A 72,089-nucleotide genomic window follows, 5' to 3' on the forward strand; every position below is an offset into this window, starting at 1 on the left:
CCTGACCCCTCAGGCCCTGGACCTGAAATCCAGTCAGCCACCAGAATGAATTTTATTAGGTTGGGTTGCCTTTCTATTGATATGGCACCAGATGTTTCTGTCACTTACATGTTACAATAAAATAACTTATCAACTCTAGCATAATTACCAGCAAACTTAAAAGAGAGGGAGAGAAAGTATGAGGATCTGATAGAGAAGATCAAATCATATTCTACAAGTTACACAGGAGAAGTCTTGGTCTCAGAGAGATTAAATGTCACAGCTATTAACTGACAGGCCAGGATTAGACTATCCAACCCAGCATTCTTTCCATAGGAACACACTGCCCTGAGGGGTTGATGGAACATTCCCAGTGACAGGCCCTCACTGTCTCATGAGGACTGTCTGACTTTGATAATTCTTCCTTATTATAAGCCAAACTCTGCCCCTGTGTCAATGAAAGCTTTGGCCCACTAAGTAACTTTGAACTTCTGTATAAATCTCTATAGGCAGAACCATTTTGCCTAATATAATAGAACATATGCTAATGGGAAACTACTTGGGATGTTGCCTGCTAAAGCTTGCACCTGCTTTGCTGATCATGTAGGGAGGGGTATTAGACATGCTATATGTCTGAACCTGGGACTGGCCCCCAGGACTAATGATTTCCAATCCAGGACACATTAACTTCAGCAGAAGCTCACTAAGCACTTACCATGTACCATGTGCTATGTTAGAATGAAGGAATCAGGCTTCGAATAAGACAGGCATCGTCAATGTGATCATATAACTTAATGTCTAAAATGACTCACTTTAGAGAATGAAAAGAGTGATAATAATCACTTCATGTCACAGGCCTGTCCAGATAAATTGAGGTACATGGTCCACCAGACAGTGCCCCTGTCCTTGAAGAGTGTTCTTTCTAGTTGAGGAAGGCAGGCAACAAATAAAGAAAAAGTAAAGCTATAACAAGATACTTAGGATATAACAGGGTGATGTGATGAGGAGTGGCTGGTGGAGAAAAGGTTACTTTGGAAGGAGTGATACTTTAATGGGAAGGGTTCTCCTCCTGAGGAAGTGATCTTTGAGTGGAGCACCAGGATGAAGAAAGACGCATTCAGAGATGTCAAGGAGAGTCTGGAGGAGAGAAAACAAGGCCCTCAGGTGGGAGGAGCTACAATGCTGATGATACAGAGTAACTACTTAAGAAGCTAGAGATGGGGCAGCAGCCAACAGCCAGAGATGTACAGAGGTATAGACCACAGGAGAGAATTAACATCACAATATTCAACTTAAATTATGCTGTTTTTAAAAATTTAACAACAAAGTGCTCCAATACGGTACTTAAATATCAAAATCTTAGAGACCTTCTAAGGTGTTATCCTGGGCAAAGCTAACTAGCTTCTGTGTAGAACTTAGAATGAAGATTCTCTCCCCATCTCTGTGCATATGGTTAAACTCCATGGAATTATATCATTGTTTAAGACTGTTCCTAAAAAATTATTTGTAATGCTTTCTCTCAAAACTTAGGTCTATACATATCTGCTTGCCTAAAATGGCACAAATGAGCACACATGTTACACTCAATTAAATGGCAGACTTAGATCTATGTGCTTAGAGCATACTTTTAACACAGTGTGGTGTAGGTCATCCAGTAAAATGTGCATGTACTACATGAAACACCGCAGCAACATGTTTTCACACTAGCATTTTGACTTTATTTTTATTTCTAGGTTTTGGATCCTCTAACTGTCATATTTCTAATGAGAAATATGAACAGTAGCTAGATATTGTTAGTGATTCAATGTAGAACAGAAAAGATGCGATGCACTTTGAAGCTTCTTAGTCAATGTAACCAAAGAATGTACAGTGTTTGCAAGGCAAGTCCTTTCCTTACTGTAACTTTTACATGTATGTTCCGATGTGAGTAGAGGCTTCTTAGTACTAAAAAAGCAAAACAAGAAATAAAATCTAAAAGTAAATTGTGCACAAATGCTAGTATGGAATGATTATCATCTCAGCCTTGCAAACTCATATATTTCTTTCCTGAAAACAACCTCAGGATTTTTTTTATTTATTGTTAGTAACCTAAATATAACAAATGAGAACTTCAGAAGTAATGGCATGTCCATTGCTCTTATGAGTTTAAAAACTGGGTTTCCATAAAAGTTTTTCTGTGAGAAAAGTGTTCATTGCTAATAATATTTAAAAACAAAAGAGCCTCACTTCCTTTTATTCCTTCTACTTTCTTGGATCTTTTGGGGAAACTTAATCTTGGTTTAAGTCAGTTGACTCACTGACCAATGGGGTTAATAATAGCTTACTGCCTGAAAGACAAGGAATTGAACCAAATAAATGTTGACACTCCGACTTGAAAATCAACAATTCTAAGTTCACGCAGTGCTGAGAAGGGGACCTTCGAGGACCCAGTGTGTGGTGGTTGACTTTCAATGATCAGAACTTTGTCATCGTGTGAGGCCTACATAAATAAAACACACTCCAGCCAGAAATCCTTCCAGAAAAATGAGGCTGTCAACATCAAGACACAAGTAAGTGCTGTGATTCTGAGCTTCATTGAAAGAGTCACATTCAATCCACTGCTTCCTTGAAAACTGACTGCAATACCATGGCTCCAAGTTCTACAGGAGAAAAACCACAAAGTATGAACGAACAAGATGAACAGTCTGGGCCGATGACAGAAAAAATAGAAGGCCATTTAGGTGGAGGGCAAGTCTGACAAAATGTCTTCTGTACACCGCCTGGAAACACGGGTAAGAACTAGGTGCTAGAATCCAGACCTTTGATTGGTGGCCTCCAGAGAGGAGAGACAGTGGCTGGTCTCCTCCAGGCCAACAGATGGAGCAGGGGCAGGATTGGGATTCAGGAGTCAGAAAGGAACAGGGCAATTTTGTGATATGGCTTCTGGGGCAGGAAAGCAATGTGCCAGGGAGGGGAGGAGACTTACGACTTACTTTCATATTCACCCTGCCTTTAGAACAGAAAAGGGACCATATATTTGCCTGGAAAGCATTAGAAATTCATTCATGGAACTGGGTTTTTTTTTTTTATATTCCAACATTAATCATGAAGTTTCAAGCAAGCCATTCAAACTCTCTGTGCCTCAATGTGCTCATTTGTAACCAAGGGACTTAAAATGTCAACAATGTGATATCTGATATACATATATTTGTTTACAAGTGAATACTTGGTACTCAAATTTGATACTTGTATGATTTTTGAGAACTCCTAACACTTTGAATACCAGTCATGTAATTTACTTCATAAAATGCAATATCAAAGGTATACTTTTTTTTAACAGTATAAATGAAACACTGAAATTGATGACTGGTAGAAACTTGGCAAGTTTTACAATATATTTGAGGCTGAGAAGAAAAAAAAACAAAGCTTGGGAGGGGTCTGAATTATGATATGCCCAAGGGATGGTTCTCAGACTTAAAGATTTTATAGATGGGCAAAAAGTGTTGTTTGTTTGTTTCTTTAACTCAGAGACTGTTCTAAGCTTTTCATGGTTTTATTTTAAATAAGTAAAATTATTTAAAGTAAAACACTCACAAATACTATCTAGCATCACTTAATAAAGCAATAATCTTTTAAATTTTTTAGAAAAGTTGGAGGAACCTAATCTTGGAATAAAAGACAGCCTTTCCCAAAGAAATACAGCTGGTAAACTAACACAAATACATGAAAATACAGAAAAATCTCAATATGCATCAAAAGATGAGAGTGTTAAAGAATATGCAATAGTTTTTTGGTTGGTAAGTCATTGATACTGGGCATCTGTATTCAACACTCTTACATAAAGTTGAATTTAAATATGTAACTTGGTCTGGAACACTATTTTAAAAATCTATTTTCATGTAATGAGAACAATAACCTGAACCTGTTCATTCAATTAAATTAGAAATTTATCTGAGACCTTAGTTCAGCATCAGACTCATAGCATGGGTCTTATTCATGACAACACTAATTTACAGACCAGCATTTGAGAACAACTGTGATCTCAGTGATTTAATCTTCCTGGCTCACAACCCCCATGATTCAAACCCAAAGCTCTACAAAATTATATATTAAATCCTTATGAGATATTATTACTAATTCAATGTTTCACAATGAGGCAATGAAGCCAAAGAGATTACATAAGTCATTCAAAGTCACATTGTTTCTAAGTGGTGTCTGATTCAAAACCAGTGGTTTCTGGGATCTTAACTAACATAATCAATACTTCCTAATGATAGATAACATTTTGATCATTTATTACGTACAAGGCATCGTGCGAACTATCAGTATCACCATAACCCAGAGATGAGCTCCATCCATCATTACTCCCACCTTACAAGAGAAGAAACAGAGGCCCAGTGGCTATATCACTTGCCGAGGGCCCAACAACAATTACCTGGCATAACAAGAATTTAAACCAAGCAGTCTAAGCCCAGCCTTGCCCCCTTGACCTCTGAGATGTGTGTCTGATCTCAGATGTGTAATTTCAATGATAATGAACTTCACTTCTAGGGAGATAGTAGTAGGTTATTGTTCCAACTAAAATGGCTACAAAAAATTAAAATGATAAATCAGCACCCCCTGCCAAATTCACAATTTTAAGTACATTGGCAAGTAAGGGGAACCAAGAAGACAGGGTGAGCTAAAACTGTAGAGCAAAGAGACCTTTCTAGGTTAACTGAAAGTGTCTACCGTGTACTTACCTGAGGGTGTTTGCCAGTTCTGAACACAGATTAAGAATTGGACCATGGCTTCCAATGAGGGAAAAAGGAACCAGAGGAGGTCTGACAACCACAGGGGCTGGTGGAACATACTGGCACCTAGAGGATACCTGGGAACCCGAGCTGAGGGCTGGGGAGGCAAAGGAGGCTGAGGCTGGTCTAAAAAGGCAGCATGAGACCTGCTGTAGCCTTGATATATTAGTACGCAAAGTCCCCATAGAAAAAGGAGCCTACAGAAAGCATCTAATGGCTTTCCACTCAAGATGCTTGCTATATTTTGATGCTGTCTGGGGTGGAACACTAAAAGAGATAAACTTCTGAGAGACAGAGATCATCTCTCCAAAAGATAGTGCAGATAACATTAAATCATTTTTTAAAATATGTGATTAATCTAGGAGAAGGTAGGAAAAAAAGAAATCAAGGGTAAAGAGATGAGACAAGCAGAAACAAATATCAGAATGTCAACGCAAGCCCAATATTACTAGTAATCACATTAAATGTGAGTGGATGGCTCATTCTAATTTAATGACAAAATCTGTCTGCCTAGACTTAAAAGAAAAGATGCACTGGTATGTTGTTTATGAAGTGTACTAAAAATTAAAAGGAAATTACAAGTTGGAAGTGAAAAGACAGGAAGAACTATACGACCAGAACACCAAAAGAAAGCCTATGTGGCCATATTTGTTTCAGACAGAGACAAAGTTGACTTTAAGGCGAGAAGTATCATTAGGGATGTAAAGGAATAATAAAGAGATTTTGTTATGATAAAAATTCTGTTCAACAAGAAGACATCACACTCCTAAATTTGTAGACACTTCACAAAAGAGCTTCAAAATATACAAAGACTGTGGCAGGGTACAGGCCCCAGAGTGGAAATGAGGCGATTACACTGTGATAACGTGTACAGAAATAGAGCTGTGTGGCTCCGCAGGCCCTGCTCCTCCTACGGTGGCACTACTGTGCCTGCTTCACACCGTCAGCCTCCCGGGAGCTGCGCTTATTGGCAACGTCAGTGGCAGCCGTGTTCATGTGAGCCATTGCCTGGTTCATTTTTATGACGCTGTGAAATGCAAAACCGGAGAGCCGGAAATTGCTCCAAGCAAAAGAACATGTACACTTAAGCCTTCAGGTTTTATCTCTTCTCTTTGGATCCATAGTACTCAGCTTAGAACTCTTTGTAGTTGAGCTGATAAGCGGTAATAGCCCGTGTTTACTCTGCAGACGGATAAGTCCCATGAGCGTCTAACTTCTGGCACAGTCTGATTAGCATGTGCACAAACATTACACCTTCTATCTTTGGGCAAGGAGCTGATTAACAACCCTGAATTTAAAAAAAAAAAAAAGTCTGAAAGGACCGTAACTGTTGATGGATTTATGCAGAACGTTCTTGTTCTCTCTGAACTTTGCCCCTTTAAAAGGTTCTTAATCACACCTATAGATTTGCTATCTCCCCTCCATTGGAGGGTAATTTGAGGCATAAGCAGTGCCAAGGCCAATCCTTAGCAAAATTATGAGGAAGGTGCTTTTTTATTGGCCACAGAGTGGAAAGAAGCAGTTTACTTCCTGGGAGATATCCCCTTCAATCACACCCCTCCCAGAAGGCTGCAGGTCTCCTAGCATCTGCTTTTTTGAAGAAATGAGTACTGAGAAAGCAAAGGGTGGAGCAGAAGAAAGCAACTGGAAGGGAAATTTGGGAGCTGCAAGTCAAAGGGTAGGAGCAGGGGCTCATAAGGAAGAAACAGTTTTGATCATGTGGAGGGAAACCTCACGTTCTGAGACTGGAGAAAAGGAAGAAAGAATGAACATGGATGAAAATAGCCGTGTGGATCTTCATGCGAGAGCATGGTAGGTTTCCATTGCTTATGGCCTCAGTGGTCCGGTTTTCTGCTGAGGAGAGGTTGACAAGATGTTTGGAGAGAGTGACAAAGGTCTGAAGTGTCATCAAGTGAAAGAAGAAAGAGCTGAACAAAGGACTGGTGGAGACTGTGGAGGCTCATCAGGGGCCACGTTAGCGATGCTCATTTCCCAGGTTTAGGAGCTAAGAAGACAAATAGCAACTCAGTTCCAAAGTTGTACTTTGCTGGGAGGGAAGGCAGGAGAGTGGACATCTTCTGCTTCCCTTTTTTTCATCCCTGCTCTCCCTAGGTAGCCAATGCTTTCACTTAGCTGAGTATCTTTACAAGATAAGAAGAGATACCGCCTCGGTCACATGGAGGTGCTGGGGTACAGTGTTGTATGATGAAGCTGTCTATAGTGCTAGGGTTTAAATACAGACTCCATCATCTATCACATATTGTTAGCTGCTTGACTCTGGGGTAAGTTACATAATCACTTTGAACACCTACTTCATCACTTGCAAAAAGAATTTTAAGCATTAAGTGAGCTTATATTCATACAACCCCTGGTTCATAGTAGGCATGAGAAAATGCTTGTCCCTCTTTTCCTTATCAACACCCCATGAGGGAATATCCCTTGTAAAACTGAACCCAGAGAGATCAGATTACTTTATTATAGTTGAATTCCCATTGTGGTAGAGCACTTCATTTGAGAAATAAATATACAAGGTCTGTCTGGAAAAAGTACATCCATTGATGCCATAATGAGAATGGTTTGCACGACATCAATGTAACCTGGCAGCCAAGGAGAGTGGACTGGAATGTGCATGTGTGAACAATGACGACTTCACTGTACTAGTCAGTGGGGTGGAAGACACCATTGACTGAGCATGTGTACTGTGTGGCCATCGCATTCAAAATGACTGAGTGAGTGAAACAACGAATCTGCATCACATTTTGCATTAAGCTGGAACACCCCTCTGCAGAAACTATTCAGATGATCTAGAAGGCTTTGGGGGACAATGCAGTGAGTGCAGTGCCAATAAAAGTGTGGCACAAATGCTTCACAGATGGTCAGGAATCTGTGGGAAGTGACCCATGTTCTGGAAGGCCTGCAACAAGCAGAACACCGGAGAATGTGGAACGTGTATGGACTGCAATCAACAAAGACCGGCAACTGAAAGTGTGAGAACTGGAGGCTGACCTGGGGACTCCAAAGACTACTGTGTCTGGGACTTTGAGGCAGAATCCTGGCCTGAAACATGTGGCAAAATTCATTCTGCAGCTTCTGCTATGAGAGCAGAAGGAACCGCATGCTGCATGACTTGACTGAATTTGCTACCAATGGATCAGATTTCCTTAAGAAGATCATAACGGGAGATGAATTGTGGGTGCCTACTTTGAAGGGACTGAGGCGTCATGTCCTATGTACAAAATTTATTCTATCTTCTTCAGTAAATGTCCCTATATTTTAAGATTACATGGATGGATACTTTCTGGACAGACCTCACTTGTTTATCCTCAGTCAAGTTGAGTAAGCCGTCGAAAACTAGGACGATTATTTAAAAAGTAATCCTTGTCCTAGCCTCCCATCTTCTTAGGGATTTAATGTGGCATGAGTGAGTGTCCACATGAGTTAGTGTCGGCACATAATACCGCTATATCCACTTTCCATCTTCCAAAAAGGCACAGGTTGAATTAAGCCTACTGATGCCCACCCCAGTCACCAATCCAAACCTCTGATTTAAAGAGGGGGAGTTTACAATTATTAGAGATTATCTAACTCACATTTCTAACACACCCGAGCTTCAAACACTGAAGGGCAGGCAACTCGATCTAAAGTAAGGCTTTTCAAGACTAAGTCCTTCTGACTAGTTACATAAAATATATTTTTAAAAAATCTCTCTACTCACATTCAGTCTCCACTGTCAGCCATTGCTAGCAGGAGGAAGAACATGAGTCATATTTTCCTGAACAGAAACCAAACTGCTTATTTCCTATTTGTGCTGTAGGAAGTGTCCAAAGTTCCTCCTCTCCTACTATTAATACCAAGGCAGACCCTCCTGTGAATCAGCTGTGTGGTCCATCCCCACGTGAGTCATATTGGTCTCTGCAAACACTCAGTGCTGTGTTGACTAAGGAAACTAAGGAAGTCCACATGGTATCTTCCTATCCCGGCCACTGAAGTCATGGGAGTTGTGGGCTCTTCAGTTCTCCTTTGATTTTTAGTGTCTAGCTGGAGTGCCTGGTACTTAAGTTTCTTGAGTTGAACCCCTAACCTGCTTCAGGAGGGAGGGAGGGATGGAAAAGTTTGGGTGAAGGAGCTTATAGAGGGAAGTTCTCTTAAAAATGAGGAGGTAAGCAGAATAAAGTGAGATCATTGCACATATATGAGATAGGACATAGGAAAGGGCTCTTAAATTCCATATAGCTATACAAACACAGACAGAAGTTGTAAAGCTGGGATTATGTGTAGGACGGAAGCGGAGCTGTGTGGCCCCCTTTATACTACAGACCTTCTCAGGGTTTAGGTTATATATAGCAGGTGCTGTGCTGAGCACTAAGCATTGGGAATTTATCAATGAATCAGACATATACAGTCTCCGTTTTTTGGAGGATATCTTTAGTTCATCTTTCTGTAGTTCTCTGATCCTGGACTTGACATGACATTTGTACCGAGTTGGGGGTCAGGGGGGAGAGAAGTGTCCTTCCCAGAGCTGAAGCGTTGGCATAATGAAGATGTCGATGGCCTTTAATTTTGTCCCATTTGTGACTCCTTCTCCTTGCTCTCTCTGAGAACTGTGCCTGGTAATTTTGTTGTCCTTTATGCAAAAAACGATTTGGAACATGCCTTCCTGCCTGTTGCAGCAGAAGTAGGGCAATAAATCGGGACACCCGGGAAAGGTGGGCAGTGCCAGAAAAGGAGAGATGGCAAACAAAGCAGGGTTGCCAAGAAGGAAATCATAGTGGTGAATAGAGGCAGAAAAGTCTAGTGTATGGTGACTAGAAGAGCCTCCCCAAATTGTCTTATCAAGTCACCCCATTTACAAGACAGGTAAACCAAGATTCATCCAGGAAGTAACTCACCCGGAGCTACGCATCACAGGAACCAAGCCTTTTTACCTGACACAAATATATTTATTCTGATAGGTTTTGACTTAAGCAGAGCTCTAACCCTCCTGTAAGGCATGGTGGTTAAGTGTCAGACTGTCTGAGTCCAAACCCCAGTTCTGCCACTTATTACCAGTGTCACCTTAAGGAAATCATTGCACCTATTAGTGTCTTAGTTTCTTCATCTCTAAACAGAGACAAATGTGGTAACTCTCTGTGGTTTTAAAGGAGATTAAATTAGGTAAAACATATAAGAACTTTACAGCAGTGCCTTAGAATACAGTCTGTGCTCTGTAGGAATTTATGATACAAATATGTACGTGTGTATAATTTAGTCTCATAGTCCTGCACATTACTTAAGCAAACGAGCTTAGTAAACAGGATGTATTTCCTCCTCATTTATTCACTTAACTCTTCTCTTTTATTTCTTCAAAATGCTCAATATGGCAAAGTGGTATATTTATTAAATATCCCTTAGGAAGCAGGCTGGGCTTATACATGCAAATCCACTCAACCAACAAATGTTTGTCCAGGTTGGAGAAGCACCATCACCAGACACCTTTGCATCACCACCTGTCAGGACACCACCGACAACTCAAACGAGTGTCTCACCAAAAAGGTTTTCCATCAGAGATGTTCTCACGCAAGTCAGGCGATGCCCATAAATTTCGGGTGAAAGCTGGGGTTCTCACCTATCCAGAATATGATACAAGCTCTCACCTTTCTGACTTTCTTACCTCTTCTGGGACACATTGAGTTTCACCCAGAGGTGCAAGCTTCATTGAAAAAAAGGGAGAGAATCACCAGGAACCTCTAAGCCCAGAAAAAAAATATCTCTTCTCAACTTCAGCTATTCAAACCTAGGACAATGGATCCCTTTTCCTTCCCGTGCTGGAGGTGCAAAATGACCCCCCCCCCACTGCTGCTTAGAAGCAAAGAGGAAGGAAAGAGAGAGACCCTCTCAGTCCCTAGACACGCGTCCTGCTCTCCCCCTCCCCCCCAGAGCATCCTGACAGCTTCTTCCTCCTGTACTCCTGGGGTGACTCCTGGCTGGGAGGTTCAGTAACCATGAGGTGAAGGGAATGCTCCTGACTGAGGAAAGGTCAAATGGCAACAGTAAGAGCTGACACTTACTGAACACTGACTTGGTGCCAGGCACCGTTATCAGCCATTCAAATGCATAAACACATGTCATTTTGACAACGACCCTTCATGTGGGCTGTTATAAATATTACCATTTTGCAGAGGAGCAAACTGAGACCCAGAAGGCCTCATTGGGAAAGAGCAGAGCTAGAATTCAAACCCAGACCAAGGGACTCTGGAGTACACCGCTCCTCAAAGTGTGGTCCGGGGCCTGGGGCCAGTCCATGACCTATTACCAGTGTGTGACGAGATAAGTACAGAAAATGAGGGTACACACTAGGAAGTTTTAGAGTGATTTGCTGCTCACCTTATATCCAACAGCAGGAGCAGTTCTGGTGCTGGCAAACCCACATGGAAAACTCTGTGTGCTGTAGGGTGCCTGCTAGTTATGCACACTAGGACCACACATAGATCCACGAGCAACTGAAAATTAAAAAAACCAGTCCTTCACCAGACATGGTTAGATAAACCCTGCTCTAAAGCATCATGCTACAAAGCCTCAAAAAAAAAAAAAAAAAAAAAAGAAATCAGTGCTTGCTATGAATACAGTAAACCCGTGAGATATAAAGGAACACCAAATCACAAGCCAGAAGATAATAAACAATGAGCCTGAGGAATAAGTAAGGGCTATTGTATGTTCAAAGTTAGGAAGTGCCGTGGAAAATCTTAAAGCTTGGAGCAGGGTAAGGTATATGGAGTTTGGGGAGGGGCCTGTAGTATTAAACAGAGGTCATTAAGATACTATGTGACCATTTTCCCTGGGTAGATAAGCTTCTTTGTAAATGTCTAGGTCTGCCTTGAGTTCTCCCTGCTACTCCCTCTCATATGTCTTGGTTCTCCTATTTTTTTCTCTGAATCTATTGACACAGAATCATGAAAGTAATCAAAATGTAACAAGGCAATTCATCATTTGCCAACCAGGAAAGTCCAATCCACCAGGATATGTGCTCCAAAACTAAATTACGGGTTTGGAATAGGTGATCTCTAAGATCTCTTCCAACTTTGCCCTGGCCAGGTAGCTCAGTTGGTTAGAGTGTCGTCTGGATATGCCAAGGTTGTGGGTTCAATCCCCGGTCAGGGCGCATACAAGAGCCAAACAATGAATGCATAAATAGGTGGGACACCAACTCAGTGTTTCTCCCCACCCCAGCCCCCACCCTTTCTCTCTAAAATCAATCAATTAAAAAAAAAAAAAGACCTCTTTCAACTTCGGAATCTTGTGGATTTCGCTGAAAAAAACGTTGTATACTGTTCTCCGAGGAATAAACCTTATCAAAGAGGCTCATTTAATATGATTGATTAATTAATTAATTCATTTATTTAATAAACACCTATTGATCACCTACTATGAGTCAGACATTGATGTCAAAATGATGCATGAGACATAGACTCTGCCTTTGAGAGTTTCAGAGTCCAGCAAGAAAGCCAGGCATATAAACCAAAAGGAGGTCAACACAGGTCTTAAGTGCTACACACATGTCTGAATGGAGTGCTGTGAGAAACCAGGTGAGGGAATATGTAATTTCTCTGGGTGACAGGTAAGGGGGCATACAGCAAGATGGAGAGGTGGTGACATACGCTCCAGGTTTTGAAGAAGAAAGAGGAGTTGGCCTTTTCAAGTAGGGAAAAGGGGCACCAACTCAGGTAGGAAAGTAGCTGCGGAGACATTCAAGGTGGGGGACCTATTTAGAAAATAGAAAAAGAGCTTAGTCTGACTGTTAAATTGTATGTATGTGTGTGGATCATGACTGTGTTTTTTTGTTTGTTTTGTGGTGGTTGCGAATATCAGTGTGTGATTTCACACACACACACACACACACACACACACACAGTCACCATTTTCTTTCTTTGGTCCTCCATTTCTTCATCTACAATGAGAGGTCAAGTCCCAGGGTCCATACACTATATATTCCATGAGTGATTCACCATTTAGGTCCCAGCATCTAGCACATAAGCACATATAGGCCCTCAAATTTGGTTGAATTAATAAACAAATCAATAAATACATGAGTCGTTACCATTAATTATCACTAATATTCCTTCAGCTCTGTTTGCCACTTCTAGAACCTTTAGATTTTTCCACAGTTCTGGATGAACCATTGGTCTGCATGCCCCTGACCACGGATATTTGTGGGTTAAGCATACATATGACTATAGTTACATGTATTTCAATAAGCAGGCATAAGGGATGTCATAGTATTCAAGAGTCATGGCAGGGGTAGGGCTAGGAGAGAGGACTGATCAGAGAAAGGCTTGACTATCAAATTATTTTTAGTGGTTGGGGGCCAGCTGTCTGTTTCTCATCACTGTCTCCCACTCTCCTTTGATGAATTAGAACCGACTGTGTTTTTCTGACACATCACTTCTGCTACAACAACACGTTTGGAGTTCATCTCTCAGGCACACTCGCGATAGGAAGAGGTTTCGGAGTAAACCACAACAATTCTCTTCTTGGCATAAGCTTCTTACGATGTTTCCAAAAGTACTCCCTGTTCACAAAAGCTTTCTAGAAGCTCCTCCACACCCCCAGGAATGACTTCATCCACTTGCATAAACAATTTTGAAGTTATTTTTTTATTAGTATAGACATTTTCTAACATAAAAGAATACTTCACTGAACTCCCTTTTATCCCTCGGCTTCAACAATAATCATAATTCTGCCAGTATCACCTCTCCCCCATCGCTGCCCTCCCTCATATTGTTTGTTTATTTCTTGGCCTGCTGGATTGGTTTAAAGCAAATCCCAGATGTTACATCATTTCATGTGTAAAGGCTTTGGTATGAATTTCTGAATGATAAGGTCATGTTTTGTTTGTATGGTTTCCCTAACACCATGACAGTAATGCACCTAGTAAAACTCAGAGCAATTGCTTCATCGTATGTACAGTCCATATTCAGATTTCTCTAATTATCTAGGAGATGTCTTTATACGGTTGGTTTCTGTGCATCGGGACGAAACAAGACCCACACACCGCTAGTGTTTTGTTTGTTTCAGTCGGGCGATTTTAGGCAGTTCACTTGCAATACTAATTTTTTTTCCCTAACTCAAGGCGAAAAGGCTGAAATACTCAGGAAAGAACGAATAAAAGTTGCCATAGCACTGCCTGCTGCTGCAGCACCATTTTGTAATAAAGATTTTTCACTCAGTTTGTGCCAGTGGCAATCCATAATATGCAAATGTGGAAGGGAGTCGATATGTCTTCACATGCAGGTCCTCACATTCTGCCTTCTAGGAACACAAAGCAAGGGTGGTACATGCAGGGAGCACTCGGATGGGAGTCACGGTGGCCCTCCCCTCTACTCAGGAACCATTTACATTTTCCCGCATAATGGTTGCAATGACAAAAAACAATGCCCTATTATCTTGTTATGTAGTGCTTTAGAGTTTACAGAGCACTTCTACATGTGTTCGGGCTGCGATAGCAGAGCCCACTTTTTATGGAAAATATGTCATCTCCTACGATTTTCCAAATGAGCGTGTGAAAGAAGGTAGGTCTGACCCCTTTTGTGCAGAGGTGGAGATGGGCTCAGAAATATCAGGCGACTGAGATCCCATAGTCAGTCTGTGCAGTTAAACATCTGGTCCCAGTTCAAACATGAAGAGGACTGAGCCACTCTGGATAATGGATGGTGATGCCACTTATTGAATTAGAGGCAATGAATGAAGAACAGATACGAGACGAAATAAAAAATAGTAAGTTAATTTAAAATATGCGATCAAATGACAGTGTCAAATAAGCAGTTGAACAAACTGGTAAACCTGGGATATTATTGTTAATTACAGTTAACAGTCAAGTGTCATTGACGCATGAGGACCTGTTAAAGTTGGCATATGTTAACCCTCCCTGCTTCACTGCTGGTGACGTAACTCTAGCCTATACAGTTTGAAAAGGATGGCCCTAGACCTGAAACTCAAATTAATGTGAATTTGAAAGTGACCTTTTCTGTTTCCCAATTGTGTGGCCTTGGACAAGACTCGCGGAGTGTGGTCAACTCAGCCTTGAAAAAATGAATGCCATCGGCCTGCGAGCCAAGGGTTGCCGGTTCGATTCCCAGTCAGGGCAAGTGACTCGTTTGCACGTCAGGTCCCCAGTTGGGGGTGCGTGTGAGAGGCAACCACACAGTGATGTTTCCCTCCCTCTCTTTCTCCTTTCCCCTCTCTCTAAAAACAAACAAACAAACAAATACATAAATAAATTATTTTTTAAAAAAACGAACGCCATGCTGAGAGCAGACTATGGGGAGTGGGAGGCGGGAAAGAAGTCATCGATGCCAGACCCAGAAAAAGGCAACTTTTATGTTATTTTTAGAAGCTAGGGGGAAAAAAAGTAAGACATACAAACTTTGGAAAGGCAAACTATAGGTCAAATCATAGGAAGAATTACATTTCAGCCACTTATTCAAATAAGACCGCGCAACATAAAAGTCAGGTGGGGGGGCTGCTGGGGTCAAATTGCTAGGATTCAAACCTGGAATCCACCACTTGCTAGTTATTTAATGTTGAACGAGTCACTTACATTCTCTCAACAGAATTTTATCAACTGTGATAATTATAATAGTTCCTATCCAACCACCTCACCCACTTATCAGGTCAAGAATTGAACAGGGTCATTTATGTAAAGTACTCTGCATTTGTATCTAGCGGGGCCTAGCCAAGAAATAGGCGTCGCTTAGACCTTTCAGTAAAGAGAATTTTGCACTTGGAATTAGCCACTCAGGTGATGAAAAATCTCAGTGAAATATGGGCCAGCGGGGCAGTGCAGAGAGGCTCAGCAGCAGGAGCCAGCTCCGCCGCTCCGAGTGAAGGGACGCTGTGAAATTGACCCGAGCCCAGAAGCGGGGCTGCAGGGGGCAGCCAGAGTCATGGGGACTGCACAGTAGCAAACGGGAGCTTTCAGGAGAAAGCTGGCAGGTAGAAGGGAGAGCTGCAGGGGAGGATCAGCTACCGCCAGAGCCACCAAAGGCTGGGCAAGTCCACTAACCTGTCCTAACAGGGTTTCCCTTGGCTACACATACTTCTCTCCGGTACCTAGAAGGGTGGGTCTGGGTGAGCAATAGATCTGGGAGCAGAGAGTGGACCCTCACGGTATGGCACCTGGCACCTAGTGAGGGCTCCAAGGTAGCTTTTACTAAGTACCTGTCACGCGGCAGACCATGCGCTAAGCAGAAAGGATACTGACGTGCACAAAATGGAGGTGGAGATCCCAACGCAGGAGAAAACACAGAGTTACGGAAAACAACCAACGTGGTGACGTGCGTGAATGGGTAACGCCGGAGGCTACGGGAAAGAAAAAAATGGACGCGCTAATAGTCTGAGCAAAGTTGGGGGGGCTTATGGAAATAACTATATTTAATCCAAGATCTACAGCATGAGCAGGAGTTACTAGGTGAAGTGGAATGAAAAAAAAAAAAAATCCAGGTAGAAGGAAGAACACACACAAAAGCATACTTGAGATTTTGATGGCATTCTTGACAACTGAGGCGTTCTGTGCAGGAGGGACAGTGATGCATTTAATGTGCAGTCCAGGTCAGGACATTCTTTTCTGCCAAAACCCTCCAGTGGCTTCTATCGCTGAAGGGCTTACTTAACAAAGCATCTGTATTTCAACCTCCCAGGTTCTACAGTAGTTGTCCTCAAATTCAGTGGGGTAGTCAGGGAGCCTTTATCAAAGCAATGCCGGAATCCACCCAAGACTTAACCGAATCAGGTGAAAACCCTGGGCTCCGCCTTCAACCTCATTCATTCCCACTCTGACCCTCTTTATGCCATAGTCGTCTTACAGTTTTTCTCAGACGCGCCGAGCATAGGTCTCCCCCTTCATTTTGTTTTCCCTGCCTTTCACTTTGGGTACTTTCTCTACTTGTTTGCACACGTGACTCCTGAGCTCATTGAGTGTCTGCTCACCTGTTAGCCCCTCAAAGGGCTCTCTCCCCCTTAGCCATCTTGTTTATCTTGCTTATGTAATATACGTTTATTTTAATCTCCTTCCACTAGACTGTAAGTTCCATGAGAGCAGAAAATGTCCTTGTCTTGTTCATCACTGTGTTTTTAGCACCTTAGCATATTTTAAGTATTTAATACATTGTTGTTAACTGCAAGAAATAACCACATATAATCTGTACCTGGAGTCCCAAGGGCCTAGTCTGCAAAGACACAGGGAAAGGAAGAGAGCTCATCGTCGGCAGCCGTCCGTCTCGAGAGATGATGGTGTAGCTTCTTAAGAGTCTATCTGCACCGCCGAGAATGGTTGTGCAGTCCGACTCGGGAGTGACACGGTATCTGTCTCCTCCCGTGTTGAATCGACATCTTGCGATGACGCTGGAGTGTCCTCTCCAGTGAAGCTGAAGCTACAGAGCCTGGGCAGGGTGATATGGAGGGTCTGCTGTTGCCCATGCAGCAGACCCCCCCTCTCTTCGCAGCTGAAGGGTCCAAGGGAAAGACGGAGTCAATACAGCTTGGCTTCAGGTGCGCCGCAGGAGTTCAGGAGTTGCTGGTGTTGACTACAACGTCAAACCGCCTTAGGGACTCCGGCTCCGGATTTTCTGTTGGGGTTTACTCCCTTAGCCTTTCCCCTGAAGAGGTATGCCGCAAGGCAGCGGAGGTTTTTTGGAGTCAGAGTTTTCCTTCTCTGATGTGCCCTGACTGGAAGATCGAACCAGCGACACTTAGCTCGCAGGCCGACGCTCAATCCACTGAGCCAAACCAGCCAGGGGGGAGAAGAGAGCTAAGTACCTAAAAACCTAGGTATAAATGATGCAATACCTCAGCACAGACAGAGGCCAGGCACTGGGAATGAAGATATAAGGCAGGATGGACTAGCAGCAGCAAGAAGAACTCAGTGCTATCCTCTTAGAAAGACTTGCCTAGGGCTCTTTTAAGTCCCTGAAATAAAGATAACTCTCGTGCATGAGGCTGAGACTGAGCAAAGTCTTAAAAGAGGGTCCACTAGAGCAAGGGAGGCTTGCAGACATGTGATACATTCGGACCATTGCTAGACAGAGTGTGTAATGCCAAATCCGTCCTTGACTCCTCTTCAAATGCAGGGCTCTGTGACTCACTCTTGCACCATGTTCTTTCTTTGGTAAATAAGATATAAACATTTTTTTCTGGGGGATCCCAGTAGAATAATAAAAATAACAGGAAGCACTTAGCTCTGTTAATTGTGCATCTTAATGTGGCATCAGGACATTTGTCACTCCGATACATTTCCTTCTGATGCCCACCCCAGATGTTTCAGGAAGTCCAGTTAATCTTATGGGAAATTAAGCAGCAGGAAGATTCTTTAGTCGTCCCAGTCTAGACTCTGATATTGATCATGAAACAGACAAATTGGAGGAACAAGGTAGAGTGGCCTCCTTGTGTCTTAGATATAAGTGCAAATGCTCAGTGGAGAGTGACCTTTAAGTAATGCAAATGTACTTTATAAAGCATCACATCTGTGACTCTTTTCAAAGTGTGTGCTAATGGTCAGCGAGATGGTCCTCTCTCAGCTTCCTCTGACTCACTTAGGAAGACTCCTGAGAGCCCGCTAAAGGGTTTCATATGCTTCTCATTGATGTTTGCTTTTCAAATATTTGTCAAGTTCAGGCATTTCTACTGGTCCTATTAAAGTTTAAAGAATTCAAGCAGTGAAAATTACCCACAATAAACAGGCAAAAATAGACTCCCAAAGATTATGTATTCCCACCCCAACATGTTATAGCCTCCGGAAATAAATCTGAGTCCCAGAAAAATTAAGAGGCATCAATATGGTAGATTGGTAAAGTACCTGGGTTTTATATCTTAGCCATGCCATGTCCTTGTTATGCATAGTTAACCCTTTTACTTAAATTCTATACATGAGAAATAATATATCAAATCTACCTCGTAGGGGCTATGCAAACATATGGCCTATACAGGGACTCAGCAAATAACATTTATTTTATGAGAAATAGTGATGAAACACCTGGTTCTAAATAAAACGAATATGTTCTATACCAAGACCGTAGGACAATAATTTATAAAATGTGTGAATCTTTATTTACTTACCATTTTACCTATCACATAACTGTTAAAAGCAAGTCCTTTTACTTGACTGATGTTTTAGGGCATAGAATAGGTCACAGATACAAAGTAGCAGAGTTGTAAGGACCTAAGGACCCTAGTGATTCTCAGCCTAATTACCCACAGAATGTTAATATTACTGCTCTAGCAAAGCTGGCCAACGGTTATCCTGTAACTCTTGCAAACGATGGTGGGAGCCCACCAGACACTTGGACAAGTCATTACATACTGAGGAACCCAGTAAAGACTTTTATTGCCTGTGAACAAATGAAAAGTATCTCTTCATTATGTCCACACACAAGTTGGAGGCTCACTTTCAGGAATCGCCCAGAACACAGATTCCCTGCAAGTATTTGACAGCAGATTTATATCTCTCTTTAGCCCTCTTGACTCCTGGAAAAGATCCTTCATCTCATGTAGCCAATCTTCATGACTTTCAGGACAACTCAACCCTAATCACTGAGCACCCACCATACTGAATGGTCACAACTACACTGGCTTCAATTCATTGATGTCTTTTAAGCAGAATTGCCAACAGTATCCTCAGAAGCGGTCTAGCTAATGTGGAAGACGGCGATCTATGTATTTCCATTAATGAAATTTGCGTTATTATTCTAAATGACAGACGTCAGTTTTCTAACTTACCTCATTGGTGACGTTCAGTATTTTAATGTGTTAAAGTCGTTTTGAATTATATAATCTTTATATTCCATATGCATCCCTTCTGTGGTACCTCCTGAGTAACAGACAAAACTATGCAAGAGTCCTGAGTCACCAGGACTCTTCTCCAGACACTTCTCCTCTGTGACACAGGGCCGTTATTAATAGTCCTTAACTTACTCCACAATTTATCTTCCAAGAAACATCATCCTGAGCAGCATTTGTCAAAACTTCATCTATGCGGGTATCAAAGAGGCTTTATCAGAAATTTTTTTCCAAAACATTATTCAAGTGAAGAGGTATGTGGATTGCATGTCTGGTTGAATCCTTGTGTACCAGCCCTATGTTCTCAAATTTTATTATTCACAAATCTTGGGGGCTTGGGAAAGTATTTTATAGATTTCAACAGAGAGATCTCAAGCAAATCCTAACCCAGGGTGGATTAGATCAAAAGTTCTTAAGTCATAGGAAGCCATGCCTGAACTTCAAAAATTGTAATTCCTCTAGAATCATAGACGATGTGTTATGGTTAGGTGAATGTGTGTGCTTTCTTGGAATAAAGGCCCCTATTCAAAAGAGTCCTATACTCAAACACTACCACTAAACAAAATCAAGTTTAATTAAAGATGGGGCAAATTTAAACCTGTCCTAGCCCTTCATTATATTTTCTATTTGTGCTACACAGCAAGGCCCCTGCAATCCCACTTTCACTCTCCATTCCTTTCTGGTGGCCTAAGACAGACAAGAGTACTGTGCTTACACCTACATGGATGACTATGTTGTGGGACAGTGACACATTGACACAGGCACCTCCAAAAATTACACTGAGCATGAATAATATTTCTGAGGTCCATCTCAACTCCTTCCCGAGAATTAGTTTTCTGATCTTGTGTTTATGAGAAGAAAAAAAAATTTTTTTAATTGAGAAAGAATCATGAGGACAGAAATAAAAAAATAACATGAAGAATTTGTCTTTTTAGGAAATGGAGAAAAAGCATAAGTAAACTAGTTCTGGGTAAAGGGTGCCATTAGCAAGAATGGTCCCCAAGTTTGTCCTTAGGACTAGTACAGAAAGCATGTGGGTACCCAGGGAAGAAATGTTTTCTGGAAGATGAGTGGGATAGCTTCAAAGTGGGAATGATAACCACTCCCGTACCAGAATCATTATATTTCTATGTGGGACAAGAGACCATGTGTTCTCTCTTCTTATAGGTTAGTTAGAAATTCCCAAGACCCCTTGTGCTAGCTCGTGCCTACATGTCCTCTTAAGTGCTGTTCCCAGTGCGTGGATACCCTTTCTGTTTGCCATCACCTTCTATAATGCTCCACTGTCACCTTATTTAGCAAGACTTTTCTGACCACTTAGTCTGATTCAAATACCCCTTTTGGTACTCCCATGGTCACTGGAATCCAAGAAAGCAATTAGTATAAAATGGTCAAGATTATTTCTCCATGTTCTGATGTATTCCAAGAAAAAGCTACATGAGCTATTTTTTAAAAAAGAAGAAGAAAAACTCAGTGGCTTTTTATATGGGTTATGTCTTGTTTTGCTTCATGGGTCTATGGTGATCTGTGACTCTCCTAGGTAGCTTTCATCTGAGCAATGGTTCAGTGATCCCAACTCTTGGAACTTGGGATGCTACCATTTTCAATATGTGATCTCCACCACCAACCCCAGAGGGGAGACAGAACGCCTGAAAGCCTTGCTGAGAACACACTGAGCAAAGCCTGCAGCACCCCACTACAGGCTTATATGTGAGCTAGGAAAGGAAAACACAACTTGTCATTTTAAACCACTGAACTTTCAGGATTGTTTATTACCACAGCAAACCCTAGCCCATCCTGACTACACATTTGTCCGGAGAATAGCAAGTTCAGGTTAGTCAATAATCAATGACTAGATTTAGTAAGCACCATGTGCTGAGCTGATTTGCAGATGTTCAAAGCCATTCAAATTGGCTTGTAAAAGAAGAGATAGCATTCACACACAGCTGGACCCAAGAGCTATAATGAGGTCACTGAAATCATATTTTTTGTTGTTTTCCTTCATGGCTCTTCTTTCTTCTATAGTGACCTTATTCTCAAGCAGACTCTTCTAAAGTGGTGGTAAGATGATCTCAGGTTTGTATTTTTACCAGATCAGCAACTTCCGTGAAAAAAGAAATGATCTTTCCTTGTAGTTTTATGAAAATAGGCAGGCATTCCTCCCACTTGCCTGTTGGAATCACGTGCTTATTTCAAAAGCAGGTGTAGCCAGGGGATAAAGTTCTCTCATGAGCCAAGTCTGGGTCAAGTCCCTATTCCAAGAACCAGGACTGGTTTCATCCCCACTCACACTGCATGGACAGGGAGGGAAAACGTGACTCCCAAAGGAAAACTGGAAGGTCATAACCAAGAGGGTGAATGCATGCTGGGAGAAAATTCAAAACTGGTCACCAAAATGCATAAGGACACTGGCTTAGGTTTTGTCTAAGGTCTCTTCCAACTTAAACAGTCTATGGTCTCTGCTTCCTTTTTCTTCAAAACATGTTCTAATTGGGCACTTATTTTCACAAGCATGGTAATTAGTGGCTCTTGGTGATGAACTGTTCTTGATAATAGTTACAGTTTAATTTTCATGCATAATAAAGTGGAAAGCACTCCATTCTCCTTTTTTTCCTACTGTTGGGCCTTTCTTTACACCCAAAGGTATTATATCCTCACTGCAGGCGAAGCAACCAAGGGTTTGGAAACCTTATTGTGAGCGCTGGCTTCACTAACTCAAAGCTGTAAAGTGACCACAAATCACACAGGGGCCATAAACCTGGTCCCTTCTTTCTGTTCAGGGCATTGTGAGAACAGATGTATGTAAACTCTTTAAACCTTTCAGAGGAAAGGTGCTATATAAATCTAAGTGATTATTCACACCATTATCGAACACAAATTGAACCTCCATCCCTTGGAGACTGTTTCATTGCTAATTTCACTGACAGCAGTTGATAAAGTTGACATTTGGTTTTAATAGCACTGGCTAATAAGCTGTCAGAAGGTTTCATAATCTTATCAAGTAACATATTACATTACAAGTATTAAAATTAATCTTGGAATTAACATAATCTACATTGGGCACTCCTCTGAATTAATCTGATAGGATATGCCAGGTTTCATTCTTTGCTTCTTTGCGTTAGGAAGACATATCTTTTTTGGACATGAGTATGATTGTTTATAGAATCTTCTAAGTGTGCGTGTGCATGTTCTACCTATATACCTCTGATGATGAATATTCAGTCTGCATCAGAGTAACTGGCATTTCGGCTCGATGCCTTGAACTTTTGAAAATATACACAAACCTGCAGCACCTGGCTCTGCTTAGATCCCTTTATAGCTTTCAATTTTGAGACCGTTCCAAGCCTTATCATGAAAAGAGTGTAGCATTTAAAGAAAACTGAAGATGAAATTACTATAATTGCTTCCATTTGTTGGGAGTCTACTCTGGATTAGTGCTTTTCATAATTATTAATTCTTTATTTGCTACAACCCCTTAAGATAATTTTATCAATTTAAACCCTCATACTTATAAAAAAGAGAAAACCCAACTCAGACTAACTAAAAAAAAATTAACTCAAATGCAAGTCCAAGATAGAATCCAGGGGCCTCAGACATGGCTCAACCAAGGACTCAAGTGATATTCCCAGAATCTTTTATCAACCCATTTCTTTCAGATAGATCCTATTCTCAGGGTCCCTATGATGAAGCTCGTTAGCTCAAACTCACAAATATAGCACTGGATCCAAGAGAGAATCTATTTCTTCCCTCAACCGAGAAAAAGCATTGAATTTCCTTGTTTCTCATTGGCCTGACTTAGATCATGTGACCAGCTCTAAGCCAATATCAAAGTGTGAGGAATGAAATGCACTGGTTTATACTGGTTGTCTTAACCTTAACCTAGGTTGCCTGTTGCCCCCTGAAGGGGGAGGACAGGGACAGCTTCATCCAATGCACAAGAGCCAAGGGTAGTATCAGGTAGGGCCATCAAAACAAAATTGTGAGATTGTCGTCATAGGAGTGAAAAATGGAGAAAGAATAGGCGCAGGGCAGGTATATCAATAGATACCCATTACAGGTTGACATTATCCTCATATTACCGAGGAGACAATAGGCTCAGAGCAGTGAAGTGACTTGGGTGATAGCATACATCTAATGAATGGCAGGACCCGAATTTGAAACCAAAACCCTAAGACTCAAAGCCGATGCTCACTGTCTTCTAGGACACAGCAAAATGGGAGCCTACATGGGAAGTAATCTGTCTAGTTAAGCCTGAAGAAGGCAGGTCCCGGATGTCCACTTTCTTTGGGACAGAGAGAGGTCGAAGGCAGTGTCATCTGTGACCTGCACTGAATGCCATCGGTGAAGCTGGTTCAAAGGGCGAATCAAAGCGTTTGCCTTGGTGGGAAGGACAGTGGGCCGGGAGGAAACTGGCATCAGGGTTCTATTCGAGCTTCTGCTGCCCTTCCTAACTGTAGTGAGAAGTTAGGAGAAGCTAGCCACCTCTTTGAAATGTGAAATAGAGGATAACAGCACCTGACTCTCACATTGGAATCTGTTAAAAGAAACTGATCTACTCGAAAATGTCTTGTAAAATATCATGTGCTTACAAGTATATGCTGTTGTTGTGAAAATTAAAAAAAAAAAAAAAGTTATGTTCCCCTTTACAGCTCACAATGCTGAGCTGGGCATAAAAGGATGTCTCTGTGTTTGTGAGCTTTATTTAATGATGAATTCTCTTTATACCTTAAAATCCTCTCTGTCCTAAAACATCAGAGTGTTAACACGTTATAGATGTGATTCCTCACCATCCTCTGAGGCCTTGTCTTCTACTCGTCTTCAGAATGTTATAATGCCCTGGGGTTTCAGCCAAAATTCTGCCTCCTCTCTCTTTCTTTTTCCTAGGTGACCTCACTCAGCCCTATGGCTTGCACGTAGTTTATATAGCAGTAAGCCCAAAAGTGGGTCCCTAGCCCTGACCTTCCAGATATCTGCATGTGAGATACTCCAGGTCCCTCAGAATAGGTGAAGAAACAACTCAGACACTCACCATCTGAGGAAGGAAGGGAGGGTTTTTTTTCTGAGGAAAATCACCCCCATTTCTTTATTAGCCATCTGGGGTTTTTTTATCTACTTTCTACATGGGAAATGCATAGAAAAACATGCAGCCCTTCCCAAATGGTTGGGAGTAATAACAAAGGGAAATGCAGACCAATACACGGTTGAAATGTCCAGGTATTTTACACAAGTTCAAAAACATTTCCTTTTACTTAATCATTCTGTTCTTCACATCCTACTGACAAGAATTTGAGGTTATTCAGAGAAAAACAGAGCAGGTTCCCTTTTCCTTAAAAGCCACTTTGTATTTCTATTCTACCTTTAACTTCCTCCGGAGGGTGGGATTCATAGCAAGCGTGAAAGACAAAAACCAGCTGGTTAAGACCCAGGGCCGGGCTCCACACAGCGGTCAATGTCTTTTGAATCATGCCTGCCCATCTCCCACATCTGCATCCTGCAGCCAGTGTGTCCCCTTCATTTAGTCTTTTAACAGGCATTTCAATATAAATGTAGCAGAAACAGAATTCTAGATTTCATTCTAAGTCATTTCTACCAATCTGTGCCTTCCCTCATAGTTTCCATTTCAAGGACTTTATTCTTAATTACTGTTTCTTGCCTCTCCCACATCTGATAAATCAGTAAGTCCCCTTGACGCCATCTTCTTCAAAATCATAATCTAAGTCTAGCCTCCTTTTTCTGCTTCCACTGCATTACTTTAGTCCGGCCTACCACATGTCCCCCTCTTTCCAACAATAGTCTTCTAACAGATCTTTCTTGGGTCTAACAGTCTTCTTTGGTCTATCACCTTGATAGCTGCTAGAGCAAAGCTTTTCAACTTTGCATCATATCACTCCACTCCCCCGCTCCAAGCTTTCCGTGGTTTCCAGTCATCCATGGATAGGTTCCAAAATTCTATATGACCCAGCCTCTGCATAGTTTTCCAATTCATATCACTTGACTGTTCTCTTAGCCTACCATACTCCAGGTTCTGTGGTCCACTTTTATTCCCTAGAATCCCAGCTTTAGAGACACACCACTAGATGTTCCTTCTGTAGGAAATCTTCATGCGCCTTGACCTTTCAGAGCTGGCTCCTTCAGACGATGCAGATTTCAGCTTAGATATGTAAACCCCTCAAAAGAGCCCATCCTGACTGCCCACACTGATGCAATTACCCATAACTCTTTATCACATCACCTATTTTAATTCTCTGCAGAACACTTAACATTATCCATTATTTTTCTTGTTTATTGAATTGTTTATTTGCTCCCACAAAGATATAAGTCCTATGTAATCAGGGACTTTAGATTATTTACAGCTGTATTTTCCAGGTCTAAAAAAATGCCAAGCACTGGTGAATGAATAAATAAACGAAAAAGAAAAAAAAAAGAATAAATAAGTGAATTAAATAATGAACTAAGAATTACAGCTTTTATTTTGAAAGGCGGGCCATCTGTGCTATAACCTTGACACTTGCAGTGTATATGAAATTAATAACTCTGTGAGGGCAGGGACAAACCCTGAACTTCTATTTTCCTGGAACCTAATAAAGTGAATTGAATCACACTTTGTATCAACCCCACCACAGAGATAGCTCAGGATTTCCTGTGGTTATGTTTCTGTTTGGAGTAAGAGAGCTGCATGGTGTTAGAGAAAGAGCTTGGGTCCAAAGGCAGCCAGGCTTGGTCTGGGGTTCCCACACTACTATTTGCTGGTCATGTATCCATGTTTTAAGTCACTCAACCTCTGTGATCTGCTGTTTTATCAACTGCAAAGTGGCAATAATAATAACTCATCTTACCGATAACACGAAACAGGACACCTGACACATGGAAGGCAGCCGGTAAACATTTCTTCACTTTCTCCTGTAACCTAATGTGTCATGAATTATAATAACCCACCTAGTTCTTGTTAAAAATATTGTATGTACACCATACACTGCAGATATTGAAGGGAAAGGATCGCAGAAGTGAGCAATTTTTGGTTCCTGTCTGGCTAACTACCACTGGCTCTTCCAGCTTCACTCTCTCTCCTTCCTCTCATGCTCCCTGACCTGTGCCCTATAAGGCAGACCTACATGAACGGTGTCAATGGGTTTTCTTGCCTTCTGGATTCTGGTTGGATCTGACCCGTGAAGAGCATCAGCAAGACATTGGGGAGATGGAATGTGGTCAGGAAAGTATTCTCCTGGCTCCATTGCTTAGAGACGGGTGAGGGCTAAGTGCCTCCTTCAGCTGAGAGCCAGAGCCCTTTCGTGGCTGGTCCCCAGTAACTGTGACTTCCCTTTTTCCATTTCAGGACAGAAGTACTAAAGACTTCCATGGTGGTAATTACTCCCCCGGGGTTTCTGCACACCCACTAACACTTTTGTAAATATGTATTTAAATTTCCCTCAGAGTACCCAATTTGAGTGCACTATCTGTTTGCTACCCAGATCCTGCCTGAAACAGTTCCTCTCTCTAAGGAGTTCACATCCTAAGAACTCATAACATCAGAAATCAATAATACTAAATGGACCAAAGTAAGAGTTCTTCACTGTCATTGCACCTACCTTATGGTGCATCCATTCAGCAGAGTATATTGACTTTATTCATTAGCCATCTTCCACAGGAAGCCATCAAAAATATTTGTGTTTATGAGACAAGAAACAGAATTGATAAGTGCTGTAGGCTAAACATCAGTTCTCTTTAATCAGTGGTTGTTAACTGATCAAGTCTTTTGAGAAACTTTCAAAAATGCCTATGCCCAGGCCCACCCTAAACTCACTGAACTGGAATTTCAGGGCATGAAACCCAAGCGTGTGCATATTTGTAAAAGCAAATCCACACGTTTCTAATGTGAAGTCAGGCTGAGAAAAATGGCGTAGGTGTTCCCAGAGAGGCCAAAGCGGTGGCTACGGTACTGGGTAAGATGCTGCCGTGACCGTCTGTGTACGTACACTACAATTACTCCCAGACTCTCCACTCACCTCCGGACTCTCACCTTGGCCACTACTGATCTCGTATTACCATTATTCTTCAAGTAACTCCAGTTGACTTGGCCGTCAAAAATGAAGCGTTTATCTTACAACTTGTCTGGCATTTCCTTTGAATATACTTAACAGTGGCCCCTCGCTTTCGGTCTTCTTCTCCAAGAGTAAGACGTATGCTGTCAAGACACCTTCCCAGAACTCCCAGTCCACAGCCTGCCAGGTCAACAGTGCCCTGTAGCCTACACCTTCCAGAAATGACTGGCTTTGTCGAGTATACACTAAACAGTTACAGAACAAATTACTTTTAGGAATGGGTTTCATCAGAGAGACGTTTTTTCATATCAATTAGCATGTTGAGAATGTTCAAAAGGCCTCGCAATCACTCTCATCAAAGTATATTGTAAGTCCCCATCCTTAAGCAGATCAAGGGACCTTGGGAATGAACTCATTCAAATATATTAATGCACATAGATTTGTGCCACAACTGTGTGTACCCCAAGAGCTAAAATATATGATGGTTCTTTGTAAAATACAGAATTGTCTACACATACATGGGAATATATAGTGTTCCCATGATTACAACTTCAGACCAAAAAATCTTATAAACATATTCAAGATAAAGTCAACAAAAATAAATTAAATGGATTTAAGCCATTTAACAAGAGCAGTGTTGGGAATGAAATACTGTCCACTGTTACAAACTGTATGTTGACACAAACTTTACAGGGCAGAGTATTACGAATCTGTGTAGATTTAAGCCTAAGCTTCCAAAGTTACGTTATAACCAAATAGCTGAAGCATCCTTGCTGGTAAGAAGATTAAATGAGTAGGAAAAAGGGGTCAGCAGGGTGTTGAGTGAAGAGGGAATGATTATTGGAAGCGGTAACCACAGGGCCACTCATCTGACTAGTACCAAGATGAAGTAGCTGTTGTCGACTCTCCAAGTGGCAAATCCATTCTGACTAACTTCCAGTCAAACGAACAAGCTGAGGTTTCTCTTCTTACTGGTGACTCTACTGCAGAAAAACTCGGTCTCCAGCTAAAGCAGAGACGGCTGCCTCTTCTCTCTGGTATGACCTTAATGTCATTTCAATGTGAATAACACTTGATGGGAACCCTACAGAAATAATTTGATGTGATAAGCATGCTTAATTAGAAACGGATATATCATGAGGTTTTATATATACATATTCATAGATCTATTCAGTAAACATTGCATGAGCTGGTAGGAAGCACTTGGCACCATGCCATGCTACGGTGAGCTACAGAGAGCTACAAGGCATGGACCTCTCTGCTCTAGCAGACATGAGCTTATGGTAAAGAAACGCAGGGTTTTTAAGGTAAGAATACCAAATAAGTGCTGTGAGAGACATGAGAGCATAGAAAGATGAGGCCGTGGAGAAGGGAACTTTTTGGCTGCGTGGGAAACAACCTGGTTTGGTCCACCTTAACTTTCCTTCTAGATATGTAACTTGTAAGATAGCTTAAGCAATCTTAACCACCCCACATATTAAGTGGCTTAAATTAGTTAATATGCCAAAAAGGAAAAAAAAAAGAATATGACAATAAAATTTTGTTAGTTTTTCTGGCACAGGTATAAATGATCTTATTTTTCAAAACAAGCTTTGATTTTGAGATTATTCTTAACAACTAGGAGAGCATAGAGTGTGTGAGTAAACTATAGCTTAACTTAGCATATATTTGAGAAGGATGTGAAAATACCATGAGAGAGTGAAAAACTGTATTTTGAGTCAGGTAAGGCTAGCTGTGAATATGGGACCTGCCCCTGACAAGCTATATGTCTTTAGGCAAATTACTTAGCTTATTGGAGCCCCAGTTTCCTAACCTGTAAAATAGAGATAATAATACCTATCTCACAGCTGGTGTATATAGCGAGAGAATCTATATAAAATGTCGTATTAACATGGGTTGATTCCGAATGACCCCTGCTTATTTTCAAGTGCCCTGCAGCCCTTCTGTACCTAATGATGCTCAGAAGAAAAACATCACTGTCAGACTCTGAGTTTCCAAACAGTGGTGTGTGCCTAGGTTTACAGAGAGATAATAACCTTGACAACCGGACTGATACAAGAGGGAGGAAAGAATCTCTCAGAACTTCCACAGCTGTCTTTTTTCTCTTTCTTTCTTTCTATCTCTTAATTATTTTTTTAATATCTAAGGAACTGGAAGGTAGAGGAGTGACTGTGGAGAACATCACAGAGTGGGACTTGGGGGAAACCACACTGTAGAAGGATAAGAAATCTTCTGATTGCTTGGAAAAATGAAGAATGGATGAGCCCTCTCTTGCTAAGAAGGGGGCTAGCACAGCTCACTCACGTTGGGACCTCGGTGAGTGACAGGACCACAGGACTATGAGCAGGTATCCAGGCAGATGAGGCAGGGCTGGTGAAGCCACTCTATTGTCACTACCTCCCATGCCTGGCATGATCCCTCGTGGATTTTTTGCCTCATCTATAGCTTTACAAGTAATCCTTGTATTAGACTCTACTTAAATTATCCTAATTTCCATATGCCATCTGTTTTCTGCTGGGAACGCTGAACTTACAGATGTTAATATCATAATGTCAGAAGATCACACCTACCTAAGAAGATTATGGAAACCAGATGTTTTTATTCAATCATGAAATAACAAAGAGGTTAGAATTATTTTGGAAAATAGAAATGCATGCCAGAATACCCTAGCTTCTTGAGGATTGAGTTCTGACAAATATGCCAGAAATTTTCAAATGGAAAAAAAAGTCACATTCATTTTCAAATTAAAAGTTAAAATTTTTTTACTAAAACAAACTTATCAAACAGCTTCTCTCCCTGTGTCCTTGTCAAATAACTCAATGCAAAATTAAAGCTGAGTGGGGCAGGTGTCTGTGGATGCAAGGTGCAGAGGAAGGTGGCCCGGCACGGGATCTGGATCCTGAGCAGAGGAATGAGGGTCTGCCTGGCAGAGCTGCCCAGCACACAGGGGTGGAGCCCAGTCAGGCACTGCAGGACACCCCAGCACCATGGCAGCCTGCCACGGAATGTCGGAGCCTGAGTGGGCTCTGGAAGACATTTGTGTGGGAGTGTTGCCCTGCAGGATTGTTGGAGCCTGAGCAGGGGGAAGGGAGCAGGCACACACAGGTGGCAGTATCGGAAGCCAGTATGGGATGTCAGAGCCCAAGGAGGATGAAGAAGTTTTCTGTAGAGGGTGTCCTGGCACCCTGTCAGAGCCTAAGAAGGCTGGGAAAGGTCTCTACAGGCAGGGATGGAAGGGCCCAGTGCAAGGTATCAGAGCTTGCACAGGATGCAGGCAGTGTCTGTGCAAGCTGAGAGCAGCAGCAGGTGCCCATCTTGGGGCACCGGAGCCCAACTGAGGTGAGGGAGGCATGCTTGGGGGGGAGGGGCAGCAATGGTGGCAGACAGGTGTCAGAGCCTGGGCGGGGTGAGGCAACTGTCCACGAGTGACCGTGGCACAGTGGAGGGCATGAGAGCCAGAGCAGGGTGATCCAGTGAACTTTGCAAATGTGAAAGGTAGCAGTTGTGACATACAGTGGAAATGATCACATAAGTAAATGCATTAAGGAGAGTGGAGTCAGGACTCTCACTGTGAAAAAGAGAAGAAGAGTTCAAAATATCAAAAGAAAGACAATCAGAATGAACCCTGTCGTGTTGAACTGGAATCGGAGGTATCAAGGTATTGTCATTGTTTTTAACATAGAATGAGATCCATACAGACATAAGCAGGATGTAAACATGTGCACATATATGATTAGGGTGTGTAATATATCCCTTAGCTCTGGACATAGAAAGGCACAAAGAGCAGCAGCATTCCAAAACCAATGATTACACATAGCGCTCACACCTTGGTTTCTCAGTGTTGTTCTCCAGTAAGAGAAATTGACAGAGCTCCTTGGAGAAATGACTGATTCCAGGGCTGGGACCGGGAAAGCCTAAGATGAGCCTGGAGCATCTTTCCTGAATATAAAGACATTCACTGGGATGAAAGGGGATACACTGAGGGAACACATAAGCCAACTCCAAAGGGCTTCCAATGGTCAAACCACGGACAATTAGTACAACAGAAAATGATCATAGAAATGGATTATAGCCTATTGAATAAAAGTAGAACCCAGGTGTCTACACTGATAAAAATATATCAATGCATAACTTGAAAGTCTGATGAGTAATGGATATTTACAGAAGTTCATACATAATACCGCCCTTCCAGACACTTACTAACCACAATGGAAAGAGGAATCCTTTTACAGTGGAGGAGGAGCCTGGCGAGTCCACTTACTCAAGGGATCAAACCTAAAATCACCAGTAACGGGACACGTGAAAACCATGAGTGTGAGCTGACAGGAAATGCCAAGACAGACACAGCATCGCTTTAATGATATTCAAGCTCAAGGTGCCCACTGTGAATCTCATAACGAAGAAACACCAGACAAACCTAAAACAAGGGAAGTTCTACAGAACAACTGGCCTGCAATCTTTTAAACATACCCAGGTCTTGAAAGCCAAAACATGAACTGAGAAATTGTGCCAGACTAAAAGAAACGAAATAGACGTGATAACTGAAAACAACATGAAACTGCATCTTTTTGCTGTTATTACGACGCTTGGAGAAACTGGAGAATTAGATGGGTGTCCTATACCAAGGTTAGCAATTTTGATGGCTGTTTCATGATTATACAGGATAATGTTCTTTTGTAGAAAATGAATACAATTACTTGAAGGTACACCATGTGGACAAATTGCTCTCAAATGGGTCAGAAGGGGAAAAAGGAAAAATTTTTATGCAGTACTTGCCATTTTTATTTAAATCTGATATTATTTAGACTCCCCAAAAGTCATTGAAAGGTTTTATCACAATCTAACACTAAGTCTCTAGCCCTCAGTCATTTTGAATATGCAAACTTGGTGCTTAATGAGTATCCTAGCCTCTTATAGCAACTTCAGCAAAGGGGACTTAGACATATTCTTGGGAAGATAATCTGGGTCATATAATTTATAGGGTAGCAGTTGGCAACATGACAATTCCAGTGAGGTTTCTTTCTCTTTTTTTAGCTAACTGCTTCCTCTTCGAAATGAAACTTTAAATATTCTGCTGTGACCTTTCTGCCTGGGAGGAGAGTTTAATTACCTGCCCAGTGTACATAAATTATGTCCCCTGTTTGTCTAAAATTGAATCCTGGGCAGAGATCAATATGGCCTCAGAAACGCCAGAGCAAATGACTTCTCTGAATGCCATCAAAGGTCACTGGAACCTTTCCTGCTTGGTTGGGGACACATTCTGTTCGACAACCTGGAACATGTCATGGGTTTGTTGCCTGCTGCCGTGGGTTCCAAGCACAAGAGTGTGATTGATAATCAGTTAGAGGACACTGGGTACAAACTCCCCCAGGGGTCAGCAGTATGGAATTAAATGAATACCATGATGAGTCCGATGCATCATCTCCCTCCCCCCCAAAAGGGAGGGGGATGGCACCAAACACACCCAGAGCTTGATACATGAGGCCATGTAGAGGTAAACTGCAATTTATACTCAGGACCCTGGTTGTAACAGACTGTGCGTTGCTACTTGATTACAGTGCCACAAAAATGTCCAGGAAAAAAAGTATTTTTGAATCTTTCTTTCATTCTATTATTATTCTTTCGATGAAGAAGATAGTTGGTGAAGGACAACTATGTGTTTGGCCTTATTCAAATAACTACATTATAAAATATTTTATGGTACAGGTAGAAATGAAGTGTAAATTGATTTCAGAGTGATAGGGTTCTGATCTGAAAGATTCAGAGAGTGTCATAGGAGGTATAACATTTGATTTCAAGTTTCATAGAGGGTATAATATTTGATTGCTAACTGGGAGAAGGTGTATGATTGTAGTAAATATTTGGAAATTGAAGACAAGAGAAAATAGCAAGAGCAATGTCACAGAAAATGTGCAAATCTGAAGTTCAGCAGTTATTTTAATATGACCTGAACATCAAGAGAAAGCATTTAAATGAGAGGACAGCTCATGGGTGCTGAAGTCAGGTCCTCAGAAAGCCTACAACAGCTGTCCAGAAAAAGTCCAGCCATTGTAACAATAGCGAGAACAGTTTGTGGGACGTCAATGTCACCTGGCAGCCAAGGAGAGTGGACTGGAATGTTCATGTATAAACAATGATGAATTCACTGTACTAGTCAGTGGGGGTGGTAGACACCATTGAGTGAGCATGTGTACTGTGTGGTCATCGCATTCAAAATGACTCAGCAAGTAGAGCAATATATCTACATCAGATTTTGTGTTAAGCTTGAGCATTCTTCCATGGAAACTATCTGGATGATTCAGAGGCCGCAGCTATGAGCAGCTGGTGACTGGCAGCTTCATCACGACAACGTGCCTGCACATGCATCACATCTTGTGCAGAGCTTTTTGGCAAACCATCAAATCACCCGGGTGACTCAGGCCCCCTACAGCTCAGATTTGGCACCCTGTGACTTCTGGTTTTTCACAAAACTAAAATCACCTTTGAAAGGAAAGAGATTTCAGAGCATCCATGAGATTCAGGAAAATATAACAGGGCAGCTGATGGCAACTGGGAGAACTGTGTGAGGTCCCAAGGTGCCTACTGTGAAGGGGACTGAGGCGTCATTGTCCTGTGTACAACGATTCTTGTATCTTGTATATTCCTCAATAAATGTCTCTAGTTTTCATAGTACATGGATGGATTCCTTCTGGACAGACTTCATAGGTGTTTAGTTAACATAAAGCCAGAGAGAGAAGAATGAATCAAGAAGAAACAGACACAGGTGACAAACTAGAGGGTTCCATAAGCTCTATGACAAAAGGCAGAGAGATTCTATTAGAAAAAAAATGATGAGCGAGGTCAACAGGTAGAGAGGTCAAAAGAGTAGAGCTGAGAAAACACCACTAATAATATGACTCCAGAAGCAATTTCAGCCTAGGAAGGCATAGCACACATCAGATCTCAAGGGAAGGGAAGAGACTCTGTAGTGGAAGTCCATGCAGTAGGTGTGCATTGAGCTTTCTCGTGGTTTGGTGGTGAACGAAGATAGGGTGGAAGTAAAGGTAGCAGCTGAAAGAGACATAAGGAAAAGGAGAGGGGAAAGAGTGGATTTGATCATGAGAAGCAAAAAACTCTGGTAGGCAGAGGTTGAGTGCAACATAGTAGAAGAGACCGGTGCTCTAAGGAAAACAGGGGTCATCATTTTACCAACTTCTCTTGGTGGGGAGGGAAGCAGTGAGAGGAGGTGGAATTGAAAGTTCAGGTATAAGAGTATCTCTTCCAGCAGAAGAAGGAAGGAAAAAAAATTTTTTTTAAATATGTAAGATAGGTGTGAAATATGTCAGATCTCTTAAGGCTTAGAGAGTTCTTCCCCAAAGACAGAAACAAAGATAGACAATCCTAAATTATTCAGGATATAAGCTTCAAAGTCTGAGGAACATCAAGTAAGGGCCACAGGCTTGCTGGAGCTCTCCTTGGTGCTGAGCACTGGATCGCTGCTTAGATCATTGCAATATAAGTGATTCCCAGCGAAAAGGGTAAGGAACTCTAGATGCATATACCTGAAGGTGATACGTAAAAAGCAATTTTTCTGCTCATACAGGACATTTCCTTGAACACTTTAAGGTTCATCCACTTGATGAGGATGATTAAATCAAGGAGCGAAAGCAGTCTTGGACAGAGAGTTAAGTAATCTGAAATATTCTGCAGATTCTCGCCACTTCTTTGATGATCTAGTCAAATCACTTCTTCTGATTCTCAGTTTTCTTCCCTTTAAAATTCTGATAATGGGCTCAGTGGATCTTGTAAGCTTCCTTAGTTAAAAAATAAATGTGTAGAAAGGCCTTTTAGAGTTGACAATGTTTTCTTGCCTCTGTGGTCTTATAAGGCAGGAGCCCCAAGTGAGTGTTCAGCAGGAAGGCATTTCAAACACTGGTATTTGAGATATAGATTATAACTTTCTGTGTGGAAGGTAGTTTGGTACAGCTCTCAAAAGCCTTAGGTAGGTTCATGCTTAAAGGAAAGACAAGGAAGTTAGCTGTCTCTAGAGAATTGTATACAGTCAACTCTTGAACATAGATTTGAACTGCATGAGTCTACTTATACACAAATATTTTTTAAAAATACAGTAAGTATATTTTCTTTGCCTTCCAATTTTCTTAATAATGTTCTTCTTTAGTATATCTTATTGTGAGAATACTATATATAATACAGATAACATAAAAAATGTATTAATTGACTGTTTATTTTTATCAATATTGCTTCCAGTCGACGATAGGGTTAGTATAGTCAGCCCACTGCATCTGTGGATTCCAAACTATGAATCAAAAATACTATATTCACTCTGCAGCTGATTGAATTTATGGATGTGAAACCCACAGATACAGAGCCAACTGTAGTTAGGTTTCTGAAGAGTCAAAACTCATACCTGAATTTTCAACTGCATAGGGGGTTGGTGCCCCTAACTCCCACATTGTTCAAAGGTCAACTATATAATTAAATGTAACAGAGAAAATTAATGCCAAGTAAAATGTCCAAATTCAATGGAAATATTAAATTCATAGTATATGCTTTCATTAAAAATAGTTTTTTAAAGTTTAGTTAACATAATGGATATTGAGGAGTCATTAAAATGTTTGGTTAATTATTTAAAATAGTGGCTTCTAGATCTAAAATATGTCAATGCTGCCCAACACTCTCTTGTATTTTTCTTTAGCTGCTATCACCATTTGAAATCTAAATATTCTACTTACCATATTTATTTTTGTCTCTCCAAACTGAGAAGTATGCTTCATGAGGGTCATAATAATTTTTGTTTCTTTTGTTCCCTCTTTAATCCTCATTTCCTAGAAATGCACTTGGCAGATGGTAGGCATTCAGCAAATATTGTTGAATGAATAAATTTAATGTCAAGTGGAAAATGCAGATAAAATTAGATAAAGAGCATGATGATTCTAATTTTGTAAAGCTAAATATATGTGTGTTTGTGATTCTGAATATGTCTTGGGGATTTATTATAAATTTATAATCATTTTGAAATGGAAAAGTATAAAAGAATTACAAAATAGCCACTTAAAGAAAACTTAGGCAATTTTATTGGACTTTAAATTCAATGTGATTATCAGTGAGATTTGGGTGCATGCGTGCGTTAGTGTGTGTGTGCATGCAATAATGCTGTATCGATAATTCTTGGGCTCTTCTTTCTGTTATGCAGCAATTCTGAATCTTTTCATTCTTTTCCTCTGCATCGCTCCCTTGGTCATCTAAGCTACCACTATCATCTCTCACTGGAACTGCTTCAAAGCGTTTCAGCAGTTCTCTCTGGAATTGCTCTTCATCCTACAATCCACTCTTCCTATAGCTTCTACAATTTAAAACTGTAAAATTGATCCCACCCTTTCCCTATGAGAAGCCCTCAACAGCTTTCCTTCATACTCAGGATAAAATCCAAGCCCCTTACTAACCACAGCCTTAAGATGCTGGCCAACTTCCCCTGCCTTGTCTCTTGCCAAGCCCTCCCACACTCACCTCCCTTTATTACACGTTTTCCTTACCTCTGCCTGAAAGGCCCCTCTCTTGGATGATTTCACGTTGGCTGCGGCTCGCTCTCTAGGACTCATTTTAATATCACTTCCTAGAGAGCCCTCTGGAGCCACCATCCACTCCAGTTCCATATGACCAATTCTCCTTCTGTTGCCTGACTTTCCTCATGACAGAGGACGGTGCTGAGAGAGGGTAGAAATTCACATGACAATTTGAAATCAGGACTTAGAATGAACACCAGATGATTTCTGCTGTATTTCATCGGCCATACCAAGCCACAAGGCCAGTCCACGCTGAAAAGCTTGGGAACAACTTGATGGAAAGAGATGCAAAGTCACGTGGCCAAGGGCATGGATACAAGGCAAGTGGAAAAGTAAGAATTTTTGTTTCAATCCGCCTCATACTGGACTTGGGTCCAAGGCTCATCAGTAGATGGGTTCCTATGAACCAAGTGTGGACAGAAAGCTTAAACGTGATGATGGTTCAGGGGGAAGTGAGGTGCTGTTCCCACGAGAAGTGATGATGAGAAAGCCAATCCAGTCAGTTTATCGTAGTGACTTAGCGCATAAGGTTTTGATTCAGACTGTTGATGTCGAGATCATAACACTGGAAGTGCCTAGGTGTGTTTAACACATCACTTAATCTCCCATGTCCCAATTTTCTCATCTGCAGGACAGAAATAATCAGTGTTTCCCTCATGGAGTTCTTTTGAGTATTAAATGAGACAGTACACGTAAGTCCTTAAAAGGGAACTAAGCACTGACTAAGTGTTCCCTAAACCTTCGATATTTTGTGATCTTCTTTGCAACAGTAAGACTTTGAAAATTTTTGACAAAAAGAGAGACGTGTCAGAAACATCACTTAACGGAAAGAAGCTTAGCTCTCTTTACAATGATGGACTGAGACTCCTCTTGTGTATATCCACTATTTTTCTCTTTCTGTATTCAGTTTCTAGTATCATATTAGAGGCCTGGGCGGGGGGAGGAATATTCTTCCATAAAGAAATCTAGGTAAATTTCAGGCTTAAGAAAACAAAAGCTATAAATATAAGCCTGTGGCAAGGGCACAAACCTGTGTCAGCTTGGTTCCAGGGCAAGACTGGAGTCCATCAGTTATTAAACAAGGTCAATATTTGTGGCACAGAGAAGCATTTTAGCATGTATTATTGATGCAGATGGTTGTAATAGGTACACTCCATCCTTGAACAGGGAGCTTCAAGAGTGGAATACTATTAAAAAGGAAACTACTTGGCACAGGATATAACAAATCTTTTTTTTTTTTTTCCCTCAGGAAAAAATATTCCTTTTCCTCTCTCCCTTTTTCCCTCTCCACTATCTTATTTCTCTACAAGGAACAAATCTCTAATAAATCTGTAATTCATCGGCAGCCGTCCGTCTCGAGAGACGATGGTGTCGCTTCTTAAGAGCTGAAGCTACAGAGCCTGGGCAGGGTGATATGGAGGGTCTGCTGTTGCCCATGCAGCAGACCCCCCCTCTCTTCGCAGCTGAAGGGTCCAAGGGAAAGACGGAGTCAATACAGCTTGGCTTCAGGTGCGCCGCAGGAGTTGCCGGTGTTGACTACAACGTCAAACCGCCTTAGGGACTCCGGCTCCGGATTTTCTGTCGGGGTTTACTCCCTTAGCCTTTCCCCTGAAGAGGTATGCCGCAAGGCAGCGGAGGTTTTTTGGAGTCAGAGTTTTCCTTCTCTGATGTGCCCTGACTGGAAGATCGAACCAGCGACACTTAGCTCGCAGGCCGATGCTCAATCCACTGAGCCAAACCAGCCAGGGTTAAATCTGTAATTACTGTGCTGTATATACTACAGTATAATACAATGCCTGATATTATGCCAGGTGTTATAGGAAAGGTGCAGAAGGTTCTAGGAAAAACAAATACTGGTTCTGGCCCTTGGGAAGCCTCCAGTCTGGCTGGAGTAAATATAATTACAAGTGTGAAGCAGGGAAGAAAATGGTCTATGTTAACAAATGCCGTAACATGGGAGAGAGACAGATGGATACTGAATTAAGTTCAGGAAGAAGGTGAGATAAAAAGTCATGAGGGGAATAATATAGTAGGTGGCATTTCTCTCAAAATTTAAGAGATGACTGGGCAGGAGGGGAAGAGAGAGGAGGTCAGATGTTGTATTCTCAAGAAGTCTAAGAAGAGCACAGCCTAGCAGTGGCAGTGAGCTGGCTGTGTGTGGGGAGGAAGGTGTCCCTCAGAGGAGGCTCACTGGGGTTAGGGAGGTAGAAAGAGCTGAGTATTCAAGATGTGACTATCCCACTCCTTAATCCATGAGAAAACATGACCATCAAAATGAGGTCATGAAACTTGATCTTATAAGCAATATGGAGCTGCTGTAGGTCAAAGTCCCTTTTTAATTAACTCAACAAATAGTAATAACAACATTCTTATTGAATGCCTACTGTGTGCCAGTCCTGTGCTATGAGCAACAAGGATGTAGAAATGGACAGGTTAATGACCTTCTTCTGAGGAACCACTGTGTGGGGTTCACACACACACACACCTCTATTATGTAAAAAGCTTGAGTTTCATTAAGAGAGTTATAAGTGGCCATTCAGAGGTTAGATAATTTGGACAGAAGGAAAGAAGACATAGATGTAATTGTCAAGTTTTCAAGCATTCACTAGTATGAACTTGAATCACCTCTCTGGTTGCAGCAGGTAGTTGTGAATGTCTAGGCTTAGCCAGAAAACTCGGGTTCTTCATTTTTGATGCCGTGTTCCAGAAACCTAGCAAGCCTGTCACTCAGGTAAGAGCATTTCCCCCATGCTCTGCGCATTGTTCTGGGCCCAATTACCCGTCACCAAGGACTCCCCTTAGCATTTTGCTGCCGCTACAGCTCTGAACACCTTAAGTGGAGGTGTTTAGGGAAAAAGAAAAGTTTAGCTCTCTGGAAATAGAGATGTTTCTTGCCCATTTGAAGTTCTGGCTTTATACTAACAGGTGAGTGGTACGTAGAGCAGATAGCACCTTTTCTAATCCCATTCATTGGGTCTCTACGTTCTTCTTGTGAGAGAGATAATGGCATGAAGAACTGGTAGGTTGTGTCTAAAACCAACAGACAGTAATTACTACTGTCTACTCTTCTCCTCCTCATCTATCTTCTGATGTTATTAATAATAATAGCCGGTAAATTAAGGGCTTCCAATGTGCCTGAACTAAATCTTTAACACACAATAGATTTTCATTCCTTATAGAAACCCTATGAGGCAGGGATTATTATCATCACCTCTGTTTTACATGTGAGACTGAGTAGGGGTTAAATAATGTGCCCAAAGCCGCTTACTGAGTAGCTCCTGAGAGCTGGGGTGCAGATGAAGGTGTGTGGAAGATCGGTCTTGGAAAATGGTGCACATCTTTCTGAATTTACACCCATGTTTTGTGCATAATAAAAACCTCTTGTGTGGAAACAAGGGACTATGTATGTCACCTCTAAGGATTCTCTTGTGCTGTAACAAATGCTTACTATATGTTTGTTGAATGAGTAAATTAATTTGTGTTATGTGTTTCACATATTCAGACAGATTCACATTTATTTATCAAAATGCATGCATCAAAATGTAAATATGCTATATGTAAATTCTAAAAAGGCACATATAGGCAATTACCTATTATTATTATTCTGTCTCCTACCAGATGATAAGCTATGTAAGGATAATACTCTGCCTCAGTATTGCTGTATGTAGCTCCTAGTCAAATGCTCAGCTCATAATAGGCACTCATTACATATCAGCTGAATTACAGTATAAATGTACATGTATACTTATCAAAGACTACACATCTAAATATTTTACATATGTACAGTTCTACATATACATGTGTCACATGCTATTCCTCCACATGCTTGTCATCATTTCTCAATGGCTGAAGCATTCTTTTAGGATAAATCCTTGGAGTTATTTACATTCAATAGTGCAGAAAGTACAAGTAACCAGATCTGGAGAGTTACAATAAAAATACCCCAGAAAAAATGTGATCCAATAGAAAAAGATCTGTTTCTGAACCCTTGCTACATCAATGTGCTAATGGATAATGCGAGGAAAACACAAAAGCAGGAAGTAGTGGCTACTTTTTAGGTTGTTCCTGGGATTGGGGTAATGAATCCCACCCATTAAACAAGCAGAGACTAGCTCTGGACGATGTAGTGTCGGGGCTCTGTGGTCCACGGGCAGAGTAAGCACTGTGATTCCTCATGGACAGCTGGAGAGATTGAAAAACACACAGGACTTTTCATGGATATCTGTTCTGAATGTCAAAAGATTAGAATCACTTTTAAATGAGTGAAAAGGAAGAGACAAGGGACAGAAATCAGAATTTACAAAGTTTGGGACCAGGTATGGTGGGCTCCTCATCTTGGTGTTCCCCTCTCCTACCACCTTTCTGGTTGACTTCATCAATTTTCAGTCACCCCATCTGCAGAATGGTCACTGCAGTAGTAGCTGCCATTTATACTTGCCAGGCGACCTAAAGATACCACAGACAAAGCGGATAACAAATGCCCGTCACAGAGGAACGACTCAATCAATGTTAGATCTATTAACTTCTCCTACTGTAAATATAACTTGAGACGTTATAGAGTCGGAATACTGGAGCTGGAAAATGTTACACACCATCCATTCTAACTCAGTGTTATCTCAAGGCAGTGAGGTTTCTTCTAACCATCTGACTTCTGAGGACACGTGGTAATTCAGCCAAGTTGAACAGGATATTTTTTTATTGGTGTTTGTCTATGGAGATATGTCTTTCTTCCCTTTTTATTTAATTCATTGGGGTTAAAAAATTAGGCCGGTTTCAGGCGTACAATTTCACAACTACACCGTATTGTGTGTGCACCACCCCATGTCAAGTCTCCTTCTGTCACCATTTATCCCCCCGTCAATTTCTTCCATAGCAGGGCCACAGTAGAGGGCCTTTGTAAGACCAGCCTAATACAGTGTGTTTCCCCATTTTCACCAGGAATGGCGACCAAGGTCAATCTATATAGAGACGGGCTTTCAGCAGCAACAGCGATTTCATTATGTTCAATGACTTTCATCGAAAAACTCTTCCAGATAACGACGGAGTAAGCTATGCTCATGTTCCTCTTCTGTCCCTTTATTAATGAATTAGAGTACACAGAAACTCAATAAAAGGGACAGAAAAGGCTCACGAGCATCATTGAAGTCATCCTTACCAGGACCACCTGCATCTCCCAAAGCCACATTCCCATTAAAAGGCCTTCCTTACCCGGAGAACGATGCCACTCTCTACTGAGTGTGTACCACGTGGAGCAGGAATGACTCATCGGAGTGGTGGCAGAGCCCCAAGTGTGCAGTTTGAACCCCGTTGCTAGGCAGCTTCATTGGCTTTGCTCTGTCTGGTCTTGGCTCAGTCCCTTCCTGGCCCACACTTTTAATCAAGGTCTGACCCCGTCTTGTCTCTTGCCTACTGAGAGAGCCTCGTAGCTGGTTCTCTTAACCACAGCCTTGCAAGTTCCCTATTTTTTTAAAGGCACCTATTGGCTCCTCACTTAGTTCTTATTGCTGCCATTGCTGGTGTTATTATCATCATCACCATAGTCATTGTCACCATAATTATTATAATTATTTCTGCATAAAATCCAAACTCCTTGGAATAGAATTTAAGGTCTTTAAAATCAGTCAATATTACCAGCTTTATAATACTTGGAATGAGTGCTATTTGTTGAAAGTTACTAAGCCCCAGCAGAGAAGGAAAACTCTGACTCCAAAAAACCTCCGCTGTCTTGCGGCATACCTCTTCAGGGGAAAGGCTAAGGGAGTAAACCCCGACAGAAAATCCGGAGCCGGAGTCCCTAAGGCGGTTTGACGTTGTAGTCAACACCGGCAACTCCTGCGGCGCACCTGAAGCCAAGCTGTATTGACTCCGTCTTTCCCTTGGACCCTTCAGCTGCGAAGAGAGGGGGGTCTGCTGCATGGGCAACAGCAGACCCTCCATATCACCCTGCCCGGGCTCTGTAGCTTCAGCTTCACTGGAGAGGACACTCCAGCGTCATCGCAAGATGTCGATTCAACACGGGAGGAGACAGATACCGTGTCACTCCCGAGTTGGACTGCACAGCCATTCTCGGCGGTGCAGATAGACTCTTAAGAAGCTACACCATCGTCTCTCGAGACGGACGGCTGCCGATACGATACTAAGCCCCAGGTCATGTTAACCAGTGGCTTACTTCTATTATTTCATTCTATTCTCACAACACTCCTGACAGGTCGTCTTATCATACCCACTTAACAGATGAGGACACTGAGGCTAGGAAAAGTCATGCATCTCACTCCAGGTCACATAGTCAATAAGCAGCAGTAAGAATTCAAACCCAGATTTGCTTCACTCTCAAACCCTCATTTTCAACCATGATTCTCTCCGCCTCGCTTCTGATCACCCCTCTCCCCTCCCAACGCACCCATATTAAGTTGCTGGCTCCTCTAAGGAAAACTGATCTCTCCAATTCTTTTGGGCCTTTGCACACATGTTGGCTTCTCCATGGACTTCTGGAACCAATTGCAGTGAAGAAGTCACCTCCAGTGTCACTGTAGCAGATGCCGTGAGCACCCCGCCAGCTTCCCTTGTGCAGAGCTGGTGCCCTCATCTGTCAGCGGCTGCGAGTACTGGCTGCTTATGGGAACCAGTCTATTATGCTCCCTTCCCCAGAGAGCTTGCCCTTGGCTTTCAAAAACCACCTCCCCTAGAGATGTCCAGAAGGTGACCACCCCCTCCCCCCCAACTCACCCAGGACAAATGATTGACTGATGAGGGAGAGTAACAGCCCAGGCCCCTTGCCTTAGGTGGGACAACCTCTGTGCTGACACTTGAAAGCACATCTTTGCATAGCTATTTCCTCTGCCCTATCCTGCTTCTCCTCTGCCTGGCTCCTCCAAGATTACACCCTGAGTAAAATCCTCAGGCTAGACTCTGCTTTTGGTGAACTGACCTAAGACAGTCACTTTCTCCATGTTGCCGTTTCTGACCCCTCCAGAAACTCTTTTCATTTTTATGGTGAATGCTCATAGAATACAATTCCGTTTAGCATCTCGTGTGTTGTTCTGATAATATCATATTGAAAGTCCCTCTCCTCCAAAAGACCATTAATTCTTCTGGGTCAAAGCACCTTCCCCGTTAACACATCACATTTAAGTCCTCTCCTTATATTAGCGCCAGCTTTGCCTCTGTCTTCTCATTCATAGACACCCCCCCCCCCCACTGCCCCACTCCTCTGCCTTCTTTTCCCAACTCGGTCTATCTTCCTTTCTCGCTCCCTCACTTCCCAGACTTCACAACAGTGCAAATGTAGGATTACAAGTCATCTCATCGGAGCCAGCCAGATGACTTCTCAAAGCCAGATGCAAATGCTTGACCTCTTTAACCTATGAAGGTCATGCTTTTCAGAGGGAGGGGAGAAATGTCCCATTAAATGATACACATCTCTCCAATCCCATTAATAAGCTAATTAAAAAAGTTAAAGAGAAGTTCATGAAGCCAGACTGGCTTCTATGGTAGTACAACACATGTCTGTGTCATATTCCTCCGTGAGGAGGGCTGCGCCCCTAACCGACACTGTGAGTTCCTCCTCCTTTGTCTGGTGGGTGGCTTCAGTGTCCTTTCCATCTGAGCTAGTTTTGGTCATGATCAAATAGGCTTTAAAACACAAGCTGGATAGTTTTTTAAAAAGTCATTCATTGACAGTGACTTTTTTTTGCCTCAATTCATGGTCACAATGACCCGAGAGGCTAAGTATTCCTAAACTTCTGTGCTAAGCCATTGAAGATCAGAAAGGGTGATTTGCTCGCCCAAGTATCAGAGTTAGATTTGAATCCTAGTTGATCTGGCTTCGAAGTCTATTCTGTTCACTGTACCATATTTTATGAGTGGGGGCAAGATTTGAACAGAAAAGTAATGACTGAAAGGTGATCAAGAGAAGTGCAGAAAAGGTCCCTTTACTTTAAATAAACTCATGAATTGGGAGAAATGCAGAGGAGGGGGGCTGCACTTCCAGCAAGGAGAGGAAGTCTTCTCTTAGCCAGGAGAGTGTTCTATTTATATCACTTGGTATATTATACAAGATGGGAGGCAGAGCAAGCAGCCAGAGGCAGTACTAGAGACAACTGACCAGTAGTGCTGTTTAACCAAAGCAAAGAAATGGTAAGGCAAAGGATGTAGGTAACACCTGTCTGGATGGGTGAAATTAGTCTAATGATCAAGAATAAGGTAATAAAATCGATCACTAAGATCCAAGCCGTGGAGTTGGGGGAGCTCTCGGAAGAAAGAAAGAACCTCCATTTGTGAAAGTCAGACAGTATAACCTAGGGTTTCCTGAATAAGGGCAAGTATAAATCCAATTACTTGGAATTATTGGTTTATGAGGAAGGAAAGGGCATTAAGTGAGAGCCAGATGAACAGGTATAATTAAGATGTAAATTGCAACAGTCTTAGGTTTGCAAAATAAGACCTCTCCCATTGCACCTGAGCCATGTTGGCCTCCCTCCTGCCCCAGGACCTTTGTACATGCTGCTCTCTCTGCCTAAAACACTCTTTGCCCACTTCTTCACTGATATAACTACCACTCACCTTTTAGAGCTTAGCTGAAATATTCCACCTTCAGGGACACCTTTTCTGATTGACCTTCCCACCCTCACAATATGTCCAATGAGTCAAGTTTAGGTCATTTCATGTGATCAGTTTGGATATCACAGTAACACCAAATTGCCATAAGAGTCCCTAAATGCTTCTTTTCCATTTCTGTACTTGTCATCAGCATTGGGTCACAGGCCTTCCTTGGAGCAGCCCTGCTCTAATGTGCTGCTTTGTATTACTGACGTTTGCAAGAATGGTTAATAGGTTTAGGTTCACATGACCTATCTGGAAGAAACATATTATAATTTTCCCAAGACACAGGTTGGAAAATGACCCGCTGATGAATTGCGGTGTTTTTGTTCATACTTTGCAAGCTCAAAGGTAAAACTGAGCAGGACTGAAAGTAGCCTAGATGAAGACACAAGGAAATCTCTGACTGTTTCCCTATATAATATCTTTCTGCTAAAGGACTCATATAAACTATTTGCCTGTTCATTACTAGACTACATAGATGATACAGCACAATTTCGAGCAAGATTTATAGAAATATGAACACATGAATACAGGCCGGTCATTTTTCCCTGTACTAAGCTTCAGTGATCATCAATCATAGCTTAATTTAGCTCTGATTCTTGCATTATCTCATTCATTCTTCATATGATCCCGGCTTTGCATAGTAAACAATCTCCACTTTACTATGCAGAGGGCAAAGCCATGTATGTATCAGCATAGTCTAGGCCCTAAATAACAATAGATAGAAGTTCTTCTGTTCTATGAGTTCCAATACGTCTCAATTTGACTATGTGCAACCAACCAGAGAGAAGGAGCCTTTCCAGCAATCCAGTTGAACTCTGTTTCTTTGATAAAATAAAAATTTTCTCTCTCCTGCTTGTGACTTGCTATTTCCTTTCTCCTCCATGGACAGAGTATAATTTCAGGTAAGAACATTGGGTAATGGAAGGTTCTGAGGGGGCCGGCAGAAAAAACAAAATAAACAAGAAATGTCCTTGAAGATAGTCTTGTTTCAATCGAGAAAAACTGCCTTGGACGTGAGTCTTTATGTCACCACAAGCCTCTAACACGCCTCCTTTACGGAATAACGTCTCATTATCACGCAGAGTGTTCCTCATGGAAACATGATCCCAACAATTTTTATTACCAGTTTGCTCCCTTAGAACCAATTGTTTGTCTCAGCTAGGGAACGCTGTTTCTTTAATTTATTTCAAATGTTTAAAACTGCACTTGAGCCAAGTGGAAGAAACATGCTTTTAGGCGGTGTGGCTTGTTTCTTTTGCACTGGGTGCCCATTGGGTTTTACGGGTCTGTCAGAGGCAGGGGATTGTCATCGGCTAGAAGTGCTCCACGCAAGGCAGGACCTGGGGTCAGAGACTAAAGCTGGAGAGCTGGGCCGGTGTCTGGGCCCATGCTCGCCACGCAGATCTAGCTGAGACATTCGAGAAATAAAAAGGAACCTGACTGTATGAACCCTTTCTGAAGGCTCTTTCCGAAGAAATTCTTGCTCTCACTCACACCCTCCGCTGGGACCCTAAGAGGCTTTTGTTGTTGTTATTTTCAGTTCCATTAACCCTTCCTCTCCCGTAACTTCAGAGAGAGTGTTGGGGGTTTCTGAAGCTTGTGAAGCAATAGAAAGCTGCTTGTAGCTGTTTGCAAAATATGTTGAAACTTCAGAGCGCAAGTGGAACAGTGGCGTAGTCCTCTCTTTTAATTTAAGATGGATTCAAGGCCATAAAGTTGTTGAAACTCTGAGGTTTCATATAATTTATTAGGTTCCTGTTTAAAATCGGTGCCTCATGATCAAAATGAACTTGGTACTATTTATCAGAGAAGAGGGGTATGAACAGTGAAGGGGAGAGTGTTTGATGTGCAAACCCTGTGCAAGGCGTTTTGCAAGGTTGCTGCAAAGTATCATCTCATCGGATTGTCACTGTGATCCTGTGAGTAATTATCAGAGTCTCCATTTTTATCGGGAGGAAAGTGAGACTTACAGAGATTAGGTAACGTGTCCAGGTCAGGCAGCAAAGTTGGCAAGCTTTCTGAGCTCATGGCTAGACTAGATACCTGGCCTTCACTCCCTAGGACTCTCATCCAGTCCATGGATTTACATTCCATTTACACATCTTTTACTGCCAAGATCTCCATGATCTTTCTAAAGTGGGAATCGTATCATATTATCTTCTTACTTCGAACATCCCAAAGGGTTCCTAATGCCTCCACAAAACCTTACCATCACTCACAGGATACCTGCAGCCCAGCCGTTAGCTGGCTCTCTGATCCCCGTCTCCCCCCATCTTCCTCGCCTCCCTTGGCTTCTGCACTCCAACAACACTACGCTTCTTCCCTTCATTCAAACCCACTCTCTCCTCCCATTTGTTTTTTCTCCATTAAAATGCATTAGTACCAGAAAGTTCCTTCTTGGCTTGTGTTTATTCTCTACATGCTTCACTCAAATGTAAGTTTTGGGATGGCAGAGGCTCTGTCTTGATTTGTGATCTAATTATAGTGAGCAGCACAGAGTCAAAAATTACTCGACATTGGGAGTTTTCCCATCTCTGGTCGGGCGTACATGCCATTCCCCCTGCTTCACTCTTGCCTGGCGAAGTCTACTCACCCCTCTGCTTTCATCTGAAATGTCCCTTCCTTGGGAGGGCTTCCCCGACTCCTTACACTTGGAGAGCTCTTGCTTCATGTTCTCATGACACTCCTTCATTCACAGTTTTTACCAAAATCTGCAACTACAGATGAGTGATGCTTCTATGATTGGCATGTGGCTCCTCCACTAGGCAGAAAGAATCACAAGAAAGGAGCCATCTTTGTTTCATTCAATGGAGAATATGCTGAGCCTACCAAAGAGCCTGGCATATAGTATATATTTGATAAAATGGGAATGAATAAAGACTGAATAAATAAATGAGAACACAGGAGGCAGATTCACAGAGCAGCGTGGAGACTGCTTCCCAAAAACCTTAAAGGAAGGCTTGAATTGCAGCTGCTGTCATCTGGGTGGAGAGCACATATCAGGCAGGACAGTGTGTAGAAGGACAGAAGATTTCGCACAAAGTAGCAGAGAAGAAGCATAAAGGAGGGCAAAGGGACAAAGAAGGTGTGTCATGAGTATGATGACAGTTACCTGTGCAGTGATGTGTAGAAGAATTTCCATGTGTGGGAAAGAGAGCAAAATAGAAGATCTCACACAATAGATGAAAAAATGAAGGAGGAAGAGATAGAAAGGGGTGTCCAACCGAGAGGCATGGAAGGCAGGCAGGGCAAAATTTGGGGGTGTGGTGGGGAGGATAAACGGAAGTAAAAGCCTCTTAGTTCACAATCCGTGAAAAGATTGTGCTTCGTTAGAGTGGAGTAGAGTCTTAAAGAAGTTCCAGGGCTCAAACACAATCAACTTACAGTAACTAAATTATCATACACCTTTTTCACTGGGATTTTTTTCGACCACATGAGAAATCTCTAAGTTTTGCTTCAAGTGTCCTAGCTGTTACTGTGGTCTGGCAGAGATGATTGCTTGCTTCTTCAGTAAGTATGCTCTCAGCCAAACACACACACACACACACACACACACACACACACACACACACACATTTCCTAAGCCCTTTTGAATAGGAATAGACAAAAACACATAAGACAAAGCATTTAGGTAGAAATTCCAGCGGAGCTACTCCAACATGAACCGAATCAAATAGGAGGCAAGACCTGTTGTTCTTCCTTCCCCCTTTCTCATTCTCTGTGTCTAGTGTGCTCCTCGGAGCTCCAGCAACAATGAGGGACCATGAGGCAGCCTGGAGAAGGGACACTAAGTGCAAAGGAAGGTTAGGTAAGATAGAAGGAGTCTGGACCTCTGATATTTCTGAAGTCACTCTGTTTGCCTTAGACCTAGTTTATATGCATTAAAATGAGAACCTTACATGTTGGGTGACTATTTGGGTTTTTTTTTTCATATATGCAGCCATACCTGATTCCAATGGATGCATGAAGCAATTAAAATTTGGCTTACATGCCATTCTCGATGCAAAAATAACTTTTAGAGCAACGAAGCAGGACAGGCAATGGTATTAAATAGACTCTTTTCTTGTTTGACCTTCAGCAAGGGCCTTAACATCCTGAGCCTCTATTTTTTCTGTAAATTATGGTTGTTTAATAATTCCCTTGCAGAGCTTCTGTAATGGTTAGATCAAACCATAGAATATGCCTCGTACATATTAGTGGCCCAATAGTTGTAATTGTACAAAATTTCATTTTCTAGAAATAAATCGATGTTCATTTATTTATTCAGTCAACATTTTAAACACTTATTCTGATGCAGAGCAGACAGAATTGCAGTCAGGATAATTATGGCACATAAATCTGATTGGCCCAGGCCAATTATAGATATTTAGGGAGTCGCCATTGGCAGTTGGTTGATTGAGAAGAAAGAAGCAAATAGGCAAAACATAGTTTTTGTATTTTAATACAATTCTATATTCGCAAACTTAGCCATATAACTGCAGACAATACCTCAGCCCCCCTTCCACCCACTGTGTCTCCTGCTAATGTTCCCAAGTCCATTGATTACAGCATCCCTTGGTGTTCACTCAAAACTGGGACTTCACAGTGTTGGTGTTTTGAAACTGATCATTCTTTGTTGGGGAAGACTGTACTATGCATTGTACGATGTTTAGCAGCATCCTTGACCTCTTCCCATTAGATGCCAGAAGCACCTGTCCCCCTTCCCATATTATGACAATAAAATATGTCTGGGGACATTACCAAATACATCCGTGGGGGCAAGTTCCCCTTCATCGAGAATTGGCACAATGAGATTTAAAGTGTCCCAACACAGAGGAGGCTTGCCCTCGAGCTGTGTGCTTTGCACCAAGGTTACACTTCATTGAGGACTAACCCTGACTCAGGTTGCTTTGCCTCAGTAGTCCAATTCTTCCCACACAGCCTCTCCAGGATGCCTTCCTTGTGTCTATTCTTTTTGCCATAGCGCACATCTGAGACCAGCGTCTTGAAACAATGGTGTGGTTTTACTTCCTGGACAATGCCAAGTTCATGTTCTTCCCCAGGGACTTCAGATGCTTTGCCCGGTTCTCGCTTACCCTTTGGCTGAGCTCACTTCCCCAGAGGACTCCCTATTGCAGGATCTTCTAGGACTCAGCACTTCCATTTCATAACATAATTGGAATTAATGCCTTGAAGAATATTTGTTCAACTTTGAACCTTGCTGTGGGCAGGGTCCATGTCTGTGCACTATCCCCGGCATGTGGCCCATGAACTGGCATGAAGCAGTTGTTCAATGAATGCTCCATGGTTTAAAAAAGCTAATCTTGTTAACAAAAACAGTGTAAGGGAAAAGACAAAGAATTTACTATACTGACCACTCTGTGGCTTTTTAAAGAGTCTCTGTATATCAAAGAGAGATCTGAGCATTCGTAAAGCTGGCAGTTGATAATCTTCCTTCTCTGGGCTCCTCTTTTTGTCTTCTGGATTGAATTGATGGGGAAAAATCAAAGGCTGAAACTGATCTGCTAGTCCTGGTAATGTAATGTCACAGCACAGCGCAAGTTTTGGAAGCCCCTGGAAGTCAGCCAATCCTAAAATTCACAATTTGTTCCTTTCAAATGTCCATCATGTGAGTGTATTCTAAATTGGAATTGTAAAAATAACTCATTTTTCAGGAGTATTATTTAATACTTGATGGTTTCCAAGAGCTCTGTCATGGTTAGTTAATATGATCAAGGAGAATCTAAGAAAGTCTCTGAACCTCGCGTTTCAAAACAGAAGTCACAAACTGGGAGATTCAAGATGATGGCCAGCCAAGAGGATGTTCCATTGGTGTTCACTTGAACCAGACTGAGAATCCCTAGAGAATGTTAAAATCGGTTGCCAACATTAAAAACCTAGATTTCTAGCTTTCTGTGGAAAATCAGAAGATCCAACAATACTGGGACTACCTTCTCGCATGTCAACATTTGGCAGGACCGGAGTCTAGTTCTGCCATTTCACAGAGCCAGCATTGGAGCTCTACTGCAGACACCATGTCTGCTTGCTGTCAGCAGGCCCTCGGGGGCTGGTAGCTTTGTGACCTCCCCTGTCTGCCTGGCCTTGTTCTTATCCTTAAGGGAAATACATATTCCTAATATTTCTCTGCTATTGGAAAACATGCAAACACAAAATCACAGATATATACATTTTTCATTCTTGATGAGTAATTAGTCCAATCTACTAATTTTTAGTACTGTGCACTCCAATATAGCCCTGGCTGGTTTGGCTCAGTGGATTGAGCGTCGGCCTGCGAGCTAAGTGTCGCTGGTTCGATCTTCCAGTCAGGGCACATCAGAGAAGGAAAAGTCTGATTCCAAAAAACCTCCGCTGCCTTGCGGCATACCTCTTCAGGGGAAAGGCTAAGGGAGTAAACACCGACAGAAAATCCGGAGCCGGAGTCCCTAAGGTGGTTTGACGTTGTAGTCAACACCGGCAACTCCTGCGGCGCACCTGAAGCCAAGCTGTATTGACTCCGTCTTTCCCTTGGACCCTTCAGCTGCGAAGAGAGGGGGGGTCTGCTGCATGGGCAACAGCAGACCCTCCATATCACCCTGCCCAGGCTCTGTAGCTTCAGCCTCACTGGAGAGGACACTCCAGCGTCATCGCAAGATGTCGATTCAACACGGGAGGAGACAGATGCCGTGTCACTCCCGAGTCGGACTGCACAGCCATTCTCGGCGGTGCAGATAGACTCTTAAGAAGCTACACCATCGTCTCTCGAGACGGACGGCTGCCAACGACTATGCAACAGAGAGAAGGAATTCCTACCCTTCACAGCAGCATGGATGGAACTTCAGAGTATTATGCTAAGTGAAAGACAAATACCATATGATCTCACCTCTGGGTGGAATCTAATGAACAAAACAAATAAATGAGAAAAATAGAACCAGTGACATGGAAATAAGGAACAAACTGACAGCAGCCAGAGGGGAGAGGGGAGGGGGATAACGAGGGATAGAAGGGGAAGAGTCAAGTCCAGGAACAAGTATAAAGGACTCACAGACATGGACAACAGGGTGGGATTGACCGTGGGAGTGGGGGTGGGGGGTGGTGAGGAGAGAGCAATGGGGGGAAAATTGGGACAGCTGTAATTGAACAACAATAAAATTTAAAAAAAATGAAAAGAAGGGGGATAAAGAACATTCTATTAGATAGTCCTGCATTAGAATATTTCTGATAAACAGAAAGTTAGAAGAAAGAAGAGCGCGTAGAGGTTTAAAGAATTTATTCATTGTTATGAATTGACTTGTGTTCCTTCAAAAATTCACGTGAAATTCCTAATCCCCAGTGCCCCAGAATGTGGCCTTTACTGTGGGAGGGTCTTTATAGAGATAATCAAGTGAAAGTGGGGTCATTAGGGTGAGTCCTAATCCAATATGAAAGGAGGGGGATTTGGAGACAGAAACATGTATGCAGGGAAGATGATTTGGAGACACACAGAGAGAAAATAACCACCTACAAGTCAAGGAGGGAGGCCTAGAACAGATACTCAGAAGCAAACAACTCTACAACTCCTTAATTTTGAACTTCTACCCTTTAGACCTGTGAGGCGACACAGTTCTTTTGTTAAGCGACTCTGTTTGTGATAGTATGTTACAACAGAATTGGCAAACTCATACTTTCCTGGTTCATTCATTTGTTGACTAAAACAGAGGTTCCCAAACAGAATTCAGGACTAAAAATAGCAGTAGGCATATTAAAGACCATCAAGATAATTTCGTCTTTCCTCTAGTAAGGGTGATAAAAAACGTAATTTAAATAACTATAAAATAGAGATAAATGCCTTGTGCAAGTTTTTGTTGCTCCTTGAAATTAGTTGAAGGATTTAAATGGACGGTAGTTCTCCCAGACCCTACTACAAGGGCTCATTACCATGAGGCTTAATACTAAGCTCTTAAGAGTTAAAGAGGATGATTTATTATTTGTTTTAGTGGATAAAGCAGGAAGGAGTAGCAGCCCCTCCTTCCCATCCCAATTTCCCACCTCTGATCACAAGTCAGAGGATCCCTCATTGGTCTGACATTTTTCTACATGGTGGATGCTTCTGGTGACGGATGTGATGTTAGTGATCTCACTCAGTTTACCACCTGGCTGCTTAGTGGGACCCCATCAACTGTTTATGCTTAGCAAGATGCCCAGAATTGTAACATTCAGTCACTAGAATGAGTATTGCAGAAGGCATGGTTATGGCCAAGGCTAACCCTTCCCAGATTCCTCTGCTCCCCAAAATCTCCTATTACCAGACACAATTGACTGATACTTACTCACTGGCCTATCTCTTCCAAGTCTATGTCATTAAAATCAGGCCTTATCTTTCATTAGCTCACTTAACTTCAAAGATCAACATTTTGGAATTAATAGTCAAATCATCATTGGTTTAACTATTAGTTTCATTCAGAAAGAGGATTTCCTTTCTTAATCAGAAAGTGCATAGCCTGACACTCGTTTGCTTTTCCCCCTCAAATTCCCAGACATAACCACAAATAATAATGTCATTTGTCTAGTGGAAGTCCTTGCACCCGGCACAGCCTCTCATTATGGGCAGGGACCATGTCTACCATGGCCTGCTGTATATCACTAACACAAAGCCCCTACAGCAGGTAATTGATGCATCTCGAATGGTTGAACTAATTAATACTGTGAACCAACACATTTGAATGTGAAAAGTTCTTCGTCATTAATAAATTGGTTTTATAGACTACACAACTACGCTACTTAAGAAGATGGAAAAATTGTTTCCTGCCAAAATGACCATGAAAAGCTTTGTGGAGGAGGTAGTATGGGAATAGAATCTTTAAGGATGAGGGGACTTACTGCTACATGTGGCATTGAGGGGACAGATAATGCAGAAAGGCACAGGCAAAGCCCTGAAGGCAGAAATGCATGGAAGATAATTATAGTAAAGTTGGAACAGTGAACTGTAGGCCCAATTGGGAGAGAACTTTTTATTTTGGCTTTGTTTCGTTTTGTTCTTTTTCTGTAAGGAATGAGGAGGCATTGAAAGATTTTGAGAAAGGGATTGATACGTTCAAAGTTGTTTTTCGGGAAAATTAAAATGGCAGTAATGCTTGAGATTGATTGAAGTGGAGAGAGATCGAAAGCAGAGAAAACAAGTACGAGAGAAGGCTGTCTCTATGCCTCTGTGTTTACGCGTTACTTTCTAGGCAGACGCTATATTACTGTACAGTATTGACATCTGCATCTGTCGGACTGGAGAAAGCTGACTGTCATAGAATCAAACTGATGTTTTTGTACTTCATGTATTTTCTGTTTATTTCCTATCAGTTTCGTGTTTTTCAGGCTTTGGTCAGTTCCATCCTGCATTGGTGTGCAAGATTTTTGCCCGCTCTTATAGTTAAGAGTGCTGGTGGTGAGATGGCAACCGAAGAGCAGAGAATGGAGTCCTCTTGGCTTGACTTGGTGGTTCTCCACCTGAACTTCATGTGAGAATCTCACCGGGAGAGGCGATTAAAGGCCTCAGGCTGTACCGTGGTCAGTTAGAGTCTCTGAGAGGAGAAAGTGGGCATCAGTGCTTTCTAAGGCTCTCCTGATAACTCCAGCAGCAAACGTGGTTGGAAGCACTAGTACAGAATCTCCCTTCTCCCCCGAGAAGTCTCTACCAAGGGATAAACCTTGGACATCTGTTTTTGTTTTATCAATACCATATTGTTTTTTGTGTGTGGCAAAGTCTGTTACTCCCATGAGAAAAAAAAAAAAATGAGGACATGAATTAGGGTGACAGTAGAAAAAATGAAAGAAGATGGCATCAGTGATATCGCAGAGGAGGAATCAGCCAAAGAGTGTTGGATTCACGGGTGGAGAAAGGAAAGCCTTGACTTAAATTTAGCACCAAGCATTGGAGCCGGCACAAGATAGGGAGCAGGATGATGCATCGGTTTTGTAGGGAAAAGATGGGCTCAGCAAATTGAAGAAATTGAGTTAGAGGTGTCAGCGGGACAGTAGGTAGAGATGTCACCCAAGAATTAGATATATATGGATGGAGCTTTGGAGAGAGGCCATGCTGGGGAAATAGATTTGGGAGTCAGCCATGTCAAGGTTAGTGCAGGATATGACACTGGATGAGTTAATAAGGAAAAGGGCCGCAGAGGGAAGAGAAAGAAACCTAGCGTTGAGTCCTACTCACTCTTCATCATCCCAACATCCAAAGATCATCACTTCTTTTCCTGTGGTTCTTAGTACTTTCTGCTATGTCCGAGCATTTCTCATTTACATCAATCAACCATACATTTACCTCACTGTCTCCTAGCTCTATACTCAACTTTATCAAGGGCAAGGCCATGAGCAATTCATCCTTACATTCACCAGCGTTTAGCCAATGCCCAACACATAGTTGCTTAATGAAAGAGTGGAAAAGTGAATTAATAGAAACTATGCAGCCCCAGGGCCGGAGTCACAGTCATGCAGCTTGGCAGCATCCTCATATTAACCTGAGCTGCCACTGCCATGACATCCCATTGACCTTTGCTCCAGCCACCCAGGGGGCATTGCACCAATTAACCTTAAACCTGGGATTTATTCAGCACTTATGGAGCATCTGTGACTATTCTAAGAAAAAAAGATAATGCAAAAATTTAAAAAGACACGGTCCTTGCCTTTAAGGAGCTTATGACCAAGAAGAAAAGAAAGGTCACCTCCTCTGTGAAGCCTTCCCTGGTATTGCCAGGATGACTGAGGCACTTTCTCCTTCACTATCTTGGGTATTGCAAGAAAGGTCACCTCCTCTGTGAAGCCTTCCCTGGTATTGCCAGGATGACTGAGGCACTTTCTCCTTCACTATCTTGGGTATTGCATATATTAACATAGTAGCTTAACACATCTTCCTCTGATCTTCTGATACACTTCTGTCCTTTACAGCAGATAGAACAATCCTCAAGAGAAATAAATGTCTTATTGATTGTTAGCACCCCAATGTCTAATACACCCAAACTGGACTATGTTTCTTTTTAAAATGCTGCTATTTCTCCTGCTACAGGGTATTTGCATGTGTTCTTCCTTCTACCTAAAATTTAATCCACGATTTCATCTGGTGATGGTCTACTTTATCTTAAAATTTTTACCTTAAATGTCACTTCCTCCAGGAAGCCTTCCCAGGCTCCAGGTTCACTGTAGGTTACCTGGTTCTCCAAAATGATCCTTGGCTCCTAGGTCTTGTCTGAAGGTTTATACAGCCTCCCTACCCATTCACATTGGATCACAAGCTTCCTGAAGATGAAGATTATATCTTAGCTTACATTGTGTCTTTAGAGCCTAATTTAATGCCTGCAAGATATTACACTTCCAATAAAAAATGAATGAATGAATGAATGAAGGAAGGAAGGAATGAACCGACAAAGTAGTCCTCCACTATAGTGATGAAAACATTGAATGTAAAGATATGTAACAGTTAAAAGCTATACCTGAAGACGAGCTTGTGGACTGTGGACATGAGTAACGGCTGTACATGGGACACAGATCATGACTACGACAGGAGTTCAGAAATAGTGCTGGCCAATGAAAAGCAATCACAGCCAGTGATACAGGGCATCCCAAACGACCTCAGTGGTCATTAGTAATAATGTGATCCATCCTCTGTACTTCCGATATATTTTACTGTGATCACAATGAACACTATTGTTCTTTTTTTAGGCAAGATTTAATGAGTTTAATGATCAAACTTTTGAGAGATCAATAAATAATTATTTAAAAGTTAAGGTTCTGAAAGTTATAAGCGTATTTAAATATATGTATAATGACTCTAGAAGGGACACACAACTGTGAATTCCATTAAGTTCAAAGTATACCATGTGTTTAAGAATACACGTTATACAGCCCTGGCTGGTGTGGCTCAGTGGATTGAGCACGGACTGTGAACCAAAGTGTCGCTGGTTCGATTCCCAGTCAGGGCACATGCCTGGGTTATGAGCCAGGTCCCCAGTTGGGGATGCACAAGAGGCAACCACACAGTGATGTTTCTCTTTCTCTCTTTCTCCCTCCCTTCCCCTCTCTCTAAAAATAAATAAATAAAATCTTTAAAAATAAAATATCAAAAAAAGAGTACATGTTATAGAAATTGTAGGTATAATTTTTAAATGTTAACTAAACAAATCCTCAAAAATAAACACAGTTTTGTCCACTCACTACCTTCCTGTACCTATCATTGTCAAACTTTATGGATCAATAATCATAGCACTAATGTATCAACCAGAGACTTCCTTGTTCATTGCTTCAAGATCATCTGGAAAACACAGCAGATTTAACCTTGACCAATCACACATAACTGTGAGATACATGGATAGATGGATGAGAAATTGGATGGACAGATGGATGCATGATAGATAGGTAGACAGACAGACAGAAGATGGATCATTTGATGAGATACTGACATAGGTATGATTCATTTATTGCCTCAATAGGTGAGATGCTATATTAAATGTTTTACACATGCAAGCTAATTTACTCTTCACTGCCACGCTGAAAGATAATATATTTACTTGTTACTCATTGGGATACTGGGCTCAGAAAGATGATTTAATTTACTAAAGATTTAAAAACAAAAAGGTAGCTGAACTAGGCTTGAACCCCCAATTATTTGACTCCAGCATTTTGCAAAATTCTGTGCCACACTGCTATGTCTTTTAAGTCCAAAAATCAATTATTGCTGGGACCCGATCACATTCCTTTTCCCTGAGCCCTGCGGCTCTCTTATCTAACAAGTGATAGTGTGCAGACCCACCCAGGTCCTGAAGCCTCCAATGTGGTCTTAACATTAATCTTTAACCCGCTGAACCAAGCGGCCCTGAATAGGCTGATGACCCTGCTATCTTGAACGACCATGTAAGGGATGACATACTCAAATAAGGCTTGTCCTTGGGGAGAAGCTACTACTGATTCATTCACTCCAGTCACCAAGGAGGTGAATGAATGTGATGGTTGAATCTACCTGATTTAGGTTCTCCCTTTAGTAATGTCTTAACGGAGTCTCTAACTCAGCGTTTAAAAAGCATAATGGAAGGGCTGGCTGCGAGAAATCACATCCCCCATACACATAGTTAATTAAATAGTGTCCATATGTACATACACATGATGTATCAATACATACATATTGCTATATATATACATATATGTGTAAAATTATATAGTTACAGGGAAACTGGAGCCCAAGTCCTTCTATGCACTTACATCCCTAGATTTTGCACTCAACAAGGAAGGCTGAGATGCCAACCAGGTCACCCCCCTTGGATGCTCCAGCAGAGAAATCTGCGGAAGCCAGACTTCCCACACAGCACTTTGGGATTCCCAAAGACGATGTCCCAAGAGGCAGGGAGGAGAAACGATTAGTTTCGTAAACTGGCATATCATCCCTTGCACTATATTTTGTCACTCAGAGGAGAGACAGAGCCTGCCCAGGTTCAAGGTGAAGGGGCAGAGACCCCACCTTTCAAAGGAAGGAGCACCAAGCAGACTTCATCCATTCTCTCTGTGCCACAGCTTCTTCCACAGTCGCTAAAAGTATATTCAGTAAATGTAGGTGGAAAGAGGTAATACTTTTATTTTAATAGCTACCGTTTTCACTGCCTCCAAACGGCCAACCCTACCCTAAGGCACTGGCTGATTCTTAGGTGGGGGTACGGGGAAGGCTAATCTATGCATGATAGACTGTTTAGCAGCGCCTCTGGCCTCTACTTGCTAGATACCAGTAGCACACAGCCCATCGTGACAATCAAAAATGTCTCCACACATTGTCAAATGTCCTTTGGAGGACCAAGTCGCCCTTAGTTGAGAACCACTACTCTATGGAAAGCACTAAGCACTAGGATAAAGTATAGTATCACAAAAAATCTTTAGTAGAGCATATAATCATTTCCATTTTATAGAAAGGTAAACAGAGGCTTGGCAAGTGATGACCCATATTCATTCATTAGGAAAAAACCCAACTCTGTCTGACTACAAAGCCCTGTTCTTTCCACCACGCCCTTAATTTCTTTTTCCACTTCAAAAAGTCCAGAAGGCAAAAAGTCAGAGGCAGAAGAACCCCAGTCACATAGCCCCGGCACCACTGAGGCCCAGTTGATTCAGCAAGGCACCTGGCCTGATTCCTGAGCCGCTGCAGGAATCTCCAGCACAGAAACTGTTACCGAAACAGGGGAGTCCAAAAACCCCCAGAGTTTGCGGCTGGGGGATGGGGAGAAGGAAGCAGCTTTCAGAATGCCTCCACAGGCCTGAGGCTGGTGGCTAGTGTCTTTTTAATGCAAAATGGCTTTAATGCATCCAAAGCCTCAGGTAGATGGGAGGGGTCTTGAACCAGGGGACAGTATGGAGAAGGCACACAGAGTCTGCGTGGGGTTCTGTGAATGGTCAGAACTGGTTACCACACCCACTGCGTCAGAGGACGCAGCCAGGGATATATAAGCAGCTGCGGCCATTTTAGCTCTCTCTCTCTCTCACTCATGCTCTTGCTCTCTTGCCCCCTCCATGCGGCTTGGTGAAGGGGTCTCCAGGCTGCTTTAAGAGGCTCTCACCATGCGGTTTTGAGGAGAGAAGATCCACGCAATTTGCAGGAAGAAGGCAGTTTGCAAGGAGGCGGAGAATCCAGGCGGTCCTGCATTGAGAGCTGGCGGGCACCACAGCACAGAAAGGACCTCCCCAATCAGAACTGAGTGATTGGCAGCTGCTGGTAAAGCTGAACTGTGTTTGGAAAGTAGGAAAATGGTTTCTCTAACTTTTCTAAAACTAGCCTGGTTTGGTAGTGGGGAGGCAAGGATATGTGTTTATGGGTGTTTAAAGAATATAAGACAACAGAAATCCGCAAATAATTAAATCTATATAACTGTTAAATAAACTATTCTTTTTCTTTTCACTAAACTCCGGTATTGAGAGTTGTGGTTTTGGCGGCGGGCATTCGGGCCCCTAACTAAAGAGCCCGTGGGTTTGTTTTCAATTGGAGCAGCCCAGGGGTTCTGTAACAAAACCACTGATCGACTCAAAATTCACAGGCGCCTCTGTCCCCTGCCCCACTGCCTGCTATGGAGGGAATTCGAGCCTAATTTGGACGGGCGCCTGACTCTGGGCCGTGTGCCAGGCCTCACGAGGGCACGCTGGTGCACACACTCTCACCTGGTGTGCAAGCTATTTCGGGATACGGCCTCAGTTGCCGCTGCTGCAGGTGCCCTGGCAGATGGAACATGCCCGGCATTCGTCCTGGGTTAGAGACGCCACTATTTCTGGTGCAGGCTTGTCAGGGCAGCCTTTTCCTCTCACACGGTGCGCCCCGCCCCACCCATACTGCCTCCCATCCTTGCTCACCCCCGGCCCCCTCCTAAATTTACTATCTCTTGGTGGGGAAGGGAGACAGATTTGCAACTGGCTCTTAGGAAATGAAGAGGAGGACAGAGCTGGGGAGTGGTTCATTCTGCTTGTAGCCATAGAAGAAGGAAGGCTTCTCAGAGGAGGTGAACATGTAGAAGTTCTCCAAGAAGAGTAGCATGAGGAGGACTTGGCAGCAGGAGAGGACAGTTCAGGAAGAGGGACTCTCAAGGGATAAGACAGAGATTCTCTAAAGGCGCAGTGTCCTGGAGCTACCCCAATGTACTGGGATGATGAGACATGGAATTACAAAGAGGAGAGACCAGAGATGGAGGATGGGCATCCGGGCTATCCCTGGATGGTAACGGGAAGAGCAAGCCCTTTAAGGCAAGGCATGATAAGCTGATGAACTAACCACAAAGATTAGCCCGTCATCCCTGAGCAGTACGGATTGGAGAGGGGAAAACTGGATGCCACGCACTGATGGAAACCCATTCAGAGTTTGCTCAAACAACTTTCAGTTCAATCATTCAACAAATATTAATTTAGTGCCTATCTTTGCTGCCAGACGCTCAGCTAGACAGCCCAATGGAGTTTGAGCAGACCTGACACTGTCCCAGCATGTGTGGCTCTCCTGTCCCAGGAAGGATGACACATATTAAACCACAGGCACAATTAATGACATCGCAGGAATGAAAGGTCCTCAGAAGGAAGCGTGTAGTGTCCTCTGAAAGGGCGCCATAGACATTGGGTGCAGGCTGAGGGCTGCAGTCAAGGGCAGGGGCAGTTTCTCTTTCACATTAGGTCACTTTAGTCCCCCAACTTAGCGAGGAAGGCGATATTAGTCATCGTTCTACAGAAGCAGAAGCAAAGGCAAGGGTAAGTCACACTTCTCCCCCGAGGCGAAGTTCCCAGTGTGTGAAGAGCAACGGCAAGACCAGAAGGCAGGGCGGTTGGCTCCAAATGAGACTTCTTCACTCAGCCTGGTCATGCCAGCTATGTGGCCTGGCGGACTCAGGTTTCATGACAGTTTAAACAGCCACTCCCTCTCCTCTCCCTCTCTCACCAGCTCTCTCTCTCCCTCTCTGTCTGCTAAATCTGTTTGTGGAGCTATGTGGACGGAGCCAACCGGCACAGGGATAATGAGGATGAGATGGAAGCTTGCTGCTCCTTGCATCAGAAAAGCGGAGAGCGTGCCTCTCTGGCCGTTGGCCACAGACACAGGAGAAGCTTGGATGAAAGGTGACTCAGCTCTGGCTTTCTCAGCAGCACACCCCCATCAGCTATTAAAAAAGGGACAAAGCATCGCTGAGAACTGACTGATTCCACAGCAAGCCGCTGCCCACGAGGAAGGTGGTAGGCAGACAAGACTGGTGCCTTTGTGAGCACAATGGCAGAGTGCTTCTACAGGGCAGGAGCATAAGACTGCTCAGACTGCTTGTCCAGGCAGGGCTTTATGTCCTGCTCAAGTGTGACATTTGTCTGTCACCTGGAAGGTGACTTTGGGAGCAGGGGTGCAACAGGCTGACTTGTTCTGCATGGTCCCCAAATAGCTGGGTGAAGATGGCCTGGAGCTGAGAGAGAGGGAGGGGTTTGTGTACATGCAAAGACATCTTCCATGTGCTTCTGATGGAAACACTAGCACTCAGTGGAAATGGCCCAGGCCTGGGAACCAGCTGGATGAACTTGGAAGCCCCACCCGCCTTTTTAGCAGCTGTGTGACTGGAACCTGTCTACACCTCAGTGCCAGTGAAATGGAGGGACAAGATGGAAGAGATTGTCACTGGGGTTTTTCTATGAACCAGGCAGTTCACCATCTCATCTGGTTTAATCCTCATTACCACACAGAAGGCTGTTCAAAAGGTGATCATAGTACCGCCTACCCAAGGTGTTTGTGAGAATCAATGAAGTCATGTAGATTAAGTGCTTAGCAGCACAAACTTCGGAGGTATGTTTTGTCATAGCTATTATTATGGCAAGTATTAGCCCCCATTTTTAGATGAAAAACCTGACTCTGAGAAGCCACGTAGCAGATATTCTAATCTAGTTCCTCTTGGTTCCTAGGCCCCTGTTCTTAACCCTCTTAAACCAGCACCTCCTTGCCTCTCTCTTCTTCCCAGGTGTTGGCTGAAACCACTGAACAAAAGACAAAATTAGAATTAGTCCAATGTTCCTTGAACAAATAATCTAGTGATAATTAAAATTATTAAGAAGCTATTAATAAGTCAAACTCACATATTACTAATGAAACAGCATTCCGTAAACATTTACCAGGGGCCATGGATGTGATAGTCATCATGCCGCTACGAGAGACCAAAAGGCCGTAGGTAGGAGTCCTGCCTGCCTGCAGCAGAGGTCCGGCAAACATGCAGGAATCACTGCAGTGGCAGTGGGTAACCGGTCATCATCATACTCAAAACACTGCTCTGGCCTGTATTGCTGTGCATTCCAGACATGTCATTGGCATCTTTCATGCACTATTCCTTCAGCATTTGAAATAATCCTCTGGGACAGAAATTACTCAGTTTTAAAAAGGTGAGAGGAGAGCTCAGGGAGATTCGGTCATACGATCACAATTTTTAAATTTGGAAGTGTGACAAAACGGAGAGACAAACCCAGGTCTGTCCGACCCGAAGGTGTGCTCCTAACCACGGTGCACACTACCTCGTTCTCCCTAACCGGCCTCTCTACTTAGAATTGCAAAAACAAAGCAATCTGATTAAATGGTTTTAATACAAAGCGTCATGACACCAGTTAGCACTGACAGGGAAGGATACCAGGTGAGCTCGCGTGAATTCCTTTTTGGCCCACCTGTTTCCCATCCTGGTGCAGACTTGTTTCACGCCACGGTGTCTGGCTCACTTGCGTGAAGAAAACACAAATCCCGCAGCAACACTGCCACGTTCACACTACAGTACACACACCTTCATACCCACAATGCATTCAGGCCACTTCTGTGACAGCAGATAATCTCCTTCCCTTCAAGAGGCATACGCTGCCACCCCATCACCTTAAACAACCCTTAAAAAGTAATGATAGCTTGATTCTTCTTCAAAGGTAGATTTAAATGACATTGCTGAAGAATAAAATAGTAATGTCATGTCTTTCTCATCTTCTTCTTCAAAGTTGCCCAAAGATATCCAAGCCAAACATGAATAGGCTTGAAGTCACATGAAGGGTATAATTAAAGGCAATATTGAGGGCAAGAAATGAACTGGTTAAATGAATTCTCTCCCTCCCCTCAAAAGCACACCAAGAAGAGGATTCTCAGTGGAAGCATCACTGTCTTGCTGAATGTCAGTAGGAAGAACATACTTTTTCACTAGATTCAATGGATTTGGGTGGTTGACTCTCTCCATATTCCATCATTCCAAATTCTCTCTGGTTACAGCTGCCCACCAATTCATCTCTCCCTCCCAGTCTTCTATACACTGTACTTCAATTGCACCAAGGTCCCTTTCTTGCCCAACACACTGAAAAGCTCTATCCCATATTTCCCATCCACAAAGCACTTCAAGGTCTAGGTCAAGGACCAGCTTAGAATTCACCTTACTGGTGATGTCTCTCCTGACCACCTGGTCAGGGAGACTCAAGGACTTCTCTCATTGTGCCCTGCTTGCCTTTGATGTGATCATTATCTCCATGTATTCAGGTTGTGTCTTGAAACACCTTTCTCTCCCACTAACTTGACAGTCTTAGGGGAGGGGCTTTAGCTCTACTTACTGGTTAAAAAACAAAACAGATTACATTCTAGTAGGGAGATCATTAATAAATGAGAAAGCAAACAAATTGACCAGTAAAATATTGCAGATTGTGATAAATGGGGGGTGTAGAAGGGAATAAAGAAATATGACAATAAGCTTAGCATGGGCAATCAGAAAGGAGCTCCCAGGGGAAGCAGAATTGATGCTGAGATCTAAAGGAAAAGAAACATCCGGGTCCACAATGAACTGGTCCAAGAACAATTGGTAGGAGGCCCAGCCAGTGCCAAAATTATGTTATGACAAGAGCTTGGTGTGTGTGGGCATCTGGGAAGCCAGGATGATGGACAGTGATGAGGAACAGGGAGGCCAGGCGGGTAAGAAGAGATTTAAGGCCATGCCAGAGTAGGCTGGAGCCTGCAGGCCACATTAAAGTGTCTTATTCTAAATGTAATAAAAAGCTATTAAAAGATATTTAGTGGGGAGAGTGACAATATTTAACTTATATTTTTTAACAGGCCATTCTGACTTCTCTATGGGAAGAAAATGGATTGAGAACTTAGGGGAAACAAGGATAGAAGTAGAGAGGCCGTTGAGGGGATTATTGTCCCATTACCAACCAGAGTGTCTGATAAGGTGGAGGTATTTAATAAAAGAAAATGAATGGATGGATGGTTGGATGGATGGATGGATGAACGGATGGATGAATGGGTTAGATTACCCTGGCCTTACAGAAAAATTGTGGCCACCCAATGCTTTGCTAGCTGGTGGTGATGGAGTCTACCCCTTTCACTTAGCACCCACAGCATTTGACTTATTGTGAAACACATTTAACAAGTACATTCTGGAAATTCCTCTCATCACAGCCTCAGATTTCCCATATCCCAGGCTCACAAAGATCACCATCTTGTCCTGGTAATATTTGATTGTGTTTGACATCATTTTTTTTTGCCACTGTTCTTCATTCTTGTAAACAGAAAACAGCCTTTTGTTTCTGGGAGGGGGGGGAAGGTTCTGTCCAACCAGACAGAGAAGAGAAAGCTAGAGACGGCGGGAAAATTCTAATGGGGACTTTCGGCTCCTTTTCAGGAAGTTGGCTGTGGACCGTACTTGTAGTTTTGACTTCACACCTGAAATCTCAGTGTCCCCAGGCAGGCCAAGAGGATGGGCTCTTGGCACAGGGACTTCCTAAGCAGCACTGCATCAGCTTTTCATGAGCAATCTCCCGCTTTATTAGCTAAACTGTTCTGAAGTCTGGACAGGCATATTTCCTGCCGAGCTGAGGGTGCACATGATGTGGCAAGCTCTGTGCCCAGGGCGCTGTGGAAAAGAGACCAAGGCTTGTTGGACATAAGCTGTGCCGGACACTTTCATAAACCAACAGGGATCAGCTGCTCTTTGACAGTGGAGTCTGCTAACAGATGGAAAATTCTTCAAGGGGAACAGGAATAGAGGAAACAAAGAAGGTGCTGAGTATTTGTATGGCTATGATTTTAGCACAGCATTTTCCTGAATATCCTCTAGCCCTTGGAAGAACCATTAAAAGGGACATTGAAGTAATTCTCCAATAAACATCCTTAGAAACATGTAAAAATCAACTCAGTTCAATGAATTTTTGAGCCAAAAGGGGATTTAGTAATCAAACAGTCCTATATCCCATGAGGAAGTTGATGTAAAAAATGACACTGAGTGACTATTCAAATGGACTGAGGTGTTCAAGGTCATGGCACAAAGATGGCCTTGGTGACCATACTGCACTTTGTCCAGCCTCTTTCTGATATTATATTGTTTGTTGCTCAGGAGACACAACAGGACACCTTGTCGCCATACAGACCCGGAAAGGAATCTGTGACCCTCCCCAGATCTGTGATCCTTTACACATTTCTTCACAGGAAGTAAATGGGAATAATATTGCTTGCCTCATGGGCATCAATGAGATAATGACTATAAAGTCTGCGCCTACATATTCATCAAATAGTTCCTTTCTTCTGGATGGTGAGGACAACTGTCTTTTCCAGCTCCTCTGTACCTGGCTAGTGTTAGCCAATGGAATGGAGACAGCCGTGGTGCGTCTGCTCCCAGAGGGTTCCCACCTGCTCCTTTACTTCTGTTCTTTTACTAGAGTGACATTGTGCACATTGAAGATGACATCACCAAACAAATGAACAAACAAAATCGAGATCAAGATGATGGACACCAGGGGAGCAGGGGCTGGGGGAATGGGTGAAAAAAAGGAAGGGATTATAATCAATAATATTGTAAGGTCGCATGATGACAGATGGTTACTAGACTTAGTGTAGTGATCATGGTGGAAGGTATATCAATGTCAAATCACTAGACTATATACCTGAAATGAACATAATACCATATACTAACTGAAGTTAAATTTTAAAAAATTAAGAATATATAACAGGAGGCTAGATCCTTGAATCACTGGGTGGAGGAGAGTCACCTGACTGATCACATTCTCCTTGGGTTCCATGAGTGAGAAGAAAACTTTTTTTTGTGTTAAACCATATTTTAGAGGATTGGTTGTTATAGCAGCTACTGTGATTTACTCTAATATAGTCAGCACTTGCTAAATGATAGTTATCATGCATGGCATACATTTGCTTTGTTCAGAATCTACACAAGCAACAGGTTTTTATAATCAGAATTTCATTCCACAAATCTGAACATTACCAACCAACATCGACTCTGACAAGAGGTACCATTAGGTTCTGAATGCTATAAATATATAATATTTTAATTGATCAAAATTCTGTAATTGAGGGGAGTTCTCATTTTTTAAGCACTCATTTAGTAAATGATTGCTAAGCTCTAGACACTGTCCAAGTTACAATCACGTATGTTGTCACATGCTAGTCTTACAATAGCCCTGTATGATTGTGAGATAGCTATTATTCTACCTATGCCCACTCCTACCACAGGTCTCTTGTCTTCTCTTCCTGCCAAGAATATTCTTGCTCCAGACATCTGCATGGCTCGCATCCTGGTTTTGTTCAGATCCCTGACACCTCTCTAACACAGTGTCCCTGTGCTATCCACATCACCAGCCTCCGTTCCCTTTTATTTCACGTGCGCAGATTTTACAATTCATTCTTACCGCTGTTGGACCCTGGTAGACCAGAGCCCCCTTCCTGGGCTCCTTAACTGATGCCACATTGGGTTCTCATTGGCCCTCCAAATTATTATTTAAAGAGTATGAGAGATAAAACTCTAAGGTTATATAAAAATACAATATGGGGAGGGACCAAAAAACATGGAATTTATTTTAAAAAATTGTGTATTTATTCTTACATGTTTAAACTTCAGTCCCCTTCAAAGTACGTTCCATTTGATGCAACACACCTATCAAGACATTGTTTCCACTGCTCAAAATAGTTTTTGAACTCATTGCTTTTGATGCCTTTTAGTGCTTCTGTCATTTTTTGTTTCACCTCTTCCACATCAGCAAAATGTTGCCTTTTGAGGGAAACATTTTTTATCCAGGGAAACAAAGAGAAAGTAGCTCAGGGTAAGATAGGGTAAATAGGGAGGAAAGGGCACAGGGTTCATGCTGTCTTTGGTCAAAAACTGCTGAACATTCAGTGTGGTGTGGGGAGGTATGCTAATAAATTACCCATCATGAACTGGGCAAACATGTAGAAAGAGTCATCAAAAAAAATAATAAGTTCACTGAAGCCAAATGCCGCCTCTCACAACAATGCCAGCTGACACAGTGATACAGATGGGTTCCTAGGACACTCACCCAGTTGGGGGGAAGCCCACCCTTCAGAAGATAATTATGGGTTTTAGTTGGTCCTCCTACCCTTGTATATTGAATGTTACATAAGCAACATTATTTTTTAACAAAATGAAATAAAAAAGGATGTGCCTTCAGGAAAGTATGAATGAATATACCCTCAAATTGTGTTAAATTGTGTTATGTATTTTTTAGGTCATCCTTTATAGATCTAATTCCGTCTTTTAATACCTACATGTTAAAAGGTCATGATGACCCTTGCTGAAATCAAGAGCAATGGCCAATTTTGTTATTGTTGGATCCTGGCACCGACATCAAAAACCAGTGTCCCTCCTGAATAAGGACACAAAAACCTAGTGATAATTCTTCTGGAGAACTACCAGTCTGCACAGTTAATTGAGAACAATTAACAAGGATTTCCTGAACGTGCCTCTAAAGAGAAGCAGGCATTTGGTCCCCATAGAAGTCATCCTTTTGGAGCAGGGCTGGTGACTGATGAAGTGAGTTTTGTGTAAAATGCAAATTCACCATTTGTGGAAACTGGAAGTTCATTTATCTAAATCATTTCTGTTATAGTCTATGACGGCTTCTGAAAATTGCCAGGGTAGGTTTTTTATTTGATCTTTCAACATTATTGGAGGTCATATAAACAGGATTATATAAAGTCTTTCACTGTCAATTACTGTAATTCTAAGTCAACGTTCTGTCAACGATGTGCAGATTTTACAGCACAAGGAGGAAGAAAGAAGAGCTCGTTTTTCCTCAAATGAATTCCCTGGCTTTTGGTTAATTCTTAATTAAAAACAGAGGGAAAGAGGAAAGAGGCAGAGAGGCAGGAACAAGGCAGGGAAAGGGAGGGGCGGGGGGATGAGAGAAGAGACATGAGGGGGAGAAGCTACTAACTCTATTTTAAGATGCTTTGGGAAGTGAATCCATCCATCATGTTGATCTTAAGGAAAAACACTGACGGTTATTGAAAGGTTAAAAACAAACAAACAAATTTTCTATGAAAATTGGATGCCTACAAGATATTCCAACTTTATAATCTAAAATATGACTCTTTTTGAACCTAACGTGTAGCAGACTTATTTTTAGCTAATAGATTTAGCACAGGTCACTCTTTTTTTTTTTTAATGGAAATTTTTTAAAAAACCAAATTTCTTTTATTCCTGGAATATCAGTCCCACTATTAACTGTAATTTGCTTGACTTACATGAGCCTTCAAGGATTTCAGAACACTTCTGGGACAATACTTTCCACAGTCTCTGTAAATACAAGAAAGAAATCCCTTCATCTGAAAATCTTTATAGATACTGGATTAAAGTGTTACCTCCTTCCTTATAGCTTCACAGAAAACTTCCCAGGGGTGAATGAGAAAAGTTTTAGTATCCAGTAAACTATTTCACTTATCTCCATAATATCCTTGTTTTTTTTTAAAAAAGCTACACTTCAAGCTAATAAAGTGGGGAAGAGTCCGTGACTGAAAGAAAATAATTCAATGAGGAGGTGCTTTCTGATCCAGGAACCAACAGGACTGGCTTATTTCAGGCACGGGATGCTTTGCCCTCCGACATAGATGCAACCTCGAGACTTAGGCTTACGGGGGTGGAATCCCAGGCTGCCTCTTACTCTCTGTGACCTCTCGGTTCTCCTCCATAGAACAGGGGACATTATATTGTCCCCCTCCGAGTTCTGAGGGGAACTAAAGGACAACAAGTGTGACAATGACCAGCACTGTCTCTGCCCTGCTATCTCCATTATCATTGTCTTCTTCTTCTACCATAATTCGCTTCCAAATTAACCCCCGGTCCAGTCTTGCCTCCTTCTCAAAAGTGCAGCCAGAGTGAACAATCTGGAATATAAACTGGATCCTCTCACTGCCGTGCATAACATCATTGAAAGTGTTTCCATTTGTCCACAGAATAGCGTTCAGGATCCCACAAGGGGCAGACCAGCCTTTCAAAGCCAAGCCCTTGCCTCCACGCCAGGGTCTTACTGCCAACACTTTTCCCTCTCCCTCCATTTCCTGTCCACGCTCTGAACTTCCAGACACGCAGCACCATCGGATCATCCTGCAGACGTCCTTCCGTCTCATTACACTCTTCTGTCTGGCCTTTCACGGCCTAGAACTTTCTTTCCATTCCTAGCCTCCAAAGGTGGGTTCAAAATAAAATATATTTTTCTTAAAGCTAGAAACCCTGGACTGAGGAAGGGAAAAATGCACGGAGCACAGGAAAGCAATCTGCTCCAGCGATGTTGAAAGGGAAGCAGGTGCTAATCTGCTCACCAAAGGCAGGATTCATTAGGAACGCATCAGTCCTGCTGCTGTGCACATCCCGCTGTGGCCTATTTGCTCACACTGCTAATGGAGTCATAATCTAAGCATGCCGAAGGTCCGCCTGGCCAGTTTACAATACGTCTTAAAAAGCATCTGCAGCACAGATTGAAGCGACACTTTGAAAATATTGGGAAATGATAAACATATGATTCTGCTTAAGTAATTATGCAGCTGCAATTAAAGCTGGATTTCTCCGAGCACCCTGCTGCCCTGTATGTGTACACACAGGCAATGAGACAGCTACTTCTCCATTCGTTCCTGGAAGGGAGCAGAAGAACAAAACGGGCAGCTGAGATTACTGACAGTTTCTGTTGGGGGTTATGGTGAGTTTGGGGGTGCTATAGCTGTTCTTGAGTACCTACATCCTGCTAAGGCTCAGTCACGTCTTCTTCTTATGAAGGCCCTGAGAGACATATGTGCACAAGGAAAAATGGTAAGTGCCACTTCATTGTAATTAGATGGACTTCCGCCTGGGACTACAACTGTAAACTCTTTGGTTAGTTGGGCAGGAGACATGCCTTGGATCAGGCATTACTCAGAAGACCAAGGAACTTTATCTATCCTTCGAGCCCAGGCACTAATATATGGTTCTCTGAATGGCCCCATGTAAAAAGATTTATGTGATTAACACACTACATCATATATTTGAGAAGAGTAAGGGGAAACTAACATATGGGGCTTTCTCTATGTAGTAGGATGGTTGCCCCCCTTAGGTTACTTCTTTTTTTATTACTATAACAAATATAATTACTTTTAATATTATTAAACATTAAGAAGAAGCAATTACCTCTATTATACTTAATATTGGTTCTTATAAGTTTTAACAAAGTGAAATTGTTTAATTCAGCCCACATCTATACAACTTTATCAACTTATTTCACTGTATCTGTCACTGATTTTTGATACATAATTATTTAATGTACAACAGGAAAACAGTACTGCCCATTAAACTAGAATCCAATGCTTCCTAATCAGTTAGCATTCCACATGTTATACCACCTTCTGGGCCATGAAGACCATCCTAAGAGCACTGTTATAGTGATCGTTTTGTTAAGCTGTGACGTTGGTGCTTTCTTCATCTTATCAGATGGGATCGGCAAAAATAGTCGAGGAAGCATTTAAAACTCATGTCATGCTGACAAAACATGTAACTCAATTGAAGGGCTGATGCGAAGAGTTATATCAAGTTCACTCATGAGCAGCAAGAACAACTCCCTCA

This window comes from Furipterus horrens, unplaced genomic scaffold (genome assembly GCF_987537825.1).
Source record: "Furipterus horrens unplaced genomic scaffold, mFurHor1.1.pri manual_scaffold_7, whole genome shotgun sequence".
NCBI lineage: Eukaryota > Metazoa > Chordata > Mammalia > Chiroptera > Furipteridae > Furipterus > Furipterus horrens.